The sequence below is a fragment of the Pleurodeles waltl genome, chromosome 4_2 (assembly GCF_031143425.1).
Source record: "Pleurodeles waltl isolate 20211129_DDA chromosome 4_2, aPleWal1.hap1.20221129, whole genome shotgun sequence".
Taxonomy (NCBI): Eukaryota; Metazoa; Chordata; class Amphibia; order Caudata; family Salamandridae; genus Pleurodeles; species Pleurodeles waltl.
The window spans coordinates 982662630-982734718 of record NC_090443.1 but is presented as its reverse complement, the minus strand read 5'-3'; the positions used below and the strand labels follow the sequence as shown (position 1 = coordinate 982734718).

At 47.0% G+C, this 72089-nt stretch overlaps 1 protein-coding gene across 3 annotated transcripts; it reads left to right on the top strand.

The window, feature by feature from the left end:
- The first annotated feature begins 26954 nt into the window (after positions 1-26954).
- On the top strand, positions 26955-61626 carry LOC138293561 (selenoprotein Pb-like). Of its 3 annotated transcripts, none has more exons than XM_069232824.1 (5): positions 26955-27088; positions 35100-35313; positions 42495-42707; positions 45424-45562; positions 59640-61626. In XM_069232824.1, exons 2-5 carry the CDS (start codon positions 35111-35113, stop codon positions 60039-60041), a joined length of 957 nt encoding a protein of 318 aa, XP_069088925.1. In that variant the 5' UTR covers positions 26955-27088; positions 35100-35110; the 3' UTR covers positions 60042-61626. The 3 variants fall into 3 exon arrangements, with proteins under 3 accessions (XP_069088925.1, XP_069088926.1, XP_069088927.1); XM_069232825.1 differs by lacking the exon at positions 26955-27088 and adding an exon at positions 27095-27184; XM_069232826.1 differs by lacking the exon at positions 26955-27088 and adding an exon at positions 27173-27434.
- Positions 61627-72089: the final 10463 nt, after the last annotated feature.

Below are 72089 nucleotides of genomic sequence, written 5' to 3'. Positions count from 1 at the left end.
GGTGCCTCGACATCACTGGTGGTAGCCTCCTATATTCCCCAGAGATGGTCTGTAAGATCATCCTAACATGTGCTATTCTGCACAACAGTTGCATAAAAAGGAACATTCCCCTCCTGGAACCTGAGGATGGTGGCCTGCAACATGAGGGGGAACTACAGAACACGGCCGCTGGTTTATGCAGGTGGCAACATATCGTGAACAATTTATTTTAAATATAATCACCATCACCACTTTATGAACTAATTTAAATAAACACCTAAAATAATCACCATATCATCGTTTGACTATTCATTTTTGCACACCTTCATCTCTATCTATCAGAATAAGAGCATTGCTGATATACCGATTAGGACACTGAAAATCCCAGAGCAAATGTGATGCGTATCATACAATGGTCACATATACACACACTGTAAATGACATATATCCTGTACATTTCACCTTTGAAGGGCAATAGCAGAGGACCACTCCTATTTCACACATACATGTTGAAATCATGGTTCATTGCAGCATATGGCTCACAACTAAGACACCATCACTCAAAAAGGGGAAAACAAGCCTCATACATGAGGCAGTGGATGTGCTTTCGCATCAGTAACAGGAATGTATGACCAGACCCTTGACAGCGGTAAGTCCAACTGCATCCAATATTTGCAAGGACTATCTGTGACCAGAGTTCCATAGAAGCAGTACCTAGACAGCACAAGTGCCACACATATGAGCAGCATTGCGCATATGACATTCCATGTACATGTCAGCCCATTTCCTAACTCCTGACACACCCATAAACCTGGTCACAACCCACCTGTCTGAAGAGGTCCCTGGAACAGTAAGATGTGTACCCTGATATTCCCACCTCTACACACACAGCTTGTCAATAGCAATCCAGTGTGCTACACCCTTTCCTATGGTATACCATTGTCATAGAACATCTGACTGCATGGACGTCAGGTCAATTAATTCACTGGCTTCTAGTTTCCAAGCCCTGTTAGCACCTGTAGATTGCTTCCCGTGTGAAAATGTCTGTTGGCCATTAGAATGCAAATCTCACCTACAGGACTTGTGAGAAACTGATGCAGCCCACACCTGTGATCACCTCCATGCACACCACCCATTTCAACAAGCACTGCCCCTGCTGATGCCTGGAACAGCATAGGAGTTGCCATTTTGTCAAATACACCGTTAAGCATTGATACTAATTAAGCTGTGTAACATAGCCCTTGGGTTCATTTGTCACCTTCAAAAACACAGGACATACACAGTTTTACATGTCAACTGTCTAGTTCGTCCTCCAACCAGTCTTAGTCAGACCACTGATTATGTAACTTGTCAAATTGCTGGATCCTGATTCACCCTGCATCCCGTCAGCCTGATTGGCATCTGTCTGTGTGTCACCCTAAAGTATCCCTGTGGCTACATATGTACCAATCTTGCGTTAGCAAACCTCTCATTCATCAGAGTGTATTTGGGCATGTGCTTCTTCAATGCATACCCAAATACATTGTATAGCATCATCTGCCTTTTAACTGTACCATATGAGTTAAATCCTCTGTGAAAACCAAAATTCATGGCACATCCCTTGTCTGGGTCTCATTTATGCATGAATGACAAAGTGTGACAGTGTCCCTGGGCCGTATGCAGGGATTGGGTACGGGGCCTCCAGCAGAACCAGCAACCTCTGATAATGTCCATAAAAAATCCACACATGTCAGGACCCTTACAGTTCACACACAGAATGACATTGCTCACAACATTTTTATGGGCCGTGTGTTGTGAATAGCTGCGAGAATAATCAGCACAGAGGCTATGATGTTCCCAGGTGCAGTGGGAATTGCAGAGGCTAACCTGTGTACAAATGTTGTAATGACACCTGCTGGAACATGACACCTGAGACATTATCTCACTCAGCACACCAAGGTTGCCCTGTTGACTGTCTCATTACACGTCTTTAGTGACAGGGTGGGACCATCCCCATGTAGGTTCTTATGTCCACATCCACTTTAATCACATTGATCAACAAAGGATACAGGAATAGCTGCCACTGACTCATGATGAGTCCTGGACCTAACTGTGACAAATTACACCCCCAAAAATATACAGGCTCAACATTGGACCACACACACGAACAAGACACCTATGTGCAATTGATCACTGGAAATATGTGGACACATGCTGCCTCATCTGCTGGTCCACCACAGCAACTTGAGAGTTGTGGATCAGTTATATGACCTCAACTGTGGCATCATCATACATTTGTGGTTCACCTTTGTCTGTCTGGGCAAACAACATGGTACCCACTTCCTCAATGCATGTGTATGACTCACTGTGGCATTCACCAACAAGTGCCTAGGAAGCTGTTACCAAAAATCTAGGACATAGGATGTTGAAAATGTGGACCATTGACATGAACAAGCGTCTGCCATCTATCTGGTGCATGCATTGTCATATGTGGTGTCTACGTTACCCTAAATCTTGGAAGTGCACATAATGGATGTTGCTACATGTATGACTAACACCTGTCCTCTCTCAGTTCCACAATGACTTGCATCTAAGGTTTGGACACATGGGCCCATATTTATACTTTTTGACGCTAAACTGCGCTAACGCAGTTTAGCGTCAAAAAGTTTTGCGCCGTCTAACGCCATTCTGAAGCGCCATGCGGGCGCCGTATTTATGGAATGGCGTTAGACGGCGCAATCAGACCGGCGCTGCCTGGTTTGCGTGGGAAAAAAACACGTAGACCAGACAGCGCCGGCGTAGGGGGAAAATGGCGCATGGGCGTCTTAAAATGGGGCAAGTCAGGTTACGTCGAAAAAATCGTCTTAACCCGACTTGCGCCATTTATTTTCGACGCCCATCCCCCATCAACATGACTCCTATCATTGTAAAGATAGGAGTCATGCCCCCTTGCCCAATGGCCATGCCCAGGGGACTTCTGTCCCCTGGGCATGGTCATTGGGCATAGTGGCATGTAGGGGGGCACAAATAAGGCCCCCCTATGCCACCAAAAAAATATATAAAAAAAAAAAAATTATACTTACCTGAACTTACCTGAATGTCCCTGGGGTGGGTCCCTCCATCCTTGGGGGTCCTCCTGGGGTGGGCAAGGGTGGCAGGGGGGGTCCCTGGGGGCATGGGAGGGCACCTGTGGGCTCATTTTGAGCCCACAGGCCCCTTAACGCCTGCCCTGAGCAGGCGTTAAAAAGTGGCGCAAATGCGCCGTTTTTAGCCACGCCAACTCCCGGGCGTCTCTTTTGCCCGGGAGTATAAATACCACGTAAAGGCCTGGGAGTCATTTTTTAGACGGGAACGCCTCCCTTGCATATCATTAACGCAAGGAAGGGGTTCACGCTAAAAAATGACGCACATTCCGGGAACTTTGGCGCTATTCGCCTCTAACGCCATAGTATAAATATGGCGTTAGTTGGCGTTAGTTTTGCGTCAAAATTGCGTCAAAAAAAACGACGCAATTTCGGCGCAAACGGAGTATAAATATGGCCCATGGACTTCACATTCATACAAGCATATGTTCAATAATGAATCATGTGATGCACCCCCACTTGGTCAACAAATACATTAGTTGGCACAGCACATGCATTGAGCCATAGGCATTTAGGTATTGTACATATGTGTGTCACATTGCTATCCTCTCCTGATGCCAAACATGCCCAATTTGTGCAATACATATATATAGGCCACACATATGACCATCTAGTGCGTCAGCCAACCGTCAAAATACTGTGAAGGAAGTAGCGGGTCATGGTCTGCTGCAGTATGATGTCACACATGTGAACATACACCATCAACACCATAGTGGGTGCCATCAGCCTATCTCTGATGTGTCCCAAAACCAGTTCATGCACTGAAATTTTGACGTTGCTAGCGTTATGCGTCATTTTTTGTACACCAGTACAGAATTTGCGTCATTTTTTTGACGCACAGGAGTGAAAATTAGGCCGCATCCAGATAATTGTACCGACTTTACTATTATTTGGATGCGGGCTCATTTTCACTCCTGTGCGTCGGAAATAATGACGCACAAACTGTATGCGTAAAAAGAATTATGACGCATAACGTGAAAAAGGGTGGACATTTTATTCAGGAAGTGATGTAATAGGATATCCTGTTTACAGATCATGTACAGTAGGTGTACTTTCACTTTCACTTTGCAGTCTGTGATTCTTCTAGACTGTGTGGCTGTGTTGAGAGTGGTGTCCATTGATTTTGTGCTTTTGTGTCCTGTGTGCTGTCTCTATTGTCAATTTGTGAAATAAATATTGTTGGTGTATACTGTCCTACTGTGTTTTGTGTACATTTGTCCAGTTTTCTAGTGTTTTTGTGGTTTGTGGGAGTCTGTTGTGGGTAGTGCTAGTTTGGGGATAGTTGGGCTCTTTTAGTGGTTAAGTTTACTTTTCTTCTTTTTTTGTACCCCTACTTTCACCCTTTTCCCCTTTCTATTACTGTAATCCCTATTCCCTTTCTCATTTGTACCATGTCTGGTAGGCCACGTATTGGCAGGATGGGTGAAAAGGAGTTGGGGGCTTCATATGGCTAGCCCAGGTATTGGCGGAGGATATGCAGCATGATTGTTAGCCGATAACTGGCAGAACTCAGATGGCAAGTCAATGCCAGTTGTTACCCATCTTGTAGGTTTTGGATGTGCTATGTGTGATGTGACCTTTGTAGGCTGGCCTGCCATGTACTTACTCAGGGACATTCAATGATCTGTATTGTGATATGAGCTGTTACAAGTACTGTAGATGTATTGTCTGATTGACTTATTGTGCCATTTCACACAATGCAGTTCCTAATGTAGATTATTTGCATTTGTCTTCACAGCTGCAAACATGACTCCAGACCAGGTCCGTGAGTTCCAGCGGCGGGCCATGAGATACCAGCACATCCTTCTGGTAGAGTCGGGGTTCAGGAGGATGGCCCGTCGATACCGTCATGAACGGGCCTCCGGGGCATGGAGGGCCTTCCCACAGGGTGGCCCTACTTTGCCCACCACAGCCACCACCAGCACAACCACCACTTCAAGCCAGGTGGCCCCACCCACAGCTGGGACTGTTGTCCCTACATCTGCCGGACTTCCAGGCCCCAGCATTGCTACAGGTGCAGGACAGCCCACTGGCCTTGACTCCACACACGTACAGACCTCCTCCATCGGTACCCAGACTGCCCCAGCTCCATCAGTTGACCCTGCAGCATTCCACAACATGGAACGGAAGATGGACCGTGTGTTGCAAAAGTTAAGCCATCTGAGCCGGGATGTTCACCACATAAACAGGCGTGTGAAGTTCATCAAGAGGACCCTCCGGAGGGCCAACCTCTAGACTTTTGGATATGGACATGATTCCCTCCCCTCCCTCTTCTTTCCTTGTTCTCATACTTAGTGGGCTTACTGTTAGGTTAGTATAGTCTGTTAGTTTAGTTAGTGTTAGTGGGTGGGGGGTCCTGATTCTTTCTATTTTTACTTATTAAGTGTGTTGGTGGGTGGGTGGGGGGCTATGTTGGGATTCTTGTGTGTTTAGTAAAAAAAAATATATATATATATATATAAAAAAAAATACCAAAAAATATATATTTGTTTGGGATAGTATAGTATGTGTTTAGGTTAGTATGTGTTGTCCTCCATGTGTCCCGTCTCATAAGGGGGGTGGGGGGTGGATGTTTAGAACGTTTCGTTACATGTGATAAGTAAGTTTAGCTTAGGTTAGTTAGGGACAGTTGTGGGTAGTCAGGGTAGATTAGGGTAGGTAAGACTTTTCCCTCAGTTTCCTCTTCTGTGATTAGCATTTAATAAATATATAGTTAACCCTTAACAGTATGTGTTAAATGCTACTTGATCATGGCCTTGGAATTAGTGTACATGAATGTTGTTCTATTACATTTGTGTCCTATGCTACAAACAAATCCCAACTGAGCTGTAAGATTGGCAGCTACTCCAGAGCTACCTTGCAAAGTTTCCACCATTCTTTGCAACCACCAATCACAGTTAATATGGATCCCAACGTGTTTCTGTCGATAAGTATGTTTTATAAGTCACAAACAGTGCTTCCAGACTTGGTATTGGGGGAACAGTTTTAGGTTTGACTGCAGTGTGATGATCAAGGACACCCTTATAAGAAGAGTTCTCGTACGCGCTCTTGTATTCTTGTCTTCATGGCTCACATATGTCTTTTGTGACACAGTTCAGCATGATTACCTATTTGTATGTATACTCAGACAGCTTCATTCATGCAGTTTTTGTAGTGTTTGCTTAGATTTGTGTGCACTGTGATATGTGTTAATATTGCATGGTGACAACATTTTGCTGACACTATTTGATGACTTATATATCCCTTGAGGAAGCATTATTCTGTCCAACACAGCATGATGGTGTATGGTTTCTCACTTCATCAGATATGTCCCTCAGGGGTATGATGCAATCAAGGGCACTGTGCAGAATTATCTGACTACATAATATCAGGACAGTTGTATTGACAGGCTACGTAATTTGACATTAGGCACATTTCAGTTATCTACTGCACAGTTGATATGTCACATTACCCAGAGACGGATTTGTTGTGTAAGTGGTATTTATTGAAAAGTGCTGTAGTGCTATATGTACATTGTCCATGATTGTGAGTCCATTATAGTGACATCTTGCATTGTGATCCTACACAAGGGGTTAAGGAAATGCTTTTGACATGCTGGGGTGATGTTTCAGACAGTGCAGAGGGACAGGATTTGCCAATGAGTAAGAGAGAGACAATCACTGGGCAGGCTGGCAAGATATACAGTGGTAAGCAGAACAGTCATTAAGTAGAGTTGTTGTAAGACTGGCATGTTACAAAGCGCAGGACCTTGGTAATAGTTGGCCATGTGGCAGGGACTAGTGCTTCCGGGTACTTTTCCGTGTGAAAGTGATCTGTTCCATGTCTTCTTCTTCTGATGTGTGTGTTGCCTCCTCTGTCCTTGGTGGTGGTGGTTGTGAAGGGGCAACACACACCTCAGTGTTTGAAGACGTGGAGTCAGACATCCCGGTCGCTGCTCCCTGTGAAGGTCTTAAGGGCAGTACTGCAGCAAGGAGGATCTGCTGGTTCTTGAGAATATCAGCCACATCACGATGGTAGGCAGCCAGGTCGGCCCTGAGGGGTTCAATGTTGCATTCGTGCACGCGTTGACAGGATTGCTGTTGTAGGTGTTGGGTCAACTGTATTATAGCTGTGCTGATTTCCCTCAGGCTTTTTTGCTGTTCCTGCAAGATAGATGTTAGCGCTTGCATAGTTGCTGCCTGATCTGCAGATGACATCATGCACGAGCGCACCCCCTCAAGGCTGGCTGCCATAGTTTGCATCCCTGCCCGCACCTTCTTGGCCAGATCCCGCTGTACTCCGACTACAGTTCGCTCAAAACTGGTGCCTGTTTCGTCTGAGTCCTCAGCTGTATTGTAGCTGGCAGGTCTTACAATTGGGGTGGTGGGTGGGTCCTCTGTGATGGCTGCTTGTTCTGTGCTCCTCCTTGTGACTGAAGGTGGGGTCTGGAGGGTTCCAAGGACCTCTTGGATGGTCTCCTGGGGAATGTTTATCAGCTCGTCGTCCATGTCATCAGGGTATTCTGGGACAGGCATATCCGCAGGAGATCCATTGTCCTCTGTAATGAAACAGGGTACAATTAGTGTGTCTGTGTTGTGGCATTAGTGATGTGACGTGCCTGCCTTGTGATGAATTCACATTGTGATCTTGTTTCGTGTTTATTGCTCCAGTCTTTCAGATAGGCATTCTCCCAGGCCTATGGCCCACCTGCATGTCACATGTATAGTATTGAGCTATTGGACTTCTCTGCATCATCTCCTCTAGTCTTGTTTTAGGCCAAATAGTGATTTGCCACCTTCTTATCCTACTCAACCCTCCATTTACATCCATTCTCATGGTGAGACCTTTCACTGGCTGTGGGTGTTCTGATGGCACTGGCAGCACACTTAACAATCTGGACCTGCTCCAGTCTCTGATCTTTCACATCCACTTAAATGTAGTTGACATGTAGCACATACTATGTATAGCATTGTTATGGCACGATATGGATGTTGGCATTGGTAATGTGTACAGCTGATGTTGGGGAATGTGTGGTACATTGGATTGCCCTGATAATCGTATCAGTGTCCTATTTCCTCCTCTGACTTTGCAGGTGTATTCGGTGACCAGTTACATGTGTCCTCCCCCTCAATGCTGTTGTCTGAGCAGTATGACATTTGGGATGTTACATTGTGACCCAGGCACAGGATGGACCCTGACATATGCAGCATGGGTATGTCCTTAGTGCTGTGTAGCTCCTATTGTTGTTGACATTGGCTGATGTTTGCAACAACTATGGGCATTGACATTTGACAGTACTGGGGCCTTTGTCTTTTTTCAGGGGATTGTTGAAGTTGTCATCCTCAACCCTCTAATTTAGGTGTGTATGATCCATGGGGAGGTTACTGCCATTGGCTACTTGAGCTGCGCACACTGCAGAGGTGGTAGTGGCAACTGTTATCGCAGTTACATTCCAGTTGTCAGTATGGCTAGAGGTTGTTAATAGGGCCCTAGTTAATGTAAGGGGGTATGGTGGCTGACGTGTGGCGGGATGTCAGTTTGACGTTGTGCCCTTCCCTCCTGGCGTGGCTTTCCCTTTGCTCCATCGTTGGCATGGCAGCATGCCCCCATGGGACTGTTGTTGGTGTAGTGTAATGGTGTGCCCCAGCTTCTGTCTGTGCAGGCCATGCCCCCATGCCATCCCCCTTTACCCATGCCACCCCATGTATATGATGACTTACATTCATTGTGTAGTAGGTTTTCCCCCCCGCTGGCAGTTAACATTGGTGCATTTTAATTCCCCATGCGACTTAACCTGCATGTGTGTTGTCTTCTGATAGTCTGCATTGTCCTGTCCTTGAATCCCTGTGACGATCTCCTCAGGGATGACGGCTGCGACCATCTCCTCCATGTGGTCCAGGGTCTCCTGGTGTGCTGGACTCCCACCTCCAGTCTGCAGTACGGCCTTCCTGTTCCTAGCCATCCTTTCCTTGGCCCTGTGCTTGCAGTCATGCCAGCGTTTCTTGTACTCGATGACTGTTCTGCGTACTTCTGCCACACTGTTGATCTTGTTGACAATTTGTTGCCATGTAGCCTCTTTCCTACTAATTGGCAATTTAGAGGTGATAAACAGTTGGTGCTGGTGTTCCGTCACCTCTTTAACCAGAATTTCCTGCTCCTCTGCACTGAAGCAACACTTTCTTTTCTTCTTAAAAGTGTCCTGGTTCTTGTGTGGGTCCTCCTGGCTGGTTCCTGGTCTGTTGTCATCTTTCTGGGGTCTGCAGTGGCATCTGGGATCCATTTTGGCTCTCCTCTACTGAAATGGCAGTGTTCGTGTTTTTTTTTTTACACTATTGCATTAAAAAACGCTGCATATCCGGTTTGCAGGGTCGTAAATCGACCCACAGTCATTTCCGCCGCGTTAACGCCGTTTTGCTTTACGACTTGACGCTGCGGTGTGCGTCAAAATAAATGACTCCCACCTGTGGTTTGCGCAGCCGTGTGTCAAAGTATAAATTTGACGCCCGCACGGCGCACCGAAATGGCGTTAGCTGGCGGTATTATTTTTTACGCAAAACTGGCGCAGTTTTGCGTCAAAAAGTATAAATATGGCCCTTAGACTTTGTGTAGCTGCACTTTTTACAATGCTATATTCATGTCTTTGTCTTGTAGATGGACATTTCCCATACACCAGGGGGAGAATTTGACACGTTCCGGATACAAATGCAACCAGTAAGTGTAATGAGTACATGGTTGTAGCTCTGTAAGTTTTAAATGTGATCCATAATAGTTATAACGGGTAGTAAGGGTGAAATTAGCCGCACTCAATAGGGGAATGTACAGTAATGTAGAATATTTAGGGAACAGAGTATGGTGCAAGTGATCAGAGTGCCCTACTACCCATGGACACAAACACTGTGTAAAACTTTACACAAGTAATGTTAAGCAAAAACAGATCACAGAACACAATGCGCAATAGTAAAACAAAAAAGTCATGACACTCATGTTAGGTTAAGTAAAGTAGATGAAGAAAACAGGCACATCGGTATTCAAATCTTGTCTTGAGAAGGGAGTTCCTTTATCGTGGGCGAAGTTGTATTCAATAAGCAAAGAGCATCATTCCAAACACAGCCAACACATGTTTAGTCACACTGGTGACTTTTTCAAGGCTGTAGAAAAACATAGATATACATAATTGATGTATCAATGGAAAATTACAAAATAAAAAACAAGTATATATGACAAAAGGAAGCCATCATGTGCAATGGTTAGTGCACGTGGTAACAAGATCCCAAGGTCAGGCAAGCAAATATATGCACCATGGACATGGCTAAGAAGTTCCAGAAATAACACCTGTGTGTACCAAATAACACCCAAGTCTACAAGAGGTGAAAAAGACGGCAGAAATCTTGCAAGTTTCCCTGAGTTGAGTTGCATGGGAAACTCTAGTGACCAAGTATAGTGACATGGAAGAGAGCTCAGTTAAGGTGACTAAAAGCCGAGTGATAAAAACAAGGAAAGTAGCAAAAAAGGTTTAAACACAAGTGAGAACCATAAGTCAGGTTGAAAGAAAATCAAGGAGACTAAGGGGCATATTTATACTCCGTTTGCGCCGAATTAGCGTCGTTTTTTTTGCCGCAAATTCGGCGCAAAATTAACGCCATATTTATACTTTGGCGTTAGACGCGTCTAGCGCCAAAGTAGGAGTAAAGAGCGTCATTTTTTTGCATGAACGCCTTCCTTGCGTTAATGAGATGCAAGGTAGGCGTTCCCGTCCAAAAAAATGACTGCAACGCAAATGCGTCGTATTTATACTCCCGGGCAAAAATCACGCCCGGGAGTGGGCGGGTCAAAAAAACCCGCATTTGCGCCGCTTTTTAACGCCTGGGTCAGGGCAGGCGTTAAGGGACCTGTGGGCTCAAAATGAGCCCACAGCTGCCCTCCCATGCCCCCAGGGACCCCCCCTGCCACCCTTGCCCACCCCAGGAGGACACCCAAGGATGGAGGGACCCACCCCAGGGACATTCAGGTAAGTTCAGGTAAGTATAAATATTTTTTTTTTTATTTTTTTTTTGTGGCATAGGGGGGCCTGATTTGTGCCCCCCTACATGCCACAATGCCCAATGACCATGCCCAGGGGACATAAGTCCCCTGGGCATGGCCATTGGGCAAGGGGGCATGACTCCTGTCTTTACTAAGACAGGAGTCATGTAAATGGCGTCTGGGCGTCGTTAAAAATGGCGCAAATCGGGTGGAGGCGATTTTTTAGCGCCAACCTGACTTGCACCATTTTTAAGACGCCCTAACGCCATTTTTCCCTACGCCGGCGCTGCCTGGTGTACGTGGTTTTTTTCCACGCACACCAGGCAGCGCCGGTCTGCTTGCGCCGGCTAACGGCATTCAATAAATACGGCGCCCGCATGGCGCTTCAGAATGGCGTTAGCCGGCGCAAAAAATTTTGACGCTAAACTGCGTTAGCGCAGTTTAGCGTCAAAAAGTATAAATACGGGCCTAATAGTCTCAGAACATACCTATTCTGGCGTACTGGTAACAACAAAGTAAGTCTAAACAATCTCAGGAATAGAAGTACAGTCCATGCATCTGAACAGTCTAAAGAAATAGGGGGAAACAGAGTAAACTGGTATAAATAATGTTAAGCATGAACACCCTGTCCAAAAATACAAGTGAAGGGATCCATTAAATATCCAAATGTGAGAAATACCTGTAACTAGTTAATGCCGGTATTATTGTGCCACACTGGAAAAGGCGTCCAATTTAAGTGAAGGATAGCCAATCAAAAGGACCATGGTAAGTCCATGTGCCAAATTCTAAGAAAGAATATAAAAGACCATTGTTAAGCGAGAGTAAAAGGAGAAAAGTCCCTAGGGGCAAGCCAACCCAATGACTATGATCCCCAAAAAATCCCAAGTTAGAATTAGAGTTAAAATTGCAACTAAAAAGTAAGTGAAACCAACGCCAAATGCCATCCCTAACATAGGTTATGGAATATGGAGTTGCACGAGTAAAGCGACTAGTACCACCAGTAAGGTAACAAGTGACATTGATTGTAAAGTTAGAAAAAAATACAGCTAAAATTGTACGATCTTGTGCTCCAATGCGACTAGTGTCGCCAGTAAGGTAACAAGTGACATTGATTGTAAAGTTAGAAAAAAATACAGTTAAAATTGTACGATCTCGTGCTCCAATACGGGCGCCCATTCAGCCCACGAAAATAGTGCTAAGTAGAAGCACAGCTGGTCCTTAAACTCAAAAAGCCCGGAGCTCAAGCTCCGACTCACCGCATAGGCGACTAATGCCATAAGTTCATGAGAATAACCAATTCTCAAAAAGTGTAAAAACGGAACCCAAGTTCCGACTCACAGCGTAAAAGTCAAATGCCGTCAGCCCATGATTTGTTGCGTTTCCATCGGTTCCCGGTAGAACATTGAGAACGCGTCTAAGTAGTCTACGTGAAACACATGACTTGAATGGTCACCAAAATAAAGGTAGGACTATCGAAAACATGAACGGCGACAAGAAGTACATAAACCAGTGAAAAGGGGAGCCATATTAAATGCAAGAGTTACGTAAAACGAAAACTAAAGTGCAACGTGAACACCGAGTAGCTAGGAGATGATGGGCATGCAAAGGGAAGCTTGGAGACAAAAGAAAAATACCATGGGGCTCATTACAACATTGGCGGTAAAAGCCGCTTACTGCCATGCAGAAGAGCGCCAACACACCGCTGCGGCCGCGGAATTCCGCCACAGCTATTACGACCCACATCCCGAAATCTGACAAAATTCAGACACCCACACAAGTCCGCCACACCAAAGGTCAGTGAGAAACTGGCAAAAACAAAACCTCCACCGTCACGCCAACAGAAATACGCTCATGCTATCACAACCCACGAATCCACGCAGCGGTCTTTCAACCGCGGTATTCCATGGGCGGTACACTCCGCCGCGCTCAAAATACACACACTCTTACAAAACACAACCACATTGGACAATTCGAAATACACACACCTGATACACATACACACACCACTCCCACACACCCAAAACAATATAAAACACACACCCACATCACCCACAAACCCCTACGACCAAAAATTCAGAAAGAAGGCCAGAGAGAGACACCACCATCCACAAACTAGCAGCCACAGGCACACAACACCATCACCCACATAACTTCCACGCACCTCACACTACACACCACTACATATCACCACACTTATCACCACATACACTACCCCATGGCACGGCAAAGACACCCCAGGTTCTCTGAGGAGGAGCTCAGGGTCATGGTGGAGGAAATCGTACGGGTAGAGCCACAGCTATTTGGAGCACAGGTGCAGCACACCTCCATAGCTAGGAAGATGGAGCTATTGCGAAGAATTGTCGACAGGGTCAACACAGTGGGACAGCACCCAAGAAATCGGGATGACATCAGGAAGAGGTAGAACGACCTACGGGGGAAGGTGCGTTCCGTGGTCTCAAGACACAACATCGTGGTACAGCGGACGGGCGGCGGACCCCCACCTCCCCCACAACTAACAACATGGGAGGAGCAGGTCTTGACTATTCTGCATCCTGAGGGCCTCGCAGGAGTAGGTGGAGGAATGGACTCTGGTAAGTCAAATCTTAACTATCATAAACCCCACCCTATCTGCATGCTATCACAGACCTCCACCCTCGCCCTTTCCCCTATTACTCCAACTCCTCACAAATGCACTAATAACACAAACCACCCATCCCAACACCAAGCCCTGCATGACACAAAAAAGCATGGACACCCATCACTAAAGCATGCCCACTGCACATACCCATAACACCCCCCTCAACCATCATCACACAAGCCCCCACACAGGAATGCTAGCACTGGGGTACACGCTCACCCACCCATTGCACACCATGACACACACAGATGAAATAATCATGCTTTTACACCCCTGCAGGACCACTACCCAACGTCACCAGACAGGAGGGTCCAGACATCTCCACCCCACCCACAGTGATGACAGCAGCTCTGTCCAACTGGATCCAGATGACCAGCCCGGACCATCGTGGGCCTCGGGACAGTCGGTTCCCCACACCCAGTCACAGGCCACCACAGACCTTCCACCCTCTGGTAACACCAGCACAGCACCCACCCAGCGGGCCCATACCTCCGTCCCCAGGTCACGTCAATCAGCTGTGTGTCCACCACTACAGGGAACCCAGGATAACCCACCACCCCAACAACAACAGGGACCTGGGGGCAGTGGTAGTGGGCACACGGTCCAGGGGACGGAGGCACAGGAACACAGGGGAACTGGGAGGGCTGCTGTGCGACATGGGGCGGACAGGCCTGGGGAACCCACTCTCCACGAGGCCCTCTCCTCCATCATGGGAGCATACCACCACTCCCAGGAGACGATGGCAACGGTACTGGCCAAGTTTCAGGAGACCCAGCGCCTGCAGGAGGAACAGTATTTTGGTTTCAGGGTGGAACTCAGAACCATCAGCTCCGCCCTGGGCACCATCGTAGGGGTGCTGAAGGAGATACTAAACACCAGGAGGGACAGTGTGGCACTGCAAGGGGCCCCTGACACTAGCATGGACGATGAACTGCCCTCCTCCTCCGCCGGTGCTAGTGGACAGGACGCCCGCCACAGGACCACCACACCAGCACCCCACCCCCTGCAGACGGAGAACCACTCCGCAAACGGTCCCTGAGATCCAGGAACAAGACAGAGCACAATGCCAAGAGCCCCGCCAAGAAATGAGACCACCCTGATTGTCATCCTACTGTCCCACTTTGTAACCCTGTCCATCTTGGAACTGCCCCAGCTCCACTTCCTATGCCCATATGGGCAATGCACCTGTGAGACTAATAGACTGGACTCTGCCATGGACCTTCCTCCACCATCACCCCTCACCATTTTCCAACCCCCCTCCAATATTGAGCACTTTAATAAACACCCTTGAACCACAAAACAATCTGGAGTCAGTCTGTGATTTCGAAACTGTGTATTAGCAATGACAGTGACAAAATGCGTTTTCAAATGTAATGTCAACATACCTATGTCACACATCTCAAGTCCATGAGGAATCTAAACAGATGACACACGTTGGAAACCACACCTGTGAAACCGTAAGGGAAATGTACAACTCAGTTACCATATACTGGGTGAAATCGACAGACAGGATAGAGGTAGAAATGTGAAAGTACTTGTAGTAGGCAGGAATTTGTTCTCACCTGTGTGTCACTGGAAATATTGCTGGATAACTGAGTCCCTGGTGTCAATGTCTTCTTCCTCTGCTTCCTCCTCATCACTGTCCACAGGCTCCACAGCTGCTACAACACCGTCATCTGGACCATCCTCCTGCAGAAAAGGCACCTGTCGTCGCAAAGCCAAGTTGTGAAGCATACAGCAGGCCACGATGATCTGGCACACCTTCCTTGGTGAGTAGAATAGGGAACCACCTGTCATATGGAGGCACCTGAACCTGGCCTTCAGGAGGCCGAAGGTGCGTTCGATCACCCTCCTAGTCCGCCCATGGGCCTCATTGTAGCGTTCCTCTGCCCTGGTCCTGGGATTCCTCACTGGGGTCAGTAGCTATGACAGGTTGGGGTAACCAGAGTCCCCTAATAGCCACACCCGGTGCCTCTGGAGTTGATCCATCACATAAGGGATGCTGCTATTCCGCAGGATGTAGGCGTCAAGCACAGAGCCAGGGAACATAGCATTTACCTGGGAGATGTACTGGTCTGCCAAACATACCATCTGTACATTCATCGAATGATAACTCTTCTGGTTCCTGTACACCTGTTCACTCCTGTGGGGGGGGACCAGAGCTACATGGGTCCCATCAATGGCACCTATGATGTTGGGGATATGTCCAAGGGCATAGAAGTCACCTTTAACTGTAGGCAAATCCTCCACCTGAGGGAAAACGATGTAGCTCCGCATGTGTTTCAGCAGGGCAGACAACACTCTGGACAACACGTTGGAAAACATAGGCTGGGACATCCCTGATGCTATGGCCACTGTTGTTTGAAATGACCCACTTGCAAGGAAATGGAGCACTGATAGCACTTGCACTTGAGGGGGGATCCCTGTGGGATGGCGGATTGCTGACATCAGGTCTGGCTCCAACTGGGCACACAGTTCCTGGATTGTGGCACGGTCAAACCTGTAGGTGATGATCAAATGTCTTTCCTCCATTGTCGACAGGTCCACCAGCGGTCGGTACACCAGAGGATTCCGCCATCTCCTCACATGTCCCAGCGGACGGTGCCTAGGAAGGACAACAGTGAGCACTGAGTCAACCAACTCAGAGGTACGTACCCACAGCTTACACAGAACACGAATCATAATCCAAAATGTGGCCTGTATGTGTGTTGAGTCTAGGCCTAGGTATGTGTGACGCAGTTAAAAATTAAGACATGTGGGCCCCTAAAATGGCGGCTGCCTGACCTCTAAAGTGGGACAATGGGATGTGAGGTAACTGCGCTGGCGTTGTACACCGTCGCGGTAGGCGGTCGAAGACCGCAGCGCAATGCAGCATTGGTTAACATTGGACCCTATGGGTCCCAGGAGCCAATGATGATGAACGCCGGCGGTGATGGTACGCACCGCCGCGGACGTGACTGCCATTTTCTATCTGTTGAATCACTTCATACCTGATCTTCGACAGGAGAGGACCTACACTGCAAGTGCTGCTGTGACCTCGGTCTGGAAGAGACAATGGCTCGTGCGTCTGGGGAAAGGGCCCCTGCCTTCACTGCAGAGGAGTTGGAGAAGCTCGTGGACGGGGTTCTCCCCCAGTACACGCTACTCTACGGTCCTCCAGACCAACAGGTAAGTACACAGGGAGCACGGTGTATGGGCTATGCCATGTGTGGAGAGGGCTGGTTGTAAGAATGAAGGGGGCACAGTTCTGCGTGCATGAAGGACTGTGAATGCATGTGCCACATGGCAAGGGTAGGGATGTGGGCCACTCACTTACACGGTGCAGTTGGTAATGACTTCTCTTCTTCCCCTGTACATGTCATGTAGGTCAGCGCCCACCAGAAGAAGGATATTTGGCGTGCCATCGCCAAGGACGTCCGGACCCTGGGGGTCCACCACAGACGGAGCACCCACTGCCGGAAAAGATGGGAGGACATTCGCCACTGGAGCAAGAAGACGGCGGAGGCTCAGCTGGGGATGGCCTCCCAACGTGGGAGGGGTGCCCGTCGAACCATGACCCCCCTGATGTTCAGGATCCTGGCGGTGGCCTACCCTGAGTTGGATGGGCGCTTGAGGGCATCACAGCAGACACAAGGGGGTGAGTACAATATCATTCAACGGACTTTGCGCGCAGTGAAGGTGTCTGGGTGGGGGAAGAGGGCTGTGGGTTCCCCTAGGCCAGGGCAAGTTCCGTAGGCTAGGCCCCTCCGTAATGCAGGCCATGTGGCACCCCACCCCACCTCTGTAGAGTGCCAAGTACAGGTATACATGCCCCTGTGTCATCTATGTGTGCAGATGTCGACCATAGCCATGTAGGACATATCCCAGAAATTGCATCTGTAGAGCCCAACAGCGTGAAGTAGTGCAGGGGGCTGCTGTGTCTGTATTGTCCGCCAACGGTAGCGGTAAGCCATGCACTCAACCTGTCTTTCTTCTGTTGTCCCCCCCCTTTTTGTGGTCTCCCTGTTCTTGTGTGCATCAGCATCATCAGGCGGAGGTACAGTGGCACCGGAGCACGAGGGAGCTGCATCCCACATGGCCATGGAGGGCCACACCACGGACTCGGAATACACCAGTGGGACGGAGGGCGAGGGGAGCTTCACAGTGGGGACAGGATCAGCAACCAGCGACACAGACTCGTCCTCCGATGGGAGCTCCCTTGTGGTGGTGGCAAAATCTGTGCCCCCCACTTCTACAGGTACAGCTGCCACCCCCTACCAGCACCGCCCTCCCAGCAGCCCCTCAGCCTTCGCCCCGTGCCCGCTCACCCAGGAGGGTGGGCATCACCTTCGCCCCAGGCACCTCAGCCCCTGCCACCTCTGCTGCCCTTAGTGAAGAGGCCATTGACCTCCTCAGGTCCCTCACTGTTGGGCAGTCTACCATTTTGAATGCCATCCAGGGTGTAGAAAGGGAATTGCAACACACAAATGCATTCCTGGAGGGCATTCATTCTGGTCAGGCTGCCCTTCATCGTACCCTGCAAACTCTGGCCTCAACACTGATGGCAGCCATTGTCCCTGTCTCTAGCCTCCCCCCTCCAACTTCCTCCACCCAGACCCAATCCCATGTACCCCAGCCTATCCCAAGCACACCATCAGACCAGCCTGCACACACCTCACCACACAAGGGAAGCTCAGGCAAACATAAGCACCACACATCCCACAGGCACTCACGCAAGCATCACACACATACAGACACACCAACATCCACTGCCTCCACTGTGTCCCCCTCCTCCTCGTCTCCCTCCTCCCTCCCAGTCTCGTCTACACTATCACCTGCATGCACTACCTCTACAGCCACTACGTCCCGCACCAGCATACCCACCACCATACCCCGCTCATGTGCAGTCACCACCCCCACTCCCATTCACACGTCCCCTGTGACCTCTCCCAGTGTGTGTGTGACGCCCCCTCCGAAGATACACAAACCCAGGCACACACCCACCCAACAGCCATCCACCTCATGACAGTCTCCAGCGCATGCACCTTCACCCAAAATCACCAAACGTACACCTCCTACAACCACTACCTCTTCCTCCACTCCCAAACCCCGTCCAGCTACCCGTCCCAGTGTTCCTAAGAAACTTTTCCTGGCCAACCTTGCCCTCCTTCCCACCCCCCCTCCAACTCATAGGTCCTGTACTAGCACCTCAGCCAAAAAATCGCCGGGACCAGCGGTGCCTGTTACAGGTATGTGGAGTGCACCGGCCACCAGGCCAGCCAGTGTGGCACGGAGCCACAGCACAGCCAGTACCCCCCCTGCGAAGCACCAGAAGTTGGACAGTGCCCGGCGGGAGAGGGGGAGACTCCAGCCAGCAAAGCCGCTCACAAGGGTCCCGGGGGTAGTGTCAACTCAGCTGTGACTCCTCCCAAGGTGGGGAAGGGGCAGAAGAAATCTCCAAAGTCTGGGAGGGGCAGCACAGCGGAGAAGACCGCCATCATCCCCGCTGCCCAGGAGGCCACCGCCAGAGTCACTGCCCAGGAGGCCAGCCCCATCTTCACTGGCCAGGAGGCCACCACCGGAGTCACTGCCCAGGAGGCCAGCCCAATCGTCACTGGCCAGGAGGCCACCGCCTGAGTCACTGCCCAGGAGGCCAGCCCAATCGTCACTGGCCAGGAGGCCACCGCCAGAGTCACTGCCCAGGAGGCCAGCCCAATCGTCACTGGCCAGGAGGGCCCCGCAAGCCACAGCCCAGCTGACCCATGAAGGACCGCCAGCCACAGGCCTGCTGGGCAATGAAGGACAACCTTGGCAAGCACCGCTGAACAGGCCAGGGACCGCTGAACAAGGCAAAGGCCGCCATGGCAAGCACCGCTGAACAGGCCAGGGACTGCTGAACAGGTCAGAAACTGACAAGTCAAGCACCGCTGAACAGGGCAAGCACCGCTGAACAGGTCGGAAACTGCCAAGTCAAGCACCGCTGAACAGGGCAAAGACCGCCATGGAATGCACCGCTGAACAGGGCAAGCACCGCTGAACAGGTCAGAAACTGCCAAGTCAAGCACCGCTGAACAGGGCAAAGACCGCCATGGAATGCACCGCTGAACAGGGCAAGCACCGCCGAACAGGGCAAAGACCGCCATGGAATGCACCGCTGAACAGGGCAAGCACCGCTGAACAGGGCAAAGACCGCCAAGGCGAGCACCGCTAGCCCATTAGCGGCAGGGGCAGTGACTCTACTGGGACCGTCACAGGGTGAGTGCTGCACTCTGGGCACCAGTCCCCCTCCAGAACCAGTGGAGACATGCATCCACTCCGTCTGTCCTGCACAGGATGAAGCACTCTGGGCACCAGTCCCCCTCCAGAACCGGTGGAGACTGTTATCCACTTGAGAGACTGTGGCTTTGCACTCCCCAGGATGGTACAGTGGGCAAACCACTCACTGTAGAGACCTGTGAGACTGTGGCTTTGCACTCCCCAGGATGGTACAGTGGGCAACCCACCCACTGTAGAGACTTGAGAGACTGTGGCTTTGCACTCCCCAGGATGGTACAGTGGGCAAACCACCCACTGTAGAGACCTGTGAGACTGTGGCTTTGCACTCCCCAGGATGGTACAGTGGGCAACCCACCCACTGTAGAGACTTGAGAGACTGTGGCTTTGCACTCCCCAGGATGGTACAGTGGGCAACCCACCCACTGTATAGACTTGAGAGACTGTGGCTTTGCACTCCCCAGGATGGTACAGTGGGCAAACCACCCACTGTAGAGACTTGAGAGACTGTGGCTTTGCACTCCTCAGGATACATCAATGGGCATGGAGCCCCCTCGTGGATCTAGCGTGGTGCACTCATCCGGCTGAGGGCCCCCCCTTCCCTTCCCCCTGAGGTGCCTGTTGTATTTCTATCTGATGCCCCTGCAGTGTTCTCTCCGTTTTGATCAGGTATCTAGTGTGGGCCTCACCCATGCATTTTGGGCCCAGTGGTCCATGGACAATGAATGGTGCATTACCTGCACTACTAATCGTGGTGTATATTTTGTTTAATGTGTATATACATATATGTATATATTTGGTTACTGTAATTTGATATATTACAATGGTTCAACTCATTTCCTTTTGTCTTTGCATTCTTCCGGGGGGGTTGGGGGTTGTTAGTGTAATGTTTGGTTATGCATTGGTGTGTGTGTTGTAGTGGGTGAGGGTCCGGGGGGGTGTTGTGATGTTGGTTGTGTGTGTCCCTGTGTTTTTCCCTCCCCCTCCCCTATGTCGTAGGTGCAGTACTCACTGTGGTCTTCGCCGCCGGCGTTGTTGATCCTCGATATCTTAGAATCACTTCAAGTGCAATGTTTGCAGTGGTTTGTATTAGGATCTAACAGCTACGAACCAACTTCATGTTTTACAGTGTGTTGTTGAGTCCTCTCATATAAACTGAAAACGCGTAAAGAGGTGTACTGTAAGGTCACAAAACTGCAGAGTACACAAAACTAGCCAATTGTGTTTCCTATGCATCACTCATAGGGCTACATGTATCATACTTTGATTTTGCGTCTCGCAAACTACGAGTCACAAAACCGAATGTTGTATAGTGTCAATGACACTATTTGCGACTAGCAAGGGGGTCTCAAATGCCTACTTCATGACTATTCATGAGGTAGGTCGCAATTTGCAACCCCCTTGGGAATGGCCGCCCTCACAGGGATGGTGGCCTCACCCCTTCCTAATTGCGACTCGCAATCCCTTTTTACGATTCAGTAAATAGTTTATCGAATCACAAAAATGGTTTGGTACATAGCAAAGTGCATTTTGCACATCGCAAACGGCCCGATTCGCCGTTTGTGATGTGCAAAATGGTACGTACATGTGGCCCTTAATCCCCAACACTGAACCTGCTTGTACATGGCGGTGGATCTTTTCAGCAGTTAACGTTAATGCTTTATGGCGAATTGGGCGAAAAGGCATGTCACTGGGTGATAATATAAATTAGTGAATTCGTGAAAATTACCTGAGTAATACCCATGAAAGCAAAGCAAAGCATGGCAGAAACCATGCAGGTAGGCAGGAAGCAATATGAACCTTACCATCACTGTTGAAAGAGCGAAGAGACATCATGATCCACCTGGAGCTTCACATCTCACGACTCATGGCCTCCTCCCACAGTTAATAATCGTAATAAATAGCATATTATACTCCGAGCATCTGCAAGAATACTGTTTATTGGGTCACATTCACTTCATTGTCATGGCACGCATTTGTTTTTTCTTTTCATTATACCTTTCCAACACACCTGGCTACCTCTACAGCAAGCTATCATTTTCGAAAGCTCGAATTTCACAGCCGCATACGGGGCCATATTTATACTCCGTTTGCGCCGAAATTGCGTCGTTTTTTTTGACGCAATTTCGACGCAAAACTAACGCCAACTAACGCCATATTTATACTATGGCGTTAGAGGCGAATAGCGCCAAAGTTCCCGGAATGTGCGTCATTTTTTAGCGTGAACCCCTTCCTTGCGTTAATGATATGCAAGGGAGGCGTTCCCGTCTAAAAAATGACTCCCAGGCCTTTACGTGGTATTTATACTCCCGGGCAAAAGCGACGCCCGGGAGTGGGCGTGGCTAAAAACGGCGCATTTGCGCCGCTTTTTAACGCCTGGGTCAGGCATGGCGTTAAGGGACAAGTGGGCTCAAAATGAGCCCAGAGTGCCCTCCCCTGCCCCCAGGGACCCCCCCTGCCACCCTTGCCCACCCCAGGAGGACACCCAAGGCTGGAGGGACCCACCCCAGGGACATTCAGGTAAGTTCAGGTAAGTTTTATTTTTATTTTTTTTAATAATATTTTGTGGCATAGGGGGGCCTGATTTGTGCCCCCCTACATGCCACTATGCCCAATGACCATGCCCAGGGGACAGAAGTCCCCTGGGCATGGCCATTGGGCAAGGGGGCATGACTCCTATCTTTACAATGATAGGAGTCATGTTGATGGGGGATGGGCGTCGTTAAAAAATGGCGCAAGTCGGGTTAAGACGATTTTTTCGACGTAACCTGACTTGCCCCATTTTAAGACGCCCATGCGCCATTTTCCCCCTACGCCGGCGCTGTCTGGTCTACGTGGTTTTTTCCCACGCAAACCAGGCAGCGCCGGTCTGATTGCGCCGTCTAACGCCATTCCATAAATACGGCGCCCGCATGGCGCTTCAGAATGGCGTTAGACGGCGCAAAACTTTTTGACGCTAAACTGCGTTAGCGCAGTTTAGCGTCAAAAAGTATAAATATGGGCCCATGTTACTAACCTTTAGTCATGCTGAACAGGAGCCACACCGGTGTACAACATGGCAAAACAAAGCCAATAGGTCTTGTAAAGGCAGAGGCACAATGAATTAAAATCATTTTGCTAGGACCTTACAGTTTGTTGAGGGGAAGAAGCTGGATCTAAAACTTAGGGGCATATTTATACTCCGTTTGCGCCGGAATTGCTTCGTTTTTTTTGACGCAATTTCGACGCAAAACTAACTCCATATTTATACTTTGGCGTTAGACGCGTCTAGCGCCAAAGTCCATGGAGTTAGCGTAATTTTTTAGCGTGGACACCTACTTTGCGTTAATTATATGCAAGGTAGGCGTTCCCGTCTAAAAAATCGACTCCGAGGCATGTGCGTCGGATTTATACTCCCGGGCAAAATTCACGGCCGGGAGTGGGCGGGTCAAAAAAAATGACGTACGGCCGCTTTTGTGCCGTTTTTTAGCGCCTGCAAAAGGCAGGCGTTAAGGGACCTGTGGGCTCTGAAGGAGCCCTGAGGTGCCCTCCCATGCCGCCAGGGACACCCCCTGTCACCCTTGCCCACCCCAGGAGGACACCCAAGGCTGGAGGGACCCATCCCAGGGACATTAAGGTAAGTTCAGGTAAGTGTTTTTTTTTTTTTTTTTTGTGGCATAGGGGGGCCTGATTTGTGCCCCCCTACATGCCACTATGCCCAATGACCATGCCCAGGGGACTTCTGTCCCCTGGGCAAGGGGGCATGACTCCTGTCTTTGCTAAGACAGGAGTCATTTCTATGGGGGTTGGGAGTGAAAAAAAATGGCGCAAATCGGGTTGAGGCGAAAAAATTGCCTCAACCTGACTTGCCCCATTTCTTGACGCCCAAGCCCCATATCCCCCTACGCCGGCGCTGCCTGGTGTACGTCATTTTTTTACACGCACACCAGGCAGCACCGGCGGCTAACGCCGGCTAACGTCATTGATTAAATACGGCGCCCGCATGGTGCTTCAGAATGGCGTTAGCCGGCGCTAATTTTTCAGAGGACAGAGGACGAGGACAAGCACAGAAAAGTGCACGCAGTTCCCTGCACTGATCATGGCCACACAGTGGAGATGTCACTGTGGTGAGCCCTCAGCCTTGTTTCTTCCTCTCTTGGCTACCCCTCATTTTCGATTTTTAGGTCCAAGTTGTGGGGGGGGGGGCTCAGATTATGGGTCTACATTTCAACTAAGGTGATCCCTGTGATAGGTTTCTAAGAAAAATATAGATGCATGATGTTGACATGCTCTCAGTATCCCAAAGGCAGACAGGCCAACTTAGCGTTCAAAATTGAGTCTGACTTGAGGAGTTCACAACAGTACCCAATCTCCATCGCCAAAGTACAACACTCTGCAGTGTTGAGCTCGACCCTTCTGAACATTGTTATCTGCCTTACCCTGTTGGCTAGCACCTGTTCACATTGACGATGTGGCGCAGGACTACCTCTTGAATGGCTCATGTGAACATTTTGTCAGCTAGCGATCGACGAGTGGTGCTGGGTGGTGTTCCTCTATAGGTCCCAAGGAGCCTACGGAGGACCTCCTCAACATCCTCCTGGTGCTCCATACCATTGTGGGTGGCTTTGCTTAGAGTTCTCATTAGGTGTTCAATCTCTGCATTGGCTTGAGTCCACCTAGGTGTAATTTTGCAATGGGAGACACCTAACGCCTCGTTGGTGGTCCCTGAAATCACTTCCCTGGCACAGAGAACCATTGTCTGTATTCAATGTTATTGGCAATCTGAACATGGCGAAGGTCTTTTCCAGGCGGTTCTGTGTTTCTTCAAAATTGGTGGTAAGTATCTCTGTAACAGAAATTTGGAATAAGCGGTAACACTGATGATGCAGTCTAAATTATAGTAGAGTCCTTCATGTCACAAAAGTTATCCAAATGTGACAGTTTATGTTTTATGTTAATCAAAGTATTAATAGTCAAACCTAGAAGCTGCACTGAAAGACAATTTAGAAGTGCATTTGTTTGTATTGCAGAGTTCGACTTAGGTGGTATTGGAATTAAATTACATGTTAGAGGGATAAAACTGATCTTATAATGTAACTTAAACACTAGACTAACTGAATATTGAAACAATATTGAATTTCTAATGATTAATGAATTAAAAATGTATCCAATAATTTACAATATTTCACTCCGCCATTTTTTCCGTCGTTTTTAACGGCTGCTCAGAGCAGGCGTTAAAATGACGCATGTATTTTAATCAATGGGGCTCCCAGTGCTTTGCTGCACCAGCATCAACATTTTTGACACTAGTGCTGCAGAGCACAACAAAAGCATCAAAAATGTTTACACTATTGTCTTAATGACCGCCATGGTGCACTGTATTGTAAATATGGCGTAACCATGGTGTTGTTAAGTGGGGTAGGGGCGACGCATAAAAAGTGGCGCATCGGGCCGTAGCGCCACTTTCTTGTAAATATGCCCCATAGCGTTAGGACCTTGTTTTTATCTTCAATCTATTGTTATTTCGTGGTTGTTTCTTTGGACTGTAATAAAGTCTTATTAGCAAGGACAGCCACTGAATAACGTTTTAAATCCTGATTTAGAAAAATCTTCATTGTGCTGAATTTGGGCTTGTATTTGGACAGCTTTGGGCTTGGGATGGTTCTCAAAATCTGGCAACACTGTTCAACCCTGAAAACACAGTCAGCAGAATCTGAAACAACATCCTGGTATCCATGAGGACCACCCCAATCTCTGCTGCGATCCAGGAAAGAGTTGAAGACTCGCCTCTGTGAAGAATAGTACATCACAGTGCAGTAACAGTACCACAGACCAGCAACCTCTCTTACTTTATGTTTGTCTTTGACTCTGTACAGCACTCTGCTGCCTTTTGGCTAGGTTTACGCTACTCAGGTGCCACATACATAGCTGTGAGACCCTATCTCTGAACACTGTGGGGCTCATTTACAAGCACCTTGTGCCACCATACTGTCATTTTTTCTGATGCTGCGGCAGTGCAGAACAGTCCCCCACCCCGTGCCATTTTTACAAACTCACGCAATGGGACCATTATGCCAGTTTGTGAACCTTGGTGCCACATTTTGCCTGCGCAAGGTATAATGTATGCAAGGTGGCGTTTTTTTAGACGGGAACGCCTACCTTGCATATAATTAACGCAAAGTAGGTGTCCACGCTAAAAAATGACGCTTAATTCATGGACTTTGGCGCTAGACGCGTCTAACGCCAAAGTATAAATATGGAGTTAGTTTTGCGTCGAAATTGCGTAAAAAAAACGACGCAATTCCGGCGCAAACGGAGTATAAATATGCCCCTTGGTGCCCAGCTGGCAACTTGGAATCACGCATGCGGGCGCTGTACTTTTTGGGGCAAAACTGGGTTTGCGCAGTTTTACGTCAAAAAATATAAATATGGGCCTATATTCCTGCTGTTTCCAAAGTAAGCCAGTTTGGTGTTGGCCTTGTAGAAGCGACGCAAGTGCTTCATTTCCAAGCGAGTGTGTACACATGACCTGCATTCTCTCTGTGCGTGTAAGCCCCTGGAGCCTGGGTGGTCGGTAAACAAGCTGCCCCTCTTGGTCTTGGCCGGGCTCTGTTTACTCTGCTTTCAGGGGCGTTGCTGCCAGGTCCCTGTCAGGGCCCAGGTCACAGATAAGCAGATCTAATATTTACTAAGAGTGAACATTTACCAGCCCCCTGAAGCCCCCTCTCATCTCCCTGTTTGTTGTGTACAGGGCGAGCTTCTCTTCCAGGCGCGCATCCCCTCAGGAAGAGGCCATCATTGGCTACTCAGCCCCTCGGGAAGAGGCCACTTTTCACACAAAAAGGGCGGGGGTTACAGAGGGCCTCAGGGGACTAAGATAGCTTGGAATTGTACTTTGGGAGGGGGAGGAGAGTTGAAAGAGAAGGGACAATACTTGCCCTATTGTGTGTCTGCAGGTCACCCCCTGAAACACCCCTCGGCCCCCTCCAGTCCCGGGTGGGGAATGGTGCAGATAAAATGCTGTGTTTCTGAGAGTGAGGCAATGCTTACACAAACAGGCCGTCTCTTCACCGGAGGACAAAGGGGACACCAGGCTCCAGGCAGCGCCGGGCAAGGGGTGAGTCGGGCATTGATGCCGGGGCACGTCTTGAGGAGGTCAGGGGGGCAGCGCAAGGCACCCTCGTCTCGACCTCCCTTCATTAGGGCGTGAAAGGTAATGGATGCGCATCGAGGCGCAAAATGTGCGCTACAAACCCAACCTGCTAATACTCCCACTACATCGGTTTCGGGGAGTAAGGCATAAGGAAGTAAAGCGATTCGGCCAGGATCACACTCTTGGTGAAAAGAGTAGCGTTGTTTTTTCGAATGAGTTGCACTGCTGGGGATATATTGATAGAAGGAAAAGAGACGATTAGGGGACATGCGAATAAAACACTATTCGCATAAGTGAAGAAAAAACACAGGTACGTCTACGGGAAGTTGGAAGACCGACATTGTATAAAGATAACAGCGGACGCTCGGCTCTACTTGAAGCGCACTGTCGACATATAAAGGGCGGGCGAAAACCTGATTTGCAGAAGATCACACGATGCGTCAGTGTAAACGGGGGTCCGTGACTAGCTGCACCCTGTGAAATGTGCTTCAAGTCAGGCTTCGTATTTATTTTTTGCTACGTTATTTGCTGCGGCACGTTGGCGATTTTTGGAATGTAAAACCTGGTGATGGGTGAGCCCATATTTGAGGATGTCACTAAGGAGAATTAGGACGGGCGAACCGCTGCGCGGGCTGTGTCTGCCTGTTCGCTTCTTTAATTTTTAAGTCAGCTTTACGTCTTTTAATCTCATGTGATTCTAAAAAATATATAAATAAAATGTACATAAATAGGGTCACAGTCTTTCCGGGGCCCGCATTGCTTCAGCAAAAGTTATGTACATATTTTTAAATCTTCATTAATAAACAGGCAGCTTACATGGCGATACCACTTGCAATTGTTTGAAGCCCTAGAAAATGCTGTACTGTACAGCACACGTTCAAAGTGGGAGAAGTTTGAAGCCATATTTTTGTACTGGAAGATACCCCTTCCAGGACAAAACCTGTCCTTGGCAGAAGGAACACACCCTGGCACTGGGTATGTGCGTGGGCACATGGCAGCCAAAAGTGTGCCAGCGCTGTGGAGGGACAAAAATGCTCAATATCTTAGTAGATATCAAGATATGGCACATTTTTTTCTCTCTGAGGCAAGGTTGTGAATCTGAGCTTTAAGTAATGTGCAATTAATGCCACGCTGCTTTATTCAAGGACATCTTTTCAAGATACCTCCAAGTCGAAGTTCAGGAACATGTATTTTTCTTTCCGATAAAACACTGACGCATGGTATCCCTCATTCCAAGCAGTCGCCCTCAGAATTTAGAGGTAAAATGCCCAGGGGGAGTGCACGCTGCAGAAACGTCAGTCCCTTGCAGGTTTCCTTACAAGAACCCACTGCAACTCACAGTGAGTGCCCTGGTGTTTTTCCAGATAGGCCCTGGCACTCTAATGCCAGCGCTCTGCTGAAGTGGCAGGCCAGCCTTGCTTTTTATTTTTGGAGTGAAGTGAATTACTTTGCCTCAGAGTGGCACAGCGCCGGAGGCCCAGCTTCTGCCACGTTGCCAGTATTCATTGTGTTAAGGCTTAAATCTGAGGATATCTGGTGGCCTCCTGTGAAACGTGCCTACTTCACACAGAAGGCGAGTGGAGCGTGGTGTCTACAGGTAAATTATCCAGGTGTATTTTTGCTAAGCTGTAACGTCACATTGAGTCGAAGAGGGGCTACGTACACCGCGCAAAAAAGACGGCACCCTGGAGTAAATCAAATAATGATATTCTTCGGCCAGAGCAAACCCAGGATGCTGAATCCATGCCAGATGTTCAGGATATCAATTAACTTGTGATGAATGTGCACAAAGTGGGCAGACTCATAAAAATGTTGCTATGAGAAGGTGTGATTTACACTTGTAGTAATCCTGCGTCACTGCCGAATTCCAGTCGTTTGGTTGGAGTAAACCTGGAAGGAGTACTGAAGGAGTAAGTAACAGCAAAATCTGTGCGATCAGGCCTAATGGAAGTAAGTGGAACCCATGTACAAATTGCGCAGCATTTTGCAATAGGTAACACATGATGGAAGTAAGACACGGCTATTGCTTGCCACAGCTCTGGTTCAATGTATCTTGGCAATGTGCCACCAGCCTTTGTCCTCTAGGTACACCAGGCTGGTGCAGAGCTGGAGACTTTGGGGGCATATTTATGAGATCATTGCGTCTTGCTTGCACCACGCAACGTGGTACACACTTCCAGAATGTCAAATAGGCAAAGTAGAAACTGGCCTATGGGCCCAACTCCTTTTAGGGGCCCCATGATAAAGGATCAAAATAATATTGATTTGACCTTGAGAGAGAACTATAGTCAAGCTTTCTTAAATTGTTTCCAAAAGATAAAAAATAATGAATCAACTCAAAGAAACGAAAACTTTACATTACAGACGCAATAGAGAAAATAATGTATTAATGTAATGTACCCATTAACAACTCAAAGTACATAAACCATACACATCAGATTCACATAACAGTTTGTCTCTTAAAAGCTCTTCTGTCAGCTGTCAGTTTGTAAAACAATTCAGTGCAAACTATGTACATGTAATGTACAGTAGTGATGGTCATCTCCATCTAGCAGCCAAAGTGAACACTATTTAGTTCAATGTTCTCCCACTAGGGTGCACGCAGTAGAGTCACAAATTTTTACAGAGTACCGCAAATGACCGCCATTTTGAGTCTGTTTTAAAGCAGGAAATTTGAATGTGTAGGTTCTAATGCAATCGCTGTTGATTTTTTACATATTGAATAGTAGAGTCTCTAGTGTTAAAGTAAATTATCAACAACTGTCAAATTAGTGAAAATAACCTAATAATATTAATAATAAAAAATGTAAATACATTATTTTGTAGTTTATCATTTTATTTAAATTTAATAACAAAAATTAGTAAACTTGAATTAAAATTTATGGTTAGATTTTTAATTGGTATCACAATTAAATATTTAAAAAACTGCCATTTTGGGTCAGAAATCATTCCCTCTCTGTCTTACACATTAGTGCATTGTTTGTGGTACTCTGTAAAATGTAGTGACTCTAACCTCCAGAAACAAAACTTTCCGTGAGTCAGTGTGTCGCAAGTTCCCGTCAACTTCAGACCCTAGTAGAATATTCATGAGTAGAAGCTTAGAGAACACCGACTAGTGTATATATACCCGATGACTCATCTGCGCAAGTAATTTAGCTTTTCTGAGTTATAATGAAGTTTGATTAACTTAACCATCTAATTTCTATGGTAACAGAACAAATCTATCTTGTTCAGGCACTTTTACACTCTTTTGGCTGAATTAAGAATTCTTTCATTTTCTTGAACAAAGCATAAATATTGTTTGTTGTCACTCTTTTTTAGGCCCAGAATGTCGGCGCCCGAAACTGTTGGTTGGTAAAATAAAAAATATATTAGGAGATAATTTGCGAGGGGGGGCCCGGGCCGTGAAATTTCGACTGCCTAGGGGCCTCCACATGGTTTAATCTGGCACTGGTGCTACATGCATGACACAAATCTCTAAGTCAGATTTTTGAAGTTACCTTGCTGTGCTGCCCTCCATCACAGGAAAGGGCAGTAATGCACTCAATTTACCCAATACAACACATTCCTGTCCTTTTCCCCTGCACTGACACCCTTTTGGCAGCCTAGTGCCAAGGCAGGCACCCTGGCACCAAGGGTGCCTGCGATGCATGTAGGATTGTTTTTATGCAGAAACTGACAAAAACAATCCTGAGAGGCATATTCCTCCATTTATGTTTGCTTTAGCACACATAGAAAGATAAAGTAACAAGGAGAAATAAAAATATTTCTCCTTGTTAAACCTCTCCTGGGAAGCAAATCTTCTCGATGCATTCCCAGGTTTACCAGGATTTGTAAATCTAGAAATGCCTCGAAAACCATGGGAGTTGCGTGAGAACACCCACACAACGCCCATGAAACACCGTCCTAGGGCAGAGTAAGACAACACAGCGATTTGCACTGCATTACCTTACGGAGATATATCCAAAGCCACCCAAAGTGGCTTTGCATCGCTTCAAAAATATGACGAAAAGGGTCCACTCATATACCACGTTCCTTCTTGTTCCAATATCACAGTTTTCCGGTTCCAGTGCCCCTTTCTTTCTGTTCCAGTGTCAGTTTCTCTCTGTTCCAGTGTCAGTATTTTTTACTATTCCAGTGTCTGTTTCTTTTTGTTCCAGCATCAGTTTCTCATTGATTTATTGTCAGTTCCTTCCTATAGCTTTGTCAGTTTCTTCCTCTTCCAGTGTCAGTTTCCTCCTGTTCTAGTGTCAGTTTCTTTCTGTTCAGGAATCAGTTTCTTGCTAGTACTCTGGCAGTTTCTCCCTGTGGAGTGTTAATATTTCCCAGCCACAATATATGCACTGATGCATAAATATTCAAGGGTGAGCAATTGATTATTCTGACATGAACATCCAGGGATAGCAACTACTTTTTTGTCTTCCGTCTTTCACAAAAGATTGCACAAGAGTTTGCTAAAGGTGTCTGTTGGACCTGGCCCTTTTACAGGTTCATCCCCAAACCATTTGCCTTCCTCCTCCTATTTTTTCTGACCTCTTTTTGTTGGCTTTAGGACTCTGAGCACTTTGTCACTGCTGATCGGTACTAAAGTGCATTAGCTTTCCCTTCTAGACTTGGTATAATTGGTTTACACCTGATTGTCACATTTAATTTACCTATAAGAGCCTTATACAGTGGTATCCCTTTTACCCAGGGCCTGTAAACTAAATTAAATGCTACCAGTGGGCCTGTAGCGCACCTTGCACCACCCACAGAAGTAGCCTTTCAAACCTGTCTCAGGCCTGGGCCTGCATGCAAAGTTTACTGCCACAGGGACCTGGTATCTAAATTTACTTGCCAGGCCTGGGACTCCCCTTATACTACATATAAGTTACCTATAAGGTAGACCCTAGCTAGCCCTATGGGCAGAGTGCTGTGTCGGTAAGAGGCAGGACACATGCCTGGTTGTGTGGCCTGTCCTAGTAGTGACAAACAGCTTATTTGGATTCTCACCACTGTGAGCACTGCTCCTCTCATAGGATTGCATTGGAAATGCCCTAGAATAGGTCTAAGTGGTATTGTCTGATCTATGAGGGGGGGCATAGGCATGTTTGGTATGGTTGGAATGGCAGTGAGAAATGCTGCTTAGTGGCGTAGTTGGATTTTTTATTACCATTGTTGAAATGCCACTTTTAGAATGTGGCCGTTTCTCTGTGCTTATAACTCTGGTGCTTTTATTCCTATCCACGTCTGGGGCAGAGTGACAGCTGGGCTTTGTACATACTTTTCAGACAGCCTGTACAGAGGGAGGGTGAAGGTGTCACAAGAGTGCATCTGCATACTGATGGTCTTCCTGGGTTGAAAGAGGTAGAGGCTGGGCACACATGCATCTGTAAAGGCTGTGCCCTGGCCTCACACAAATGGCTCGTTTACCCTGTACAGATGTCTGGAGCCAGTGCTGGAGGAGAAGGGGCCATTCCTGGAGCCGGTTAGTGCTGGTTGGAACCCCCTCCCCACCTTTGTGGAAGCTGTGCAAACTGAGTATAAGTACAGGGGGTGGTCTCCCACATTTTTACACACTAAGGGGGTCATTCTGACCCCGGTTGGCGGCGGAAGCCGCCGGCCTGGCTGGAACCTCCAGAATACCGCTGCATGGTCAAAAGACCGCCGCAGGTATTCTGAGTTTCCCGCTGGGCGGGCGGGCGACCGCCAGAAGGCCGCCCGCCCGCCCGCCCGCCCAGCGGGAAACCCCTTCCTACGAGGAAGCCGGCTCCGAATGGAGCCGGCGGAGTGGGAAGGGTGCGACGGGTGCAGTTGCACCCGTCGCGATTTTCAGTGTCTGCTATGCAGACACTGAAAATCTTAGTGGGGCCCTGTTAGGGGCCCCACGACACCCGTTACCGCCAGCCAGGTTCTGGCGGTCAAAACCGCCAGAACCAGGCTGGCGGTAAGGGGGTCGGAATCCCCATGGTGGCGCTGCCTGCAGCGCCGCCATGGAGGATTCCCCAGGGCAGCGGAAAACCGGCGGGACACCGCCGGTTTTCCGTTTCTGACCGCTGCTGTACCGCCGCGGTCAGAATGCCCATGGGAGCACCGCCAAGCACCGCCAGCCTGTTGGCGGTGCTCCCGCGGTCGTTGGCCCTGGCGGTCCATGACCGCCAGGGTCAGAATGACCCCCTAATTGACTAATGAACTGGATACTGTCGGAAGGACTCACCAGGAACCGCCTTGGGACTGCTCTGCTGTTATGCTGACCTGTGACCTGCTACTTCACTGAGAGGGACTGCCACTGCCTTTGAACCTTTGCCCTGGTCTGCTTGCTTGGGCCCTGCAGCCCTGTGCCCCACTGCTGTCTCCAGGGGCTAGGTGGTGCGCCCCCCTTTCTCCCCTGCATTCCTGTTACTTTGACGCCATTCTCCCTTGATGGGCACCAGTGCATTGCCCCCGTCCATTGCTGAGCATGTGGATAGCGCTTTATTGACCCCAGCACATGGAGAGCACTTCTAGTTTCTCCTGGATGGCTCACAGCACATGAAAAGCACTTTGTTTATTTCACACAGCAAGTGAGGAACGCTGTTGTATCTCCGTGGGCAGAGTGGAGAGCGTGTAGAGTGCTCCTAGCTCCCCTGTTCCAGTGCATGAAGAGCACTTTGTTTTGGCCTGCTTTGGCGCAAGGAAGAGCACCGTGTCCCTGCGGCTGTGGGCCCTCCTCCCTGACGCAGGAAGAATATGGAGGAGCCCGCCGGAAGCCTCTCACTGAGTGCGAGTGAAGAGGGCAGGGAGAAGAGACTCCTGCCAGCCGGGCAGGCGAGTGGAGGCCGAAGGAGAGCTTGGGAGCCGCCGTGCTGCCCTAGCTGGTGGCCTCGCCCGCTGGGAAGCAAGGGAAATCAGCAACTTTTGCTGCAGCTGTTGCGCCTCCTGTTTGCGGGCAGTAGTTTCTCAGAAACGCCAGCAGCGACCCGGGAGTCCTGGGAGGCCCCGAAAGCACTGCCAATATAAGTGGCGCAATGCATGCATTGCAGCACTTTGTAAATGTGCTGCAGCGATTTTGACCTCCTTGGGCCATATTAGCATAAAAAAAATGATGCTAATGTGGCGCAAGGAGACGCTAGGGGATCCCCGCCCTGACACGGTGGATTAGGTTTGGGTATCGTAATTCTTCTAAGGGAAGCGCAGACATGCTGCAACTTTTGTGTGGAAGATATTGTTGGTTATTCTTATGAAAACTGCACTCCACCATGGCACTTCTGCCCTCATTGTGTATGCTGCATATTTGTTATGACCTGACTTATGTATATGTCATGCTTGCCATGTTGGGGGGACATACACCTTTTCAGGATTTGCCTTGTATACAGTGGGAGGGCAATGTTATGCGAGACATGTAATATGGAAATGTTTCTTCTTCTTAAGTCATGATGCTATCTTGGCACTCTTATTATGACATGAGTTTGTGGTGATAATGAGGACCTGACTACTGCTTGTATTGCAGAATACCAGTAACATATGTGTTTGCCTGACTACAGCTTGCTTTCGCAGAGTATTTGTAACCTGTGTGATGTTCTGACAACTGCTTGTGTAGCAGGGTATTACTGGACCATGTCGTCTGTAATGATTTTTTATGTAATATAGTATATTTTTTATAGCTGGTTGTGGAGTCCTATGTGTGGTGTATTTATTTTGTCCCTGGGGTTGTGTGTGTTGTGCAAACGCTTTACGCTTTGCCTCTGGGGATAATCCTGACTGCTCTGTGCCAAGCTACTGGGGGTGAGCACAGGTTATCTTTGGTGTGTAACTTACTCGCCCTGACTAAAGTGGTTGCCTCTGTCCGGCTGAGGTGCCTAACCGAGCCAACCAGGAACCCCATTTCTAACAGTGTCTTATCCTTCCTCTAGCCGAGCACTAGATAACTCTCAAGATGTAAGATGACCTTGTTAGGACTTGTGCAATCCTTGCAGCCTTGTGGTGGTGCTTGCTGACTCATTTGCATTTTGTCTAGGGTTCAGCCGGATGGAGGTGATGGGTCTCCTGGCCCTCACCATCACCATCCTTCTGAGGGTGGTGGCAGCAGAAGACTCAGGATCTCAAATCTGCTTGCCTGCTCCGCTCTGGAAGACGGATGGAGAGGTGCCAATGAACAGCAGCGTGGGGCAGGTCACGGTGGTGGTGCTGCTGAAAGCCAGCTGACACTTCTGTCTCACACAGGCAGCCAGGTGAGTGCTGAGTGTCCTGCCTTCCTCAGAGCTTAGCTGTCCATCAGCTGTAACAATCTATTTAGATTAACTCCTCGAGCACACCAGTCTCGGCAGCTTGCTGAACGTACTGGATCAGCCAGGATTCAAAACTCAGATTGTAGAGTGCACTTATATCTAAAAGTGTGGCCATGACTCTTTAGCTTCCATCCCTAGGACACTTGACCTCAGCCATGGGCATGAGTTTCTTTTCCCTCCATCCCTTTGCATACATAGCTGTGCTAAGGGCTCTTGTCTCCCTTGCCCCCATTTCTTGACACACATGATTTTACCAATGGACAAGTGTTTCTTTTTCCTCTATCTCTCTGCATGCGTACCACATCTGGGCACTTGTCTTTCTTCATCCACGTAAATCAGAACACCAGCAGCATATTTTTAGTGTAGCCTGCATCTATCCCTTTGCACATAAATCACAGCCTTAGATGCTTGTCCCTCATGTCTCAATCTCTTTGCAAATAGATCCCGTCAGTCAGTGCTTGTTTCTCCTCTCTCCATACTTTTGCATATAGATTCCAGCAGAAGGTGCTTGTCTCCTGCCTCCGATCCTTTGCACACAGATCACAGCTCAGGAGGTGCTTGTCTCCCTCCATCCTTTCCATACAGATCTCAGCACAGTAGGTGCTTGTCTGTCCTTCTATGCCTTTTCCTTGCAGATCTCAGCACAGTAGGCGCTTGTCTGTCCTTCTATGCCTTTTCCTTGCAGATCTCAGCACAGTAGGTGCTTGTCTCTCCTGCCTTCATGCCTCTGCTACAGATCTCAGCATAGTACGTGCTTGTCTCTCCTGCTTCTATGACTCTGCTTACACAGCTCAGCACAGTAGGTGCTTGTCTCTCCTGCTTCCATGCCTCTGATTACAGATCTCAGCACAGTAGGTGCTTGTCTCTCCTGCTTCTATGCCTTTGATTACAGATCTCAGCACAGTAGGCGCTTGTCTCTCCTGCCTCAATGCTTCTGCTTACACATCTCAGCACAGTAGGCGCTTGTCTCTCCTGCTTCTATGCCTCTGCTTACAGATCTCAGCACAGTAGGCGCTTGTCTCTCCTGCTTCCATGCCTCTGATTACGGATCTCAGCACAGTAGGTGCTTGTCTCTCCTGCTTCCATGCCTCTGATTACGAATCTCAGCACAGTAGGTGCTTGTCTCTCCTGCTTCCATGCCTCTGATTACGGATCTCAGCACAGTAGGTGCTTGTCTCTCCTGCTTCCATGCCTCTGATTACGGATCTCAGCACAGTAGGTGCTTGTCTCTCCTGCTTCTATGCCTTTTCCTTACAGATCTCAGCACAGTAGGTGCTTGTCTCTCCTGCTTCCATGCCTTTGATTACAGATCTCAGCACAGTAGGTGCTTGTCTCTCCTGCTTCCATGCCTTTGATTACAGATCTCAGAACAGTAGGGGCTTGTCTCTCCTGCTTCCATGCCTTTGATTACAGATCTCAGCACAGTAGGTGCTTGTCTCTCCTGCTTCCATGCCTCTGATTACAGATCTCAGCACAGTAGGGGCTTGTCTCTCCTGCTTCCATGCCTTTGATTACAGATCTCAGCACAGTAGGTGCTTGTCTCTCCTGCTTCTATGCCTTTTCCTTACAGATCTCAGCACAGTAGGTGCTTGTCTCTCCTGCTTCCATGCCTTTGATTACAGATCTCAGCACAGTAGGTGCTTGTCTCTCCTGCTTCCATGCCTTTGATTACAGATCTCAGAACAGTAGGGGCTTGTCTCTCCTGCTTCCATGCCTTTGATTACAGATCTCAGCACAGTAGGTGCTTGTCTCTCCTGCTTCCATGCCTCTGATTACAGATCTCAGCACAGTAGGGGCTTGTCTCTCCTGCTTCCATGCCTTTGATTACAGATCTCAGCACAGTAGGTGCTTGTCTCTCCTGCTTCTATGCCTTTTCCTTACAGATCTCAGCACAGTAGGTGCTTGTCTCTCCTGCTTCCATGCCTTTGATTACAGATCTCAGAACAGTAGGGGCTTGTCTCTCCTGCTTCCATGCCTTTGATTACAGATCTCAGCACAGTAGGCGCTTGTCTCTCCTGCCTCAATGCTTCTGCTTACACATCTCAGAACAGTAGGCCCTTGTCTCTCCTGCTTCTATGCCTCTGATTACAGATCTCAGCACAGTAGGTGCTTGTCTCTCCTGCTTCTATGCCTTTTCCTTACAGATCTCAGCACAGTAGGTGCTTGTCTCTCCTGCTTCCATGCCTTTGATTACAGATCTCAGCACAGTAGGTGCTTGTCTCTCCTGCTTCCATGCCTTTGATTACAGATCTCAGAACAGTAGGGGCTTGTCTCTCCTGCTTCCATGCCTCTGATTACAGATCTCAGCACAGCAGGTGCTTGTCTCTCCTGCTTCCATGCCTCTGATTACAGATCTCAGCACAGTAGGCGCTTGTCTCTCCTGCTTCCATGCCTTTGATTACAGATCTCAGCACAGTAGGTGCTTGTCTCTCCTGCTTCCATGCCTTTGATTACAGATCTCAGAACAGTAGGGGCTTGTCTCTCCTGCTTCTATGCCTCTGATTACAGATCTCAGCACAGTAGGTGCTTGTCTCTCCTGCTTCCATGCCTCTGATTACAGATCTCAGCACAGTAGGCGCTTGTTTCTCCTGCTTCCATGCTCAGATCTCAGCACAGTAGGCGCTTGTTTCTCCTGCTTCCATGCTCAGATCTCAGCACAGTAGGCACTTGTTTCTCCTGCTTCCATGCCTCTGCTTGCACATCTCAGAACAGTAGGCGCTTGTCTCTCCTGCTTCCAAGCCTCTGCTTGCACATCTCAGAACAGTAGGCGCTTGTCTCTCCTGCTTCCATGCATTTGCTTACAGACCCCACCCCTTCAGAGGGCCCCATTCAGCCCAAAGTCTGTGAATATTTGTGAGATATTGGAAACGCGTGCCCCTGATCTCTTTCTGCATGGGGCCCCATCGTTTTGCGTTACGCCACTGTGTGACTCACCCAGTTAAACACAGGTGCCATGAGTAGGTTCTTGATCTCCTTTCTTCATTCTTTTGCACCCAGTTATCTCCGGAGGGGATGTTTGCCTCTGCTGTGTCCATCCCTTTGACAACACATCTCCACTGTAATAGGGGGAACCTGCACACAGATCTCAGCACTGGCAGTCCTCCCTCTTTCCCTCTCTCTTTTTTCTTTCTCTTTTTCTCTGTATCCCTCTTTCTTTCTTTCTCTGCTTCTGCACTGATCCAAGTTGCCCCCCAATAGCCTGCCTAGTTGTTTCTCTTGCAAATTACAGTGATCCCAGTCAGATGAGCTGTTTCACAGTGTAAAATATAATACAACAAGAGTAAAGGCCTGATTACGATATTGGCAGATAGAATACTCCATCACAAACGTGACAGATAATCCATCCGCCGTATTACGATCACCATAGAATATAATGGGATTACAATACTGCCAACGGGACATCCGTCTTGTTTGTGACGGAGTAAACCTGTCCGTCAAGAACGTAATCAGGCCCTAAATTACTAGGCTCCTGGTGTTAGATATCACCTTTAATAGTATGTGATTGAGAGCTTCCTGGTACACGGAGGCGATCTTTTGGCATGGTTCTCTGTGACAGCACGTGGTGAATGACCCCACACTAGCGGGAACGCTTCTCTATCAGAGCTTTAAATGGAACTATAGAAGTGCAGGTACTCCCTATCTAAAGTACCTGTTAGCTCCTGAGAAGTGCACTGCAGGTACTCTCCTTTTCAAATTAAAGAATTGCAAGTACCCAGTACTGGACAGTACCTGCTCATTTGAAGCACTGCTCTCAGTCAGCCTGCAGGTCAGACTATGAGATGTTTATTCTGCTGAGGATTCCAGGGTGGCAGCCAGTGTTTCACCATGGGCTTAAAGGTCGACGTTCATGATGCAACATCTTGTAATGAAGGTCTTTGGGAACCCCAAGCATTGTGACACTTTCAATTAGAAAACACTGAAGTCCTATGGAAGGGGGCTGCTGAATCTATAAACACATGTGTATGCGGTCCTGTCCCCCAGAAGATGAAGAGTAATACTTGCTGGAAAGAATGAGGAGAGTGTGGCACATAGCTTCATACGTGTTGGTCCTGCATTCACATACAAACATATTGGCGAGAAATCAAGTCACATATATGTCACTCCAACAATTGATGTTACTGTTAAGATACCCAGGAGATAATAATGTTTATCATTTGATCACACCATGGCAAAGCTGATATCACAATTGATATTGGCTGCTGGATCAGCTAAAGCCCAAATATGAAAATTTCAAACATTTCCTCCAATCACCATGTTTTTAAGGCAAGATACCATCCATTTTTGCAATGCTAAAGTTATTTACCATTCTTCATGACAATGTGTGTACGGTTGAAAGAGTGTGGCTTCTGTTCAAAACATATGAAGAGGTATTAGGTTGGTTGCTGGTATGATTCAACACTGCTGAACAAATCCCTTTGATCATGTCAGCTTGCATTATGATTGGAATTATCCCCCCATCAAATATTCTAACGTTTTGAATTCTGTAAGTGAGTAGTTAGAAATTCATAATTGTCATGCACTCTTACTTTGCTCTGAGTTCTAAGGGCTTGATTTAGATCTTGGCAGAGGGAATACTCAGTCACAAATGCGGTGGATATCCCGTCCGTCGTATTACGATCTCCATAGAATTTAATGGGATCGTAACACAGCAGAATGAATATCTGTCATGTTTGTTGCTGAGTATTCCCCACGCCAGGATCGAATTCAGGCCCTAAATCTCTATTCTCCAACCTTCCCTGAGCAAGCCTTGGGTCATTCTACTTCGCTTTCCTTAGAACCAAGCATTTAAGGGTGTAGACTTGAGACTCAATTTAGATTTTGGCAGGCAGGATACCCTGTTGCAAAGGCAACAGAGTGCCCTGCCCACCAGACCCTAGAGACAGACAGGCCTTTGGTTTTCCTTCTACAGAACCCTTGTGGGCTCTGTGAATGGAACAATTCTTCCAGTGACCTGTCGGAGTAGGGGCCATCAGAGGAAGGACATTACACCACCCTCCCTATGTAGGTAGGGTGGCAAAATGTTTTTGTTTAATCATCACCACCGGGGAAAGACATGGTAGTGAGGGTCAGAAAAAATATAGGTGGTCATTCCAAGTTTGGCGGGCGGCGGTTGCCGCCCGCCAAACTTACGCCGCCACTTGGCCGGTCTGCGGTCAAAAGACCGCGGGGGCCATTCAGACTTTCCCGCTGGGCCGGCGGGCGCCCGCCAAAGGAGCGCCCGCCGGCCCAGCGGGAAAGGCCCTGCAACACAGAAGCCGGCTCCGAATGGAGCCGGTGGTGTTGCAGGGGTGCGACGGGTGCAGTTGCACCCGTCGCGATTTTCACTGTCTGCTATGCAGACAGTGAAAATCATGCTGGGGCCCTGTTAGGGGGCCCCTGCACTGCCCATGCCAGTGGCATGGGCAGTGCAGGGGCCCCGAGGGGCCCCACGACATCCGTTCCCGCCATCCTGTTCCTGGTGGTAAAAACCGCCAGAAACAGGCTGGCGGGAAGGGGGTCGGAATCCCCATGGCGAAGTTCAGCCCAGCCAGGGGAAATCCGTCGGGAAACCGCCGGATCCCCTTTTCTGACCGCGGCTTTACCGCCGCGGTCAGAATGGGCAGGAAAGCACCGCCAGCCTGTTGGCGGTGCTTTCCGTCGTTCACGGCCCTGGCGGGTTTTACCGCCAGGGTCGGAATGACCCCCATAGTGACGCCACACTCTGCCAGGGTACAGGGTCATTCGTTTTTTGTTTTTCAGAAATAAACTCCCACTTTTGAAGTTTGTTTCTGAAAAACAAAAGCCTTGAAAATGTTTGGTCGCCAGCCATCAACATAAACGTCCATCAGATTATTTTTTATTGAAAGGAACCGCCATCTCTAAATTTGAGGGAGGTAATCCATCAGGAGGCACCCATCCTGACAGATGGAAACAAACACGAAAACAAGTTTGTGCCAATAGTAGGGCAGCCCTGGAATAACAGAGGTAAAAAACTCCAAGCCTCAGATATACAAAGGTGTCACACAACGCAGCACAGCAACCAAATATTAAGATATGGCATTATCCTGCTCTCTCCCTAGCACTGGCACACTATCAGGCTGCCAGCACCACACACACCTTTGCACCACAGTGCATGTCTGTGTCATGTTTAGAAGAAGTTTTGTACTGGAAGGGTCCCCTTCCAGTACAACATACTATGTTTAGACTAACTTGAAAACTTTTCCACTTCAGATGTGTTCTGATATGCTCATTAATTTGCAACACACACACAAATTGGGAAAAGTTGGGCAAAATAAAATGATTTCTCATTTTTATACCTCCTTCAAAATGGTGTTTTTTGGTGCAAATCTCTGTCTCCTGTTGTTATTAGATAGGATTTTGCAATAAAAAACTATAGGTGGTTGTATGGAAACACCCATGTACCACCCATGGAATGCCCCCTTGATGCAGATTAACACACAGCAGCACTTTATGCTGCTTTGCATTATTTTGAGGAAAATATTCAGCTCAAAACATATTCTGTGCAGGAAATTAAATCCCAATAAAACATTTTCTGCAGGTGTGTGCCACTTTTGTGACACAAACCTAGTGCAAACTGTTTATAAATTTGAGCCCAGTTGTCACATTTGGAGTCTAGTGGCCTCTGACTACCACGAACTTGTGAACCAATTGTGATATATATCATTAAGGTGCTCAACTGTTTTGGCTTACAGAGCCCCCACACCCTTAGAAGAAGGTGTTGTGCTCTAGAAAACCTCAATATAATTTAAAAATCAACAAATAAGTAACTAGAAACCTTTCTTGTTGAAGAATGAGTATGAGAACTAAGGGGGTTATTACAACTTTGGAGGAGGTGTTAATCCGTCCCAAAAGTGACAGTAAAGTGACGGATATACCACCAGCCGTATTACGAGTTCCATAGGATATAATGGACTCGTAATACGGCTGGTGGTATATCCGTCACTTTACCGTCACTTTTGGGACGGATTAACACCTCCTCCAAAGTTGTAATAACCCCCTAAGTGTCAATACTCGCAGACTGTTATAAAAAACAGACTAAATTATAGCACAGGTGTAGCTTCCTTTGCGCCGGCTGTTTTAACCAACTTTGCATGTGTGCTATGTGTCTCCCCTTCCTTCTCTAGCCTTGGTAGCCTGCGTGATAAGCTGTTCAATCAGCAACTGGAAAACATCAGCTACTTTATCGTGAATGAAAAGGACCCTCTTTCAAGGCACCTATACCCTGAGCTGAAGCGGCGTGCACCTGACGGAGTACCCGTATACCAGCAAAAGCCCGAGGAGCCGGACATCTGGGAGATCCTGGGAGGAGAAAAGGATGATTTTCTTATCTACGACAGGTGAGCACCTTCTGCTACTGTAAGACGTCTCAATAACCAATGGATCAGTGTCTTCTGGAGTCAGTTAAGTATGTGTGACTGGCCACACAGGATGCTCAGTTGTGTTTCTCATACCTCCCGCATATATGGTATGATTCCTAATTTTCCTAAGTTTGCACTTCTCACAGGCATTGTGATGAAATATATGTTCCCTAATGGAAACTTCAGGTGTAAGCAGGATCTGTCTACAGAAGGGGTCTCTAACCTTTGCTGTGATAACAGCTACTTATGTTCCTTGAAATTCCTCCTGAGCTACGTATATTATTAGAAATGTAATAGTTACCAGACAAGATTACATTAGTGGACACTATATGCAGGATTACCGGTGGTGGTCACTTTAGACCATCAGGCATGATTGCACTATTAATTAAAAAATGCTTTGTCAGTGTGGAATGTATCTACATGTGTAACATATCCATAGCTGCAATGTCCCTTGCATCAAGTTAAGAACTGGTATTAGAACATTGGAATGTTGTGCGCTCCATTGAAAACAATGGATTAGAAGCCTGGAGCTCCAACATGCCAAAGGTTTTGTTCACAGCTGTTGCTGTGGACAGAGGCCTCACGGAGCCGAGGGGATTTAAAATCCCCTCGGCTCCATGAGGTGTTTGTTTTATTTATTAGAAAATTCTGCCCTCTAGTGGAAGAATATGCTAATAGCCTTATAGCCCTCTGTAGCTGGGCTATACTGGCATTCAAGTCCCGCTCCCTTGTTTAAAGACCTTCGGCTCAGGCCTTTAATGCTGGAGTGGGCCTTTAATGGCCCATATAGCCCATTACGGCGGGCTATTAGGCTATAATACATCCTCCCAACACCATTTGATATTTATCACTCAAATATCAGTTTTAAATATATTTTGGAAACTCGACCATCTTTCCCCAAATATCAAAAAATGCATTCTGAAAATACACAGGTTTCTGTCTTGACTACACACTTTTCAATTTTGGTATATATATCTTAACTCAACCAAGCAAAAAATTATAATTAAGTTCACTGGGCTGCACACAGGATGGTCACTTACAGGTAACTCACGAGCAACTAGTTGGAGAAGCCAGGTCTACAGGATTCTTGCTAATAAGGATTACATTCTAGAAACAAACATGGGCGGTGGGTAGCTAAGGCAAAACCAGCTGCACTGAACATTATTATTGCAAAAGAGTAAAGCTCTAATTTTGTACCTCCATTGTGTGAAATTGAATAGGATCACTTATAAGAGAAACAGGTGGTGTGGGGTGTCCACAGCAGCATGGGTGTGCAAGAAGAAACCAGCCTTCTCTGAATAAGCAGAGAAATATACAAGGACACAGCGGTGCTTGTGATCTGGGTGGAATTCAGATACAGTGCTTCCTCACAGAAGCTCATCCACAATTCCAAAAGCCTTAGGGGCATATTTACAAGCCTCTAGCGCCTCCTTGCGCCGCCCTTACTCTAAGGCGGCGTCAAGGAGGGCTTTTCCCTGTGCCAGATTTACAAAATGGCGCAATGCAAGCATTGCGCCACTTGGTAACCCCTTCCGCCACATTGTGCCTACGCAAAGTATAATGTATGCAAGGGGGCCGTTCCCCCTGTTAGGAGGCCCAGAATAATGGTGCAGTGAAATTTACGAGATTTCACTGAGACATTTTTGTTTCCCATCATTTTTAATGCCTGCCCAAGGCAGGCGTTAAAGTGACACTCCCATTTTTTCCACTGGGTGTCCCCACGCATTGCTGGACTAGCGCCATAATGTTTGGTGCTAGACAACCAATGCGCCACAATAGGATAACATTTTGTGACGCTATTGTGCTAATGCGCACCATAGTGCGCTGTATTGTAAATATGGCGCTACCATAATGACGTTACGAGGCGCAGGGAGACGCAAGAAAAGTGGCGCATCATAGCAGATGCGCCACTTCCTTGTAAATATGCCCCTTAGTATGGAGGATGTTTGAGCGTACTGGGCTAGGTGAGCAGATTTGCTGGTAAAATGAGCGCATTTTATAGGCCTAGAAGGGGGAACATGTGGGGGTGACACATATTTAAACCACAGTCCTGTTACTTGTGATGTATTTGTAAGTGACATTAGAGAGGTGAGTAAGGTATCTCTATTTGTCGATGATAAAGGCGTCTGTCTCAGAGAGAGGTAAGACCAACAAAATAAAAATAAAAATACTACGGAGCTTTAATTACCCTCCTTAATTATCATATCAAGATGGTGTGCCTCATAATTTAGGAGTAGCATAATTTTGTTTTAATTGTAAGTTTGTCTGCGTTTAATTTTTGGTAGAAATATGGCTCAAATAACAATAAATGGAAGTCACGAGTTAAAATATTTGCCAAGTATTTTGGCTCTAATTTTAAGTCATCTTCAAGCTCAAGACATATATCACCATAACAAGCATTGAATGCCTTAAGGTGGATGTATTTATAGCCAATGGAAGTCTTTTGCAGATGACATCACTAGAGCTACCAAATGTTGGTGTATACATGATAATTTTAACTTGAAAAAAAGTAGGAATATTTCCACTTGCCTCAAAAGGGTAGCTTCTTCCCTTGTATTGCAAACCTGCAATGAAATTATGAAACCCAGAGGGATCGTCCCTTCTGCTCTTACAATCAAGGTTTCCTACTTGAATATGAAACATTTGTGTTTTTTTTTTTTAGCTGCTGTTGATCAGTGTTGCTTTTGTTTTCCAGGTGTGGCCGGTTAACCTTCCATATCAGATTGCCATACAGCTATCTCCACTTTCCATATGTGGAGGCAGCTATCCGGTCTACTTACCTCAAGGACCACTGTGGGAATTGTACCTTTTACGAACACAATGCCACTTTAGAGGTGAGTATTACAGGAATGGGTGCATGATGTTGTCCATCTAGTTGGCAGCCAAATGGTCTCCTTCAGGAATGATCATCACTTTCAATAATCACATGCACCGATGCATGGTGGGTGGGGATTGGCCTTAGAAAGGTGGCTCTAGACATTTTGAAAAAGTACATGAAACTATCATTTGGAAGTTTCCCATAAGAGTGGCCTAAATGATGAACTGCATGTACAGAAAAAGGATTCAGGGTAATCTGCCCTAACTGGCTGCTAATGTCAAGCAACACCTGATCACACAAGAATAATCTGCACAAGAGTAACTGTACAAGGAGATGTGCCATCCCATAGGAGTATCTGTCACACAGAGGAACCCTGTTGAATTACAAATGGAAGAAGGCAGAACAGAGGTTGAAAAACAGGAAGTGAGATAAGATGAGAGTAGCCAGACAGAAAACATGTTACCCATTCTCAAGCTGACCTCCTGCTCATGTTGTAAAAGAATTGCGAGGTTTACTAGTGAAAGGTATATTTGAAATATCTAATAATATTAGTGTGCAGACACCACTGCCATGCAAAGGGTGTGCATGAGGGATATTGGAACACATTACGTTCTGTGGAGGTGACAGAAGGCTACTTGCTGATAAGAACCCCAAGGACAAGTAATTTCTCTCCATTGTCTTGTTAGAGTAAGATAAACATTGGAAGAGGTATCTCTGGCATTCCTTCGCAAATAGTTGTAGATCATTATATCAATGTTGCTGACTTTATTACATTTTACAAGATTTTGCTGCATTAAATAGATTAGCAGCCTTTGTTGAGGAAGAGATTTGGGCGCCCATTGGAAATGTTGAGGAGTTTTTCTGTTTAATTACAAAGGTGCAGGTGGTCATAATAGATGAAAAAAGGCCTGGTCTCAGGTAGATCTTAGTGGGACACTCATCACATCTTCAGAAGTGGGGTTAATTCTGGTAGCTCATTAGATCAGAATCAGGTTTAGTGTTCTGAGTACGGTGGTAAATTAGTACAAGGGCTAATCAGGGAGTTAGTTGGACACCAACAAAGCCTTCAAGTTCTCAAAATATTTTGGAAGAATGCTGTGAGGAAATGGGGTGTATTATATGGTGTATTTGTGCAGCCTCATTGTGTAATACACTTACCAACCCATTTAGGACCCTTAGGTTTCATTTGTCAAACCTTCAGCTCAACCTTGGATAGCTGTTGCTCTGAACAGCAAGGCTTACACAAAGGAACACATGTCAAGCATTCAAAGAGCACTAAAATAATTGAAGAAGAAAGGGACAAGACACCAAAGAAATCAGTCCCCAATTTATAAAAAATCTGTATTTTTATGAATTTTTCAACACCACAATGAACAAGATCCAGCACAGGCTTCCGGAGTTATAGAATATAAAACTCTAATAACTCAAAGCATTTCACTTAACCGTGAACAAGCATTGGCAAATTAAATGGATTTGACACTTAGAAACGTTTTTACTAAAAAGTATGGCTAGTTATAATGCGGTCACTTTAAAGTCACTTTGGGTGACCACTTTAGGTAATCAACTGCATTAGGGAGCCAGTCAGGGGAACCAGCAAGGTCCTCAGAAAAAGTTACCTGAAGTAGTCTTCAGTCTGTTCCAGGAACTTATATCCTTTGCAGGGCTTTCCTATGGAAGTGGTCCTGATGCAAGTGATGAAGGATGCTGAAGATGCTCAAAGGATGCTGTGGATGTAATGCAGTTGACCGGATCTTACTGCAACATTCTGCAAATTCTCGGACCACAAAAGGGTGATGTGGTCCTGGCCACGGGGTCAACATCCCCTGAAGTGTTATTGAAGCTGGCAGAAGTCTGGTCTTCACTGAACTACTAATCGCTCAGTGTCACAGTCACAGGTCAATCCTTCTTGGGTCGATAACTTCCCCCTGGAGGTCCCAGCTGCACACCGACGGCACTCCTGGGTTCAGCGAGGTTGGGTGCATCTTTGTGTATTGGGTCCTGGTCCCTAGTGCTGCACTACAGTAGTTGGCAGTGGGTAGAAGACTTTGGGCTACCAATATGCCCTAGCGGGATTCTTCAGCCATTGTGCCCCATTGCTGCAAACAGGAGACCGGTCAGCTGGCCCTTGGAAATTCTTCACTTTGGATGGGCTCTGGAGATGGCTTCTCTTTGAGCAGGACACAACAGACACAGTTCCTCTCTTTTGCTAGCCACCAGGTGCAGCAGGTGCAGTCCACAGCGGTGCAGTCTCTCTTTGCTGGTCCCAAAGGACAGCAGAGCACTCCTTCCTCAGTTCTTCTTCCAGTTCAGTTGAGATCTGAGCTTTAGGTGCCGCGGATTCCCTATTTATCTACAGAAAATGTCCTCAGGGTATGATGTGGTTGGTAGCCATTGACCTATCAGGTTCCCTCCCTTCCTTTTGAAGACCACTTCCTAGGAAGTGTGGCATCTGGCTATCCCAAGATGCACTATTCTGCCCACTCCCAATATGTAGAACCCCTCTCTCGACATCCAGAGCTCCCTAGTTCAACCCAGAGGTGTGGCTAATAAGGGGGCTACATGCCCCTGGAAAACTAGTTTGACAAATGGCTTCTGCTTCCCTGTCCCTAGTGCCAGCCTGTCTACCTAAACAATAGAGCAGCCCCTCTCCCAAGAGATCCCCATTTGCCGTTGTTAGCACATCTTCCCAGTAGGGCAGAAAACTGTCTGTCCGAGTACTACAGTAAACAGTCAATGGAAACCCTGGGCAACTAAAGTGGCAAGTTCTAAAGTTGCACTTTGCCCACCAGTTACATTAAATTTGATTGAACCATTAAATCGGATTTAATGCACTGATCCTTTTGATACCTTACAGTACCAACTTTAGTAGTCCCACTCAGTAGTTACCAGGGCTGAGGCGTCAGCCTGTCACTCTGTACTTGTCCATGGGGCTACTAGCATCTCCATAGTAAAAACAACAATTTATGGTTTTTACTGCTGGAATATGTAAGAGTTCATGTTCCACTTTTTAATATACAGCACCCTGACTTAGGACTTGTTGGGCCTACTTTAGGGGTAACTAACTGTTGGGAATGGCCCTTTTTGCAGGGTTATCCCCAAACTTTCTGCCTCCTAGTTCTTCAGGTCTGTTTTTGCTGGTTTATTGTCTCTGCGCACTTTACCACTGCCAATATGCTAAAATGCAAGTGCTCCCTAGTTAAATTGGACTCTTGATTGGTTTATCCATGATTGGCATATTTGATTAACTGGTAAGTCCCTAGTAAAGTGAACTGGAGGTGCCCAGGGCCTGTAAATCAAATTCTACTAGTGGGCCTGCAGCACTGGTTGTGCCACCCACATTAGTAGCCCTGTCAACATGGCTCAGACCTGCCACTTCAGTGTCTGTGTGCGCAGTTTTAAACTGCCAATTCGACTTGGCAAGTGTACCCACTTGACAGGCCTAAACCTTCCCTTTTACTACATGTCAGGCACCCCTAGGGTAGGCCCTATGAAGCCACCAGGGGCAGGGTGCAGTGTATGTTTAAGGTAGGACATATACTAGTATGTTTTTATGTCCTAACAGTGAAATACTACCAAATTCGGTTTTCACTATGCAAGGCCTATCCCTCTCATAGGTTAATGTGGGGGCTGCCTTTAAATATCCTTAAAGCGCAGATTCCCTTTGAGAGTAGATAAAAATGTGGAGTTTAGGGTCTCTGAACTCACAATTTAAAAATACAGCTTTTAGTGAAGTTGGTTTTTAAATTGTCTGTTTGAAAATGGCACTTTTAGAAAGTAGGCATTTTCTTGCTTAAACCATTCTGTGACTCTGCCTGTTTGTGGATTGTCTGTCTGGGTCAGTTTGACAGTTGGGCTGTTTTGCACCTCTCTAGACAGTGATACAAAAGGGGCGGGGGTGTCGCCTGCTTATCCTGATGAGCCATCTGAGCTAGAAGGGTGGGAGGAATGGTCGTTCACACCTGAAAGGACTGTGTCTGCCCTCACACAATGCAGTCTCCGACCCCCTGGTGTGTGTCTGGGGCCTGGCTCGGACAAAGAAGGATCTGGCAAACACTTGAGACTTTGCTTTAAAGTTTGCCAGCTTCAAAGGCAGAAAGAGGTATAAGAAGCAGACCCAAAACCCCAGACTTTTAGAATCTTTCTGGAATCAAGAGGTACCTCTGCCCAGGAGAAGAGCTGAAGGAGGAGTACTGTCCCCTTGCTGTGTTGCTTTGCTGGACTGGCCTGCAGTTGATGCTTCTGCCTGAAAAGAGTGCAAAGGGTGAACTTTGCTGTGTGTCCTGCTTGAGAAAGTTCTCCAAGGGCTTGGAGTAGGGCTTGCCTCCAGTTGGAAGTCTCAGGGACACCAAAGGCTTCAGTTTCCTCGACCTGCAGCACTGGGAACTGTGTGTTCTGTGCTGTTCAAGAGGAGAAACCAACAATGCCACAGGCCTGCACTGTGATTTGCCGACGCCGCACAGAGCTGCACTGCCCCGCTACGCACTGCGACCCTGGTCTCACCGACACTGTCATCGTTTGACTTCACTAATCTGCTGCTCACACCGCAACCTGTGGGTTCCGCACTCCGGTATCGTCTGCTCACACCGCAGCTTGGGCCTCACAGAGGCAGCCGCTCCTGCTGACACTGGTGCAGCTGCCTGCACCGTGGCCTGTGGACACCGCTCGTGAGGAACACGAAGCACCGTCCGGTCCCGAACTACAGCCCCGGTCCACCGATGCCAGCACCATCGACTTCTGTGTCGCCACCAAGCATCCCTGCCTGCGCCGTGGCCTGTGGACACCACTTGTGAGGGTCACGAAGCACAGTCCCATCCCGCACCGCTGGCTTGGGCCTACTGACGACAGCGCTTCAGCAACGACGATGACGCTGTCTGCACAATGACCTGTGGACACCGCACGTCGCACTGCCCCACTTCACACCGCAGCCCCGATGCCATCAACACCGGCGCACTTGACTTCATCAGCCCGGAGTTCGATCTGCAAGGCGTGCGACTTCAAGGGCCTGACTCTGGAACCGACACCGCGACATCAGTGACGCCACTCTCCGGAACTCTCCATGAGGAGCACGACGCCCTACAAGTTCAAGGTACTGTTTGCGGGTCTTCCCAACACCGTAGCTGGCCCGCGACCCCACGGCCGGTCTGAACTGTTGGTTTTGTTGCTCACGACCGTGATAGCCCCACGTGGAGCTATTGACTTCAAGGAACTGTATTTTTGAGTAAATCTTGCAGAATACATATTTTAATTACTGTATGTTGGATTTTATCGTATTTGATCTTGTTTTAAATAGATAAACATTGGCTAATTTTCTAAAACTGGTGTAGTGTCCTTTTGTAGTGTTTTCACTGTGGTACTGTGTGTTATGTGCAAATGCTTTACACATTGCTTCTAAGATAAGCCTGACTGCTTATGCCAAGCTACCAAGGGGTGAGCAGGGGTTATCTGAGCAGGTATCTCCCTTATACTGACTAGAATAAGGGTCCCTACTTGGACACGGTGCAAACCAACTGCCAACTAGAGACCCCATTTCTAACACTTTCATATATTAAAAAGGCAGGTTTGGACTTTGCCATTACCTTAAATGGCAAAGTCGAGTTAGCAGTTTAAAAGTGCCCTTTCAGTCTGCAGACTGGGAGCCATGTTTTACCTTGTTCTACTCAGGGTGGCACAACAAGTCCTGCTGCTCCTCGGGGACACTCTCACATACAGGCCCTGAGTACCCCTGGTACCACATACTAGGGACTTACAAATGAGTTAAGCTATGCTAATTGGGAAAAAGCCAATTAGACATGCACCATTTCAAGGGTCAGAGCACATGCACTAAGTCCTGCTTAGCAGGGTTTAGGACATTGCAGAGGAATTACACCAGTACCTAGTAGACATACTAGGTGCAAAAAGTGGTGTTAGACCTGCATATACCCTGTTCCGTTACACAATCTCTTTTCCCCCAACCCCTCACCCCAAGTTAATACATCCAGGAAAACTCAACCAGACCTTTGGTAAGTATCCTTGACTACTCAACGAGGAAGGTTGTAGGGAAACGGGCTGATCATTGCAAGGCCTACTCTACCTTACATCCTTCTGCCAGGGTCATTCCCACTGGGGAGTTGACCTACCTCAATTATGACAGACCCATCCTAAATTGGGCCTTAGGTAGGGGTGTGCCAACCTATGCCAGCTAGGGTAACCACTACTTCTAGGGGCATATTTACGACGAATAGGTGTACAGCAGCACTGCAAGTGTATTTGCTGTGCTGCTCTTCCCCAATTTAAAAGGGCAGGAATGCACAGTATCTACGAGATATGGCGCGTACCTGTCCTTTCATTTACAGGATTGTTTTTTGTGCTGGAAGGGATACTTTTCTGCACAAAAACAATCTATGGAGGTTTTTTCCTCTTTCTATTTCTCCTCATTATGGCTCCCCTAGGGAGGTGTACAGTTTTGATGCAATCCCAAGTTTACACGCCCTTGTAAATCTGGGAATGCATCATAATTCATTGGAATTACGTGGAAAAATCCACTGCAACGCCCATGGACTGTCCCCCTGATGCAGTGTAAGGCAACACAGCAACTTGCTCTGCATTGCCTTACACCATATCTATGAGGCCGTGAAATGCCATGCAAAGTGTCTTTGCGTGGCCTCATAGATATGGGTCTGTACTGCCGCCAGTGCGTCCTAAAAAGTGATTCACTGGCAGAGCAAAGGGCTCGTAAATATGCCCCTAAAGCCACATGGTGGTGTGCGACCTCCCCTGGGGCTACCCTAAGGCCCCTTACCTCTCCTAGCAAATACAGACCTGGGGACACTAACCTGTTCATCACAATGGTGTGACTGGCACCTGTGTTTCCCAGGGCAGTGGTTGGGATCCTATTTACCTGGAGGTGGTGGAAGTGTCTACTCTCACCCTCTAGGATCATCAGCTTATCTTCTGGACCCTTTTTCCAGTTGAAACTACTAGGACCTCCTCATCTGAGGTATCTTCTTCAAAGGCTACACTAGCCACCCCAGTCCTAACCTTCTTCTTGGAGCATGCTTCATTCCCCTCGGTGGTGTCCTGGCATTTAAAACACAACCTCCTTTTCAAGAGATTCTTTAGCCCTGGGTCCCCACTACTCTGCTTGTTAAAGGTGGGCTCCATAGGGGTTCTGAGGAATCTTCTTTGGCAAGTTTACTATTTCACTCCTTTCCCTTCTACTGGCCTACCCCCTCCTTCTTGGGATCACCCCCGGGTTAGTCTTGTCCTATCCCACTGAACTGCTATTTTGCCAAGTGCTCTTGGGTCAGTTAGCTTTGAATCTACTAGAGGTGGTGTAACTATTTGAGGGGCAATTTGTAAGGTTGTGCTGCTTGACCAACAAATTATAGAAACCTTCATAGGTTATACCTGGTTACATTTCACTCAACCATCCAGTGACTTTATTAGTGCATCCCCAAAGTCCACCCACGCCTTGTGTGTTGTCCGAAGCTTGTGTCTGTACTCCTCAAGAGTGAAACCAAACAACTCAACAAGTGCTGCCTTCATGTGTGGGTAGAAGTCTGCTGCCTCATGCTCCATTGTAAGCAGTCTATCCCTACTAACTAAGGGTACCAACTCCCACAGTAGTGTTCCCCAGTGCTGTGTGCCCTTCTTCATCATTTTAAGAGCTCCCCCATATGAGGCCAACCACGTGTCAATGTCATCTCCTGGTACATAGCTAAGGGCAATTCCTTTGGGCAATCTGACCTGGGCACCCCTTTCTCTGTTGCTGCCACCATTTTCTTTGGGCCTCATGCACAGTGTGGCTCTTCTTTCCTTAAGGGCCAGCTTCCTTTCTTCCAGGATCCAGGCTCTCTCCTCCAGCTCCAGGGCTGCCACTTCCACTTGAAAGGATATCCAGCTGCTGCGTGAGCTCCCCATACTGCTGGCGGTAGAGTGCACTCTTGACCTGGTGTAGGGGTGGAGGGTGCCCTCCCTTGCCTCACTGTCGTCTTCCCCACTTCCCTGGGGGATCTCTGTCTCCAGTGCTGGTGGGGCTCTTGGGCATCTTCCAGAGCTTTGAGGGTCTTCACCAGAATCTCATTCTTTGCCTTTTCTCCCCACAGTGATCCTTCTGTCCTTACACAAAGCCATCAGATCCTTCCTCTTGAGAGTGGCCATGTCAAGCTCCATGTTTCCTTGCTGGGGAAATAGCTTCTAAACTTTGTCAGAACTTTTTCAAACTTTTCAACTTTTTTTAGAGCTACAGCTTTCCCAAACTCTGACACCTTGAAAAAGTTTTCGCAAACAGCCTCTTTCCTTACAAATACTCTTTCAAGAAGCTATTGTAGAAATATCATTGAGGCAGCTGGTTTTCTCCAGATGACGCAGTACAGAATTAGCTGCCAAGGGTGACATATATTCTTGAGGCCTTACGATAAGAACATATGTGCCCGATTCACAGAAAAGGTTTTCTACCTCGCCTTGATACAGACTTCTGACGTTTTTAGGATTCTGTAAATGCTTCTCTATTATGTCTGTAAACATTGAAGCCATTTTATGTAGTGTTGTACAATTGTATAATTTCACAATTGCACATTTATGCACTGTGTAGGAAGTGTAGCCTCATTTTGAGAGCTGATATTATGAAGCATTAATTATATAAAATGGTGGAGTAATAGTACAGTATTTGGATTACAAGTGTGTAATAAACCTTTATAATGAATGAAAAATTAGGGCTTTCTTGTGAACTGAATTACACTTCTGCACTGTGTAGAATGGAAACTTTCGACAAACAATGAAAGGAGAAGGAGAACTAACATCTCAAATAAAGCACATCTAATACATTTACATGCAATTTCATCAAGCTTTATTTTCAGTGCAGTGTTTCCCCACTGCCAAAGATCTGGTAAAGTCTAAACTATGTCCTTCAGAGACCAAGGCATGCTTCTGCAAGGTTAATCTCAAAAACCGGTGTTCAATTTCCAGATGCAGTCATTTAAAGACATGCAGATGATGTGATTTCTAAGCCGATTGTGCCACTGAAGCTGATATAAGTTCTCACTCATGCCAATCAATTGAAGTGTACCCCTGTTTGTTCCTATAAACTTCATCTTGGCACAGAAGTGCAGCACACATGCATTGTGTGAAAAGGTAGGATAAATGCAAACATTTATCCTTGTTGGCACCTGCCTTAAGGGGGTGTTATTGTTTTAGCAAAGCCCTGTTTACCAATTTTAAGGGGAAGGGCTTTGCATCATAAAACATGGGTAGCAGCATTGGGAATGGCAAGCCCTCCTGATCAAAAGTACAGCAAAACTCCAATTCCAGTTCCAATTCTCTTCATTCAAATGTTGTTCACAATCATAAAAGATAAGCATACAGAATGTAAAATCATACATAATAATCAGTAAAACAGTGCATAAATATTACAGTTTAAAAATCCAGACTTTTATGATATGAAACAGTTGCCTTGAGAAAACTACCCACTCTAAAACATACAGTAGTAGTTGGTAGAAATTGTAAAAATCTGAGGGCAACCATACACTGTTTAAAAGTGTGGGTTTTAAAAAGAGGTAATAAATAGCAAACTCTAAAAGATTTATACAATGTGCAAAATATCATATAATGCAACAAAGATTGGGAAGAAATATTATCACAGGCACATTTCTTCTCGGCCAAATTCCCATAATAGCCCCGCGGAAAACACAGCATAAAACATATGGAACTAACTCTAAGGCCCAGATTCTGGTGGGTGTCACGCATTGCAGTGCAGCATCCAAAAAAAGCTGTGCTGTGCTGCGTGACAAGGAGAGAGCAGGAGAGAGCCATATTCACATAGAAATTGCACTCTCCTCGCCTCTCCCTAGCAACGGCCGATGAGTTCAGCTGCTGTGCGCCACACACACACCTTAGCTCCATAGTGCTAGGGTGTGTGTGTGAGTCTAGCATAGGTTTTGTACAGCAAGCGGTTCCTTCCTGTACAAAATACTATGCCTAGACAAGTGGACATGCTTTTCCCACTTTGTATGTGTGTCATACAGTGCACTCTGCCCAAGAACCATTAGCATTAAATACTAAGCCAAGATATGGGAATCCAGAGACACTCTCTAGGCAATCCTCATTAACCCGTAGAGTACGCAACAAATAATGCTTGGGCCACATGTCACAGTTTGCGATTTGGCATAGTTGGTAGACAAATCTAAGTTAAGCATAAACTCAGAAAAAGCTTGTACCAGGCACCTCAAAGCATTTGGGGTCTGTGCTATAAACACAGCATTGTCCACGTACAGTAGTATGGGTATGGGAACAGAATTAACACAGGAAACATCTTGTGTAATAGTGCTTAAAAAGGCATTAATTATAATAATATATCAAATGAATAAAAGTGGTGCTAAAACACATCCTTGCCTAACTCCTCAGTGTAAATTGATTGGGGCAGATTATTTACCATTGGGACTAAACCTCACTGGTTCTTAAATCTTGGTGGAGGTGGGCCAAAAACTGCACAATAGTGGTGTCTATTCCCATCTACAACATAATAGCCCATAACCTATTACGATTAACTTTAACAAATGTGGAAGGTAGAATCATGAAGGCAAGATATAAAGGTACTGTTTCAGATATAGTATGTTTCCCTAACTACAAATTAAGATTTAAACATTGTTCAATTGTTCCTAAACTTTGTCTAAACCCATATTGACAGGGAGATAAAGCACTGTTATTATCACACCAATCTCTTAACCTGTTCAGAATGGCGCTACCCATACTCATTATTGTAATGGTTGAGTTAATTAGGGATATGCACTTAGGATCAGTATGGCTGCCTTTTTTAAAACAGGCACTATAATGGAGTTAGACCACGAAGGAGGAGGAGCTTTTGGGTCTAAGCTAATAAAACATTAGTTAACAGAGGTGTCCAAAGATCAATTAAAAAAAATATCAATGGGGACTCCATCCGACCAGGAACTTTAAAGGAGGGACTGAAGCAAAACTCTATTTGCATTACTAAAGGGCTACTTTCCTGATCAAAAGATTTGTGCAGTGGGAAGTAAATACCTTTCAAGAGTTTGTGCTGATTTGCTTCATTTAGCATGATTTTGCACATGCACAAAGTCTTGATAAATGTGTCTGGTAATTACAAGGTAGCAAAGAAAATTAATTCCTCCCAGTCGGTACTGCACTATCTGCAAGCAAAAAGAGTATTTTTAATATTCACAAAATACATTTTAACATATTTAAATCTTGTTGTCTTTGCCACTTATCTAGCAGTGGATATCTTCTATTTCCTAATGGCAAGAATTAATCTCCTACCCTGCTAAACTCTGGGGCTGTCAGGCAGATATTAATTACAATTTTTAATGCAGTCTCTGCTTTGTCTCCATCATCGACCCTCCACTAATAAAATTACATAATGCATTGAAGCTTACATTTAGATGATAACAAAACAATCTCATAATCTGCACCTCTGCTTTTGATGCATCCCCTGTCAGGTACATTTTCAGGCATTTTACTTCAATACAAACTCTGAAGCATAGCCAAATATTTTTCCACAGTCTTCTTCAACACATTTTAAAGGGCTGTGAATACCTTTAGGGAAACTATCTAAACCATTAAATACTACTTAAGGAATTTTGCTTTACATATATGTTTCAGGAAACCAATTCACGTCTTACCCATGCTTGTGAAGAAGCTGAGGATTTAGGCCCAGATTTATGAAAAGTGGCGCTGCACCTAGTGCACCGCCACTTTTCTTGCGCTCCTTAGCACCCCCCTAATGCCACCATGGTAGCGCTGTATTTAAAATACTGCGCACCATGGCGGTAGTTAGGGTGACTAGCGTCATACTTTTGTACGCTAGTCCGACGCTTTGCAGGATTAGCTTAAAAAATGATGACGCTAATCCTGCAAAGCACCCTGAGGCCCATTGTAATCAATGGGAGCCTCTTTTTAATGCCTGCACTTAACAGGCGTTAAAAAATGCTAGTAAAAATGGCGCAAAGGACTCTCATAGATTCCTTTGTGCCATTTGTACAGCGCCCCTCATGCTGGAATGCCCCCCTTGCCTACATTATGCATGGCGCAGGTGGGGTTACAAAGTGGTGCAATGCAAGCATCCCGCCACTGTGTCCATATATCGTGGCATTTGTGCCCTTCCAACACCACATTAGCGTCAAAAGAATTACGCTAATGTGGCTTTGGAATGGCGCTAGGCCACCATAAATCTGGGCCTTATTTTGAGAGGCACTGTTTTTTTTCTTCTAGATAGTCTTCCATACTAAAGAGGACTGAAATAAGGTACCCAGGTAACATGATCTAAGGTTTACAGCACTCCTGCTGCTCTGTTTTTTTGTATGTAGGGTACATGTGCCTGGAAGGATGGTGGAAAGGTATACGGCTGTTGAGGTGCACGGTGACAATTTTGTGTAGTGCTTTGTATGTGTGTGAGGAATCTGAACTGAGTGCATTTGTGTATGGGGAGCCAGTGAAGCTCCTTTAAGTGTGGAGTGACGTGGTGCGGCGAAGTAGGTTAAGGATGAATGCGACTTGCTGCAGCATTTTGGATGGTTTGGAGCCTGGATGTGGAAACAGGTGGAGTCTGCTGCAGTTACCTGGGCTGTCATGTATGGCTCGTCGTACAGAATGATTCCTAATTTTCTGGGGTGGGCGTTGGTGTGGAATGAGGTCTGTCAGCCAGCAGGCGGAATCCCATACATTGGTCTTCATTCCAAACACCACAGATTTGGTGATCATGCAGATAGCAAAGTTGGTTTTTCTCATGGGAGTCTTTACCATCAGGGAAAGTATCAGTTGGGTGTTGTCTCCCTATTAAAGAATGTTGATGCCACGCCATCTGTAAATGTCAGCCAGTGGGGTCACATAGATGTTTAACAAAGTCAAACTGAGAGATAACCCTTAAATGGGCTCCACATATGTGAAGTTTCTGGCTTCTGATGTGCAGGGTGGCATGCTGACATTTTGTGTTCTTTATGTGAGAAGGGAGCAGAGACAGCAGAGGGCAGGTCTTTGAATGCCTGTTGTGTGTAATCTTCTGATCAGAGTGGAGTGGGAGACCAATTTGAAGGCTACTGAGAGGTCAAGCAGGATGAGGGCTGCTCTTTCTCCTTGGTCGAGAATCATCCTGGTGTCGTTGGTTGCTGTGATGAGGGCAGTCTCAGTGGTATGATTGGATCTGAAGCCTGATTGAGAGTTGTTCAGGAGTTGGTGTAGGTCGAGGTAGTAGGGGAGTTGCTTGTTGATGGCTTTCTCCATGACCTTGGCTAGTAGTAAGATTGGGTGGTACTTTACTAGCTTCATGGAGGTCTGCCTAGGTTTTCTTTAATAGTGTTTAAACCACTAGACAAAGATACAAAAGGTGTGAGAGCAAGAGGGGAAAATGCTGCATGGAGGTCAGCCTAAGCTTTCTTTAGTAGTGGTTTAACCACTAGATGAAGGTACAAAATGCGTGAGAGCAAGAGTGGAAAGTTTGAGAGGAAAAAGAGCAAAAATCTGAGATAAAAGGCACAAAAGGAAAAGGAACAAGAGGCAAAAAGAGCGAGAGATGAAATGAGCATAAGGCAGAAGGCACATAGGCACTAGCGAGAGAGTGAGAGTAAGAGAGCATATGAGAGTGGAAAAGTAGGCAGGTGCCTTGAGTCGCAGGAGCTGGGTCCGCAGGGGCCTAGATCAGTCAGAGAATTGATCACAGGTAAGTTCAGGGAGGGCTGGGCTCGTGCACCCACATAATGGCTGCTTTGTGCTGTGCCCACCATTAAGTAGGTTCTTGGAGGGGAGGAGTGCACGAGTCCATCCTTTGAGGCTAAGATATAATCACATGTCTCAGTGGTCACCTAAGGTTGCTTCTCTGTCCTAGCATTTACAGCTTGTTAATAGGCATTAACATGTTCTTCAACATGCACATCACTCTGTCTGGGCCGGTACTTTCCACGTCTGTCTGCATGTTTGTGCATACATTTGTGTGCATGCATGTGTGTGTGCATGCTTGTGTATTTGTATATGTGTGTGTCGGGTGTGGGGCGATGAGTCCCTGGAGGAGATGGCATTCCAAGAATTATGAAATGCTCCAACCCAAAGGGAAAAATAATGAACATACTCCATTTTCTCCTCCCACACAGCTTACCAGGAATGGAACATCTTATCCAGAAAATGCAACTGAGTGGATGAAGGTAGACCAACAGTCAACTACTGTGCCTCCAACAGAAGAATATCAGTCACCCCATGGACAAAATGCAGTCAGACATGACCATCAACTGCGCATCACTAGTGACGAGAAGCATCAGAACCACCAGCCACTCAGCATAGAGCAAAAGCAAGAGCCAATCAATCAACATGATGAAGATCAACTTAATTCACCTCACCCAATTGACAACAATGAAGAGCAAAAGAGTCATCATCACCACCACCTTCAACTGAACAAAGAACAAGAACTAGAGCCGCCAAGTAACAATAGGAGGGACCAACCTCACAAAGCACACACTCACCAGCACCATGGAGATGAGCACCGAAATCATAACTAGATCAAAATTAAATGAGGCCCTCTTTAAGATGGCATATGTGGAAAACATAGGAGGAGCAAAAGAAAGCCCTTGCAAGCATTGCAACTATAGACAGGTCATTGAAACAGTGTCTCAGCCTTTGGCTCCGGACACACCAGCATAATACATTATGATTGGGTGCTTTCAGTTGTGTAAAGGACTAAATGCACCAGAATACTTGACACAAATCATTTAGGCATTTGATGACATACAAAAACAGGAGTGGAACCACACATTATAAAACAGGAGTGGAACCAAAACAGTGGCTCACTGAAGAAAGTGTTACGGGTGAGAATGAGAGAAAGTAAATTGAGGGGTCATCATCAAAGCAGTGGATGGAGGCAAGAGGAGCGCTGAAGAATGAAACTGAGTTAAGAAGGTTATGGACTGATTAGAGTGGAAGGTGAGAGCTGGTATGGAAGGAAAAGAGGTTCATAAATCATAGAGAAGTCAAATGATTCAGCAAAGAGAGTAAGAAGTGGGTGAGCAGGTACACCGCAAGAGAAATGATGGAGTAGATCATGGTGAGGTAGACTAAGCAGATAGGAGCATCATAACAGAAAAAAACATGAACACAGCTATTTGCCACAGAAAAACTTGCAAGAGTGAGATGAAGAAGACAATGAAAAATGACTAACAGAAGTGATAGGAAAACATTGATTTGATAAAAGAGAATGAAAATTATAAGGATTAGGGAAGAAGAGAAGTAAAAGGAGGTAAGCATCATGGTTAAAAAGAGTTAAGGGAAAGAGCCAAGACTTAGTGACACGATAGACAAAGAGTGATGTAAATATGTGAAACAAATGAGAGGTCAGATAAGAAGCGTAGTGGGCTGACAGTAAAAAGGGAGGAAAGACAGAATTCCTTAAGGATGTAAGAGTAGAGGAAGACATCATGAAAAGAAGAGTGGTAGTACCATGGGAAGAGTTCAAGAAAGTTGATAATTAGTGCACATTGGATTGGCCAAGAAGAAAGATAAACGGCTAAGTTGATCCTTGGAACTAAAAGAAAGGCTGAAGCAGATGTTGGTGAAAAGGCTGACCAGACCTGACCCAGATCCTCTATGATGTCTTTACTGGCAGACTCCCTCAGAAGTACAATAATCTGACTCTCTGGCTATTTTAGGTGACTTGCCCTCTCTCCTACCTCTCCTTGCACTCTATGACACCTGTGCTACAAACTGGAGTCCCAGTCAGCACAGGTTGAATCCGTGAAAGGTTGGGCAGGGGTAAGAGCAGTCACTTCCAGAACAGGGTTGGGCAGAGAATCCTAACAAAACGGTAAGAGGAGAGTTGGAGGAACCACAGCTTCTGAGTAGCGGGGTCACAGATTGTTTAACGCTTCTCAACAATTCCTCTGAAAGAATTTACTGGAAATGTTCCCAAATTTGCCAGCATTTTTCAACGCATCTGTCTAATCATGAAAAAATATCTATCATCTTTTATGTCAGATAGCAAATGTGCTATTTTTCTCTGTATAAGTAGCTCCTTTCTGATCTCTCCATTGTACATGATGAGCATACTCTGAGAACTGTTGTGTGAAGAACTCATTAAAAGAGAGAACAATACTGGATAGTTTTAGTGTGTTTTGCCCACAGAATGTGGGCAACTATGCAAGGGAAAGGGGGGATTCCTTCACTTGTAGTTAATTACTCTGTTTGTATTCCTTGTTGCTTAAATTGATGTGATGGGTTACTACATCACAAATGTGACAGATATCCTTTCCTCCATATTATCCCTAATGGCACTTGTTATACGGCAGACGGGCTATTAATCATGTTTGTGACAGAGAAACCCATCTGCCGAACTCTAAATAAAATCTTGAGGTCCATATTAATGACCCGGTTTGCGTTGCTCTTGCACCACGCTACGTGGTGCAAGAGCAACGGAAACTTTAAGAGAGATTTATGAAGCCACGCAAGGCCACCTTGCATGGCCCTGCGTGGCTTCATAAATCTTGAGTAATGTAACACAGCCCAAATTGCTGCATTTCATTACTCTGTGCCAGGGAGGCGTTTCGATGGGTACTCCATCTGTGTACCCATGCAACATCCATGGATTTTGACGCATTCCCAGATATACAAAAACTTGTGAACCTAGGAATGCTCCAAAAAGTTACGCCTCCCCAGGAGAGGCGTAACGAGGAGAAATATGTTTATTTCTCCTCTTTTTTATCACTTTCTATGTGTGCTGCATTCTGCACACATAGAATAAGGAAAAAGCCTCTCACGATTGCTTTTGTGCAGGACAGTGCTCCTTCCTGCACAAACCTGCATGCAATGCAGACACCCATGCCAGGCTTGGATTGGCAAGGTGGGCATTCAGCCTTGGGCCAATGGGCCTGTGGCCAAGGCCAGTTGATCTGCCGTTTTTTGGGTGGATTCTGCACTCCAATCAGCTAGGGGCGTTGGTGTCTCTTTGCATACATATATTGAGCCTGACCCACATCAGGTTAGCTAACTGTCTGAGGTAGAGTAACAATGGACTGCTACTCCTGTCACAGCAAGGGGTGTGCCTGCCCACTGGCTCCCCCAGATGTGACAGAGGCCTCCAGGAGCCGCTGATGGGAATTCATTGGCACTCGCTTTGCAGAGGACTGGGGTATGAGTACTGGAGAGTTAGGGTGGTGGGGGCTGATGAGGGCCAGCAAGGGAGCACGTCAGGGTATTTGTATCTCCCCCCTCCATGGAGCCTGGGTGTGGGATAAATTAGTCTCTAGTTCTCCTTTGTCTGCCAGATATCAATTACTGCAGTTAACTGGAAGCGTATGTGCCCTTAACCGACTCTGAAATTGGGAAGCCAGGTTTGAGTTGCAGCATTAGCTCAATATCCTGTGATTCTGGGCAAATCACTTAGGGCCTGATTTAGATTTCGGTAGACAGGTTACTCTGTCAGAGCAGTGACGGGTAGCCCGTCCGTCAAAATATTGACCCCATACAATATAATTGGATTTATATTTTGGCGGATGGGCTATCTGTGACTGTTGTGACAGAGTAACCCGTCCTCCGAAATCTATATCAGGCCCTCAGTCTCCCTACCTAAAATAAAAATGAATTTTATCTTGTTATGTTACTGGTGCTGGAGTAAATTGCTCCAATTCCTTTGTGCCAAGGGCCGGCTGTACAAAACTACAAAACAATAGTACTGTTATGGGAATGTTGGCCACTTTTTATTGGGAGCGCTTAGGCCTAATTGTGATCCCATTCCCACCCTGACGCTTGCACCATGGTGTAAGGGTGCCTGCGTTGGCGCTAGGCTGCCTAAAGAGCGCCAGCGCAGGGTAAAAGGACAGGAATGTGCGGTATTCATTTAAATACCGCGCATTCCTGCCCTTTCCTTGTGATGCAGGGCAGCGCAGCAAGGTGACTACACCACAATGCGCCTAAATCTGGGAAGAGTAAAACGTACTGATGTCAAAGTATGGGGCCTATTCAAAGAGACACTTTTGTGCACAGCACAATGCACCTTTATGAGCATTTGCGGGACTTTTTAATGCACACTATATAAATGCTACTTTTTGCTTCACTTACCATCACACTAATGCCCATGCAAAATGTTATATAAGTTTGCTTTAAAAAAAATTAAATTCCTGCATAAAACTCAAATTCAACAGATGTTATGTTTATGATACAAAATCTAAAAACCAATTAAATTCGCCAGTTGTCTTGTGCTACATACACATCCCTTCGTGTGTACTGTTCACGGCTTCTCAGTGAGAATGCATGGCTCCAGTAAATATTGTGGAAGTTGCTGAACCAGTAGTAGCATTAGAAAGAGCTTCTTACTCAGTATTTACTTCTCTGCCCACTCATTTGGCAGCCTTTCTCAACCAACAAAAGGCTCCTAGAGGCATCTATGAAACTATCAGGAACAGCCATGCTAGGGGATAGGGAAATCACTCATATAACCTCCATTGCATACAGCAGCACACATGTAAAGAGGAAAATACATCATGCATTGATGATCATTCTGGCAAGGAAGATGGAAGATCTCAGAATTGGAGATAGCTATCAGGGTTGGGGCTCTCGCTAGTAGTGATGGTGTAATTGCGGCTTCTGTGCCCCGAAGAGGTACTGGTGAAGATGTTTTATCTGCAAAGGTTACCTGTCGGAGATCTTGTGGCTTGGGCGTTACTAGATCATGGGATGGGAACATTTCACTATCTAAAGGAGCCTTAACCGGCCATACTTTATTCTAGCCCTCTGGGGGCTGAAATATTGAATATAATAAAGGACTTGACTTTGTTTCTTGTTCTCAGATAGAGACCTTCTGCCCTTTATGGTTGTTGTGGTCTGTTTGGTTTTGCACATAATTGGGACATTTCACTGTGGTCCTCTATTCTTTCTTGCTTTTCTAAGTTGATTGCGTTCTTTTTTTTAAAGGGATCTTCTTGGGCTTGTTGGAGGGAGATCTGGGTCTTGCTCTTTTTGGAGGGGTGACTGGTTTTCAGCTGAAACATCAAGACAGAGCAAAATTGGTGCCGCTGTTGTAGAATTTGACTTGTTTTAAGACTTATTGCTTTCCATAGGCCCATCCTCTTTGTAGTGAGGGTTCGGCGAACCAGCTGATGGGCTCTTAGGATAATGATGTTCCCACAGGGCCTGTGGGTTGTGAGGGTAAGGACAAGCTTTTGAGACCTTGACTTCATCCAGTATTTGTGATAAAAATGTGGGGACTGATGAGAGTAAATCCAATGTAGATGCACATTGGCAGGAATAGTAGGTAGTGGCTGGATCTTGTTGTACTCTTTTAATCATGTTGTTCAACGCCTGCAGCTTTTGGTCAATGCCCTGGACGTGGGCTGCGAGGGCATCAAAGGGATCAACTTGTATTTCTGATTTGACAAATCAACCATACCCTACTCCACCTTTCACCTGCTCCTTAGAGGATTATGCAACCATCCCTACACAAAGCAGCCATTCCCTACTCCAGCCTTCTCCTGCTCCTTGGGGAATAATTAAGCCTTTCCCTCTTTGAGCCCTCGGCATTGCATGTAGTAATATGAAATATAGTAGGCTCTCTTTATTTCACACTTTTCAGCCACACTTCAGCTGTTCTCCCATAGAAAAGATGTTGCTGGATTATTAATGACAAAAAGTGAGCTTCAGTAACAAAAGAGGGAACAGCAGTTTCCACTCACACTTCCCAGCAGTTCTTCCAGCACAGTTACAACTAAGATACTTCTTTAAACATATTTGAAATGTTAATTGTACATGAATGTGCCAAAATCCACTAAGAGACTTTTGAAAGATCTTAGTCAACATACTCATTCAGGATTACAGACTTCTTTGATGTGTTTATTTAATACCAGATTATTTGAATCTGACTCTGCAGATACAATTAATCATGTGAGAGATGGTGGGGGGTGCCAGAGTGCTGCACAGCAAGATGGCCGCTGCTTGATGGCCAAGGAGATAATCCGTACGGATCCCACTCACAGAGGGGCCTTTACCCTTACCCTACTGGCTGCTGCTGTAGAAGAGGGCACTGTGTACATGCCATCACTAGAAAATTGCCCCTGAGGGGCCACGATGGGGCCGCATGGGAGGCAGCTCCTCTCCTGTGTTGCAGAGGACTTCTGGGTCTGGAGCTTCAGAGAGGCTGTGATCGGCTTGCGCCTCAGAGCTGCTGATCGAGGCTGCCGTGTCCTATGGATGATCGGAGAGCATCAAACTGGGTCTTGTGCTTGGTGAGTGGACCCAACCTGCTGCATAGTGCCCCACTGTGCTGTCCTGGCATTGAGTGTGGACTACTTCTAGCTGCCACATGTGGAAATGAAGAGCTGGTCCCAGGCAGACCACGCAACTGACTGGAACCGAGGCTTTTTGTGGCTTGGCAGTGCACAGAGCACAGAGAGCGGCTGAAACATCTCAGTCTCCTTGGGGTCACTGAATTTGGCCCTGTGTTTAGCACAGTGTGGGTGTTTCTCACTTCTGCAACCTTGGGTCTTTCCCAGCCGTTGCTGCACTTCTGGACACAGAGGCCTGGATTGCGATGCTCCCACTCCCTCCACATCTGGACATCGGCTGGAGACTGCTGCGGTCTTAGGGCCCCCAAAGAGTGAATACTGGAATGGCATTGCAGTTGGGTGCGAAGGCCTGCACCTTCCAAGAGTCAGTGAGGACTATATCTGTTTGTGACCCCCCTGGTAGATATTGAGGTTAGGCGGGGTCTTTCCTGTGGGTTGGCAGATGACTGCTTCCGCTTGCCCTCACTGTCTGAGCCCACCACCCCACTTCTGAGGTGGGCAAACATGATGTCAAACAGTCTTATCTCTCCTTGGCTCATCGAGGTGTGGCCATCACCGGCTCTCCCCCTGAGACTCAGCAGCAGGATACTTCCTTGGAGACAGTCTCATCCCTTGATCAGGATATCAAAGGCATGCTCCCTGGCCTGAAGCAGAACCTGCATGCTATAGACACTAACAATGATCTCCTTACCACCAGGCTTGATCAAATGAAGGAACTTGAAAAACATGAGTGCCACATAGATCACCTGTCAACACAGATGTCTGAGGTTAAGGATGCCCACACCGTCATGAATGAACATCTCCTGCAGATGGAGAAAGTCCTGGAAGTGATCAAAAACAAGAATTAGGAGTTGGAGGCCAGATCCTGGCGTAATATCTTGCATGTCCTAGGAATGCCAGAGTCAACAACCATTGACAGGGTGGACACTTATCTGGAGACAATGCTCCGTTCTCTCTTTGGAGAGGCCTTATCACCCATGTTTGCAGTTGAGCATGCCGAACACTTGCTGGGGCCCTGTCCCTCGCCTGGAGGTCTGGCAATGCCCATCGTAATGCACCTTCTTAAATTTACGGACTGGTGGCCCGTGCACCCAGGGGCATATGCTATCAAGGAAACTAAATTGTGCTCTACCCTGACTTCACGCTGGCCATGCAGGTGGCCCGCTGAGAATCTGTTCCAGCCAAAAAACTGCTCTTCAAAGCTAAAGTGACAAATTCGCTGATATACCCAGCCAGCACCGGGTGTCTATTCATGTCAAAATGATTTTTTTTCTTTTATCCAAAGGCAGCCCTGAAATTTCCACGCACACTGGGAAATACCAGGGAGATTGGTGAAGAACCACCGCAAGCTACACGCAGTGGCAATCTCTTTATTAAAGCTTCTGCTGCATACTCTGCTGAGGCCGGACAGGCTGGGATGTCCCAGGAGGCTCTTTGGTTCGCTCTTGGTGGTTATTATTTCTCATTATTGTCTGCACCCTGAAGCTAGTTGATCATGTTGCCGTCTGCTGCCACCTTGATAGCCCATCCTCGGTCACCGATCCTTTCTCTCAGGGCTGTTCGCAAGACCTCCTGGTGCCCTGTGGGATGTATTCCTTTATTCAATTCCTTGTTGATTTGTCTGATGGGGGAGGGGGCTTGGGGACTGGATGGTTCAACCAGTTTGAGGGGCTGAATTGAGTGGTGGGTGGGGGAGTTGTATTCCTGTTTTTTCTATACTATGGGCCATATTTATACTTTTTGACGCACAACTGCGCCAACGCAGTTGTGCGTCAAACATTTTACCGCTCGCTAACGCCATTCCAACGAACCATGCGGGTGCCTTATTTAAGGAATGACGTTAGCCGGCGCTGTGGACTGGTCTGAGTAAAAAAAAATGATGCACACCAGGCAGCGCCGTCGTAGGGGACAATGGGAGTTGTGCGTCAAAAAATGGTGCACGTCAGGTCTGAGGCAAAAATCAGGCCTCAAACCGGACTTGCGCCATGGTTTTTGACATTGACATGACTCCTGTCTTAGCAAAGACAGGAGTCATGCCCCCTTGCCCAATGGCCATCCCCAAGGGACTTCTGTCCCCTGGGCATGGTCATTGGGCATAGTGGCATGTAGGGGGGCCCAAATTAGGCCCCCCTATGCCACTTAAAATAAACTTTTAAAAATACTTACCTGAACTTACCCTTACTTACCTGGGATGAGTCCCCCCATCCATGGGTGTCCTCCAGGGGTGGGCGAGGGTGGCAGGGGGTGTCCCTGGGGGCAGGGGAGGGCACCTCTGGACTCCTTCCAAGCCCACAGATCCCTTAACGCCTGCCCTGACCCAGGTGTTAAAAAACGGCGCACATCAGGCTGTGCGCCTTTTTTTAAGGTCCACCCCCTCCTGTGCGTCAAAATGACGCTAGGGTATAAATAAGGCGCACAGGCCTTAAAGTAATTTTTTGGAAGGGAACTCCTACCTTGCATATCATTAACGCAAGGCAGTTTCCCGCTTCCAAAAAATGACGCACACGGTGGAATTCTGACGTCCGCGGGGTCGGGCGTCAAAGTTTAAATATGGGGCAAGGTTTGCACCGAATGTGCATCAAAATGTTTGACGCACATTCGGCGCAAGCAGAGTATAAATATGCCCCTATGTTTCTGCAAAGCACATTTATATCTATATAGCACACCATGGGCATGGCACTTTGCAATTGGCATTTCCCATATAGATTCCAATGCTAGGCTGTGAAATATTTTTCAATGCGACACGCCGTAGTGACCGCCCTACCCTACCTTACTCAGAATATGCAAGGACTTAGGGCCAAATGTACGAACTTCATGTTTTGCGACTCGCAAATTGCGAGTCATAGCGACTCACAATTTTCGAGTCGCAAAACCTGATGCACAACAGTGTACTTTACACTGTTTGCTGTTCCCAATGGGGTCGCAAATTACCTACCTCATAAATATTCTGAATGGCGGCCCTCACAGGGATGGTGACCTGCTGGAGACTGCTGTCTGTGACTGCTTTTAAATAAAGCAGTTTTATTTTTTTTAAATGCAGACCGTTTTCCTTAAAGGAAAACAAAATGCATTTCAAAAACAAAAAAATGAAAAGTTTCTTTTCATTTTTTCAGAACAGGCAATGGTCCTACAGCTCTGAAAAAATATTTTCGCAGCCATTCACAAAGGGGAACTGGTCCCATGGGGACTCCTTCCTGTTTGCGAATGGGTTAGCACCAGTTTAGAACTGGTGCTAACTGCGATTGTTTTGTGACTGCATTCAGGGTCACAAAACAATCATACATGGCACTGCGACTCGCAATTAGGAAGGGCACACCCCTTCCTAATCGTGACTCGCAAACCCTTTTTGCAATTCGGTAAATAGATTACTGAATCGCAAAAATGGGTCTGTACATCCCAAATAGCATTTTCTACGTCGCAAACAGCCCGATTTGCTGTTTGCGACGTGGAAAATGTGCGTACATGTGGCCCTAAATGATTAGCGGAAAGCCCGCCTTATCTTTGCTTATCTTCAGTGTCACTGTGTTGATGTCTGTTGCTTACAAGAACTGCACATGGCTGACACATCCCATCCTCGTCTGCGCTCTGGCTGGCTTGCAGAACAGCACACAGGGATATATTCCAATTATGCTTGCAGCTTGGTCATCCTTCTTCGCAAAGGTCTCCTGTGGCACATTCAAACATCCATCTGTGACACACAGGGCAGGTATGTCTTTTTGCATGGTACGTTGCAGGGCTAACCCCTTATTTTGGCCTCTGTTTGTGGGCCGAATGTTGGCTGCCCTGCCTTCTATACAGAAGTGTGGACCTTGATTAGCGATATGGGGCCTGCAACCATTCTGTGGGGCCGTGATTTGTGCTGGACCCCCAGCTTGATCTTTCTACCGACATGAGACAGCCACACCCGGGTGCGGCAAATCAACTGTGTCTTATTTCAGGTGAGCATGGGTTCCTTGATATATGTAGACTCTGACATCCACATGAGAGGGAGGGCAAGTGTATGGGAGCAATGCGCAACACTTGGTCTACGGTTGACTTGTATCAGGAGATGCTGCCACATGGACCAGGAGACTTGAGCATTTTCCCAGAACCCTGTATGATGACTTGCTAGTTCTGCTTGATCTTGCACCCCCTGAGCACACAAGTGGCAACTCCCTGTGGGCGCTCTCTCGAAGCCCTCCTGTTCAGTGATGAAATTCACACTGATATCTTAGAATATTTCTCCCACAATATCCCTTCTGTAATCTCCACCTTCACTTTGTGGGGGGCTTTCAAAGTCGTAATCAGTGGTTCTCGTATCGCCAAGCAAGCAGGGGCTTTGAGGGTGATACGTACATTGCTGGACTGATTTGAATCAATGTAACGAGAAGAAATATCTTTATTCCTCCTTGTTTATCCCACTTTTTAGGTGCAGCATAAATAGAAAGAAACAAATGCCTCTCAGAATTGTTTTTGTGCAGGAAGGTGTCTCTTTCTGAATTAAAACAATCCTGCATACAACCCAGGCACCCTTGCACCATGATGCACGCAAGGGAGCTTGTGTTGGCACTAGGCAGCCAAACCAGCACTACTGTTAAGAAAGGACAGGAACTCACTGTATATTGTCAAATACGGCACATTCCTGCCCTTTCTCTTTTACGCAGCGCAGTGCAGTAAGATGGCTCGCTGCGTTGACCTGCATGAAAAAATGATAACTGTGGACCAATGCTTGCACTTGCGCATTCAAGTGATCTTCAGCTTCAGATGGCAGCAGTTTTGCTTGACACGGGTCAAGACTTTAGGGCCCGTATTTATACTTTTTGACGCTAAACTGCGCTAACACAGTTTAGCGTCAAAAAGTTTAGCGCCGGCTAACGCCATTCTGAAGCGCCATGCGGGCGCCGTATTTATTGAATGGCGTTAGCCGGCGCTAGCAGACCGGCGCTGCCTGGTGTGCGTGGAAAAAAAACACGTACACCAGGCAGCGCCGGCGTCGGGGAAAATGGCTTTAGGGCGTCTTAAAATGGTGCAAGTCAGGTTGACGCAAAAAAATCGCCTCCACCCGATTAGCGCCATTTTTAACGACGCCCAGACGCCATTTACATGACTCCTGTCTTAGTAAAGACAGGAGTCATGCCCCCTTGCCCAATGGCCATGCCCAGGGGACTTATGTCCCCTGGGCATGGTCATTGGGCATTGAGGCATGTAGGGGGGCACAAATCAGGCCCCCCTATGCCAAAAAAAAAAAAAAAAAAAAAAAATTATACTTACCTGAACTTACCTGAATGTCCCTGGGATGGGTTCCTCCATCCTTGGGTGTCCTCCTGGGGTGGGCAAGGGTGGCAGGGGGTGTCCCTGAGGTCATGGGAGGGCAGCTGTGGGCTCATTTTGAGCCCACAGGTCCCTTAACGCCTGCCCTGACCCAGGCGTTAAAAAGAGGCGCAAATGCAGGGTTTTTTGCCCCGCCCACTCCTGGGCGTGATTTTTGCCCGGGAGTATAAATACGACGCATTTGTGTCGCAGTCATTTTTTTGGACGGGAACGCCTACCTTGCATCTCATTAACGCAAGGAAGGCGTTCACGCAAAAAAATGACGCTCTTTCCTCATACTTTGGCACTAGACGCGTCTAACGCCAAAGTATAAATATGGCGTTAGTTTTGCGCCGAATTTGCGTCGAAAAAAACGACGCAAATTTGGCGCAAACGGAGTATAAATATGCCCCTTGATTCTTTGGAATGGTCTTATTTATTTCAGCTGTTGCGCTTAGGGCTTAGTCCTTGGTTTGTTACCTGAAATAAAGTTCTTCACACTTCGCCCTGTGCCAGATTTCACTTTAATGTCGAAAACAATTACTCTATTTCTGTGACTGGGGGCACTACACAAAGATGCCCCCCCCCCGACCCATCTCATTTGCTATTGCTATGAAGCCTATGGCAGCCTGGATGCAACAACACCATTCACAAAGGAGATTTTTATTCCACAGCGGGGGCATTTTGATTTCTATGTATGCGGACGACATCATGCTTTATCTGCGAGACCCTCAACTTAATATACATCCTGTGTTAGATGATGTAAGCCGCTTTGGTGGACTCACTGGCATCCACATCAACTGGTTTAGACGGGTGCTGTCCCTCTCTGTGAAGAGGATCAGCTTTGCTGCTGGACATCTCTTGCAGTGGACGGATGGATTGCTTTGTTATTTGGGGATATAGTGGAGTGTGGACATGGAGGAATTTTGACGGGCCAACTACAGCAGATTGACATGGCTTGAGGACCGCATGACTATGTGGACCAGTGTGCCA